Source organism: Euphorbia lathyris, chromosome 5 (assembly GCF_963576675.1).
Source record: "Euphorbia lathyris chromosome 5, ddEupLath1.1, whole genome shotgun sequence".
In the NCBI taxonomy this organism is placed as follows: Eukaryota; Viridiplantae; Streptophyta; class Magnoliopsida; order Malpighiales; family Euphorbiaceae; genus Euphorbia; species Euphorbia lathyris.
Window position 1 is genome coordinate 1,026,097 of NC_088914.1, and position 59,789 is coordinate 1,085,885.

At 36.9% G+C, this 59,789-nt stretch overlaps 1 protein-coding gene and 1 pseudogene across 1 annotated transcript; one reads left to right on the forward strand and one right to left on the reverse strand.

The window, feature by feature from the left end:
• Positions 1-30,079: 30,079 nt before the first annotated feature.
• Positions 30,080-33,138, reverse strand: LOC136231123 (protein FAR1-RELATED SEQUENCE 5-like). The gene is made up of 3 exons (XM_066020406.1): positions 32,735-33,138; positions 31,904-32,651; positions 30,080-31,544 (listed from the first exon to the last, which is right to left on the reverse strand). Exons 2-3 carry the CDS (start codon positions 31,943-31,945, stop codon positions 30,372-30,374), a joined length of 1,215 nt encoding a protein of 404 aa, XP_065876478.1. The 5' UTR covers positions 31,946-32,651; positions 32,735-33,138; the 3' UTR covers positions 30,080-30,371.
• Positions 33,139-42,474: 9,336 nt separating this feature from the next.
• On the forward strand, positions 42,475-43,494 carry LOC136229125 (transcription repressor OFP2-like; annotated as a pseudogene).
• The last annotated feature ends 16,295 nt before the right edge of the window (positions 43,495-59,789 follow it).

Genomic DNA, 59,789 nt, shown 5'->3' on the forward strand with positions numbered 1-59,789 from the left:
TTGGAAAATTAAAAATAGCAGTTGCATGAGAAATACGGTTCTAAACAATTTTAATTCTTAGATTTTTTTAGAGTTAGGTTTTGTTTGATAAACCACTTAACTGCTTAAATTAAAATGTTAAGCACTTATTTGATATAAGTGTGTTTGGTAACTGTTATGTATTCATCACTTAAATTAGTTAATTAAGTTAAAAACCACTTATTTTGATAAATCAAAATATTTAACTTAACATTTTAAGTTTTTTTTTTTTTTACTGTGAAGGATACTTTATTAATTAGGAATTAGTAGAACATTACATATAAAGGGAGGGGGCTCAGACAGCCACACTCCTCTATCAGAACTAGAAACGACTGCCCGAGCTATGAGATGGGCTGCCGAATTTGCTGACCTGTGAACAAAACTAATTGAAACGTTTATCATTTCCTGTAGCAGGGATTTGCAATCATTAGTAACTAGGTCCAGAACCGAACTGCCGCTAGTTTCTCGCCGGAGAGCATACACTAGTACTTGTGAGTCCGATTCTATAAAAACGTCCCTCCAACCCATTGATTTTAACCAGCTTAGAGCTTCACGGAACGACAGGGTCTCGACGAGAAGCGGACTGCAATGTAACACGCCATTACCAGCTGCTAGAAAAGAACCTGAGCTATCCCGGCACAGAAACCCGAAGCCTGCGTAACCCTCAGGAGCAAAGATCGCACCGTCCACATTCATTTTTATCGAGCCCGACGGCGGGGGGTACCACGTTGTTGGATATGCTGGTGTGCTCGTGCTAGATGAGCGTTTTTCCTGAGCTTCAGACCAGCGTGCTAAGTAGGATGATGCTGATTTGAAGAGGATAGGCGGAGCAGTATTCGTGTTCGACCAAACTTTGCTATTTCTGTTCATCCACAAGAACCAGCAACCAACCGCGACAAGGGCTACCAGATCCTGAAAGTTACCTTGCAATAATACCCAAAACTCAGCGAAGTTAGAACAGCGACTACTCTGATCGGAGAGCGGCGAGCAGTTCCAAAACAACCGAGCTGTTCTGCATGAAACCAGAACGTGAAAGGCATCCTCAACGGCAGTTCTACACAACGGACATGTCAAGTTAACAGCTACATGTCTGTTCAAAAGGGCCTATAAGGTGTTGGTCCCTAGTAATTAGTTCCAAGGGGGGGTTAGGAACTAATGTAACTTTTTTTTGCTTTTAATTATGCTGACTTAATGTTATTTTAAAAGTTTGATAACTCAGCGTGTTGGTCAGCACGGCCGATTGATTAGTCAGACAGTTTTAGTTCTGTGCTGACTAAGACTGCTTGACTTGAGAGTTTGGAATTGACACTTGAAAGGTCAGCTTCCAACTTAGCACTCAGATTTACTCAGTTTCAGTTTTAACAATTTATAAGCTGAGTAAATGCAACAAGCAACACATGCACATATATATATATATTGAGAGAAAGAGTTTAGAAGTTACTCAGCACGACTTATCCTGGTTCGGCCTCTCTGCCTACGTCCAGTCCCCAGTTCCTCCTGGGATTTTCAATCCAATACTGAGCTCTTTCAAGGTAGAGCACAAACCCTTTACAAGGCAGTGAGTATGCAAGAGTACGTCCTCTATTCGTCTACTCAGCTCCTACTAAGTACTACAACCCAGCACTTAGATTTTTCTACCACTGAATACTTATAACCAAGTACTCAGCTCAACACTCTCAATATTCCTATTGATCACACACTTGTTCTTTTTCAACTAAAGAACACCTTAGATGATTACAAAACAATCAATCTAGCATTTACATAGAGAATAGAAAAGTTGGTGTAAGATCTTTTTGTATTTGAGTGCTTTCAAGATTTTCTCTCTTGTATTTTTCTTTTGATACTTCGGCAAGTGATCCAAGAACTATCATTGTCCTTTTATAGATGAATTTCTAAAGATTGGATCATTTGAGATGATTTAGCCGTTAAGTCCAAAACGGCTCTTTTAGCAGACAGCTTCTGGTCAGCTTCAGTCTGTTCCGCCATTCCCTTTCTCTATTTTCTTCAGGCGTCAGGTTTTGTCTTCTTGCATCAGACTTGTCTTTTTGTGCCAGTTGTCTTTTACCAATAATCCATAGACCCATGTTTCTTGGAATTAGTCTTCTGTGTATTTTCGAGGCTTCAATTATTGGTGCAGAAGTTTGGCAGACTTTGTCCTTTAGTTGAACGGATCTTTCATGATGTCCTGACTGTCACTCAACTTCATTCGTTATCTTTGAATGTTCAATTTTAATGCTGAGTTCCTTATTAGTCAGTTCCGTTCTGTTTATTCAATTCTGAAAGTCTTCTAATTTGGTCAGCTTCGTTCTGGCAACTTTGAAGGAAGCTTCTGATGCTGAGTTCTACTTCACTCAGCTTCTATTCTTTCATGCTGAGTTCCGTTCTACTCAGCTTTGGCTTATGCTGACTTTTGACCTGTTTAACTTTATATATATTTTTGCACTCAATATTGAACAAACACATTAGTACAATTAAATCAAAGCATTTAAATTTAATTGCCTCTTAATCATGGATGATTTTGTCAAATCAAAATCTTGTGGAAAGGTGTTTCAACAAACTCCCCATTTTGATGTTGGCAAAATACATAATTAAGGAACTCAGTTATAAGTTACCCCATGATTGATATATTTTTGAAATGACTCCCCCGTAAGGGTTGCACATATTGTCTTAACTTAATTCTAAACCTTCCAAGATTTAATTGAATTATCCTTAAGACATTTGTGTATACTGACTTAATTTAATGTTAGATTTTTCAAGATCAGAGCTAATTTGATTTAAGTCAGTTTTCAAAAATATTAGAAGTATGTTACTACTCAGTTTATTGCATAAGTAGTTTAGTGTTAATGTATACTGAGTATGTTTTACTTCTTAATTTGTTTGTTCAATTTTATCGACCAGATTGAGGAAATAGTACTTGACATAGATTAAACAAAAAATAAAGCAAAAAACATATATGAAAGTTTCTATGCAAGTTCTAAACATTTACTAGACTATATCTAGTTCTACTTCAACAAACTCCCCCATTTTGATGTTGGCAAAATACATAATTAAGGAACTCAGTTATAAGTTACCCCATGATTGATATATTTTTGAAATGACTCCCCCGTAAGGGTTGCACATATTGTCTTAACTTAATTCTAAACCTTCCAAGATTTAATTGAATTATCCTTAAGACATTTGTGTATACTGACTTAATTTAATGTTAGATTTTTCAAGATCAGAGCTAATTTGATTTAAGTCAGTTTTCAAAAATATTAGAAGTATGTTGCTACTCAGTTTATTGCATAAGTAGTTTAGTGTTAATGTATACTGAGTATGTTTTACTTCTTAATTTGTTTGTTCAATTTTATCGACCAGATTGAGGAAATAGTACTTGACATAGATTAAACAAAAAAAATAAAGCAAAAAACATATATGAAAGTTTTTATGCAAGTTCTAAACATTTACTAGACTATATCTAGTTCTACTTCTTTTGAGCTTGGTGGTCAGCTTGAGCTATTCTTTTGCCTTTGTCTTTACTTCCTGAGGCATTACCTGCAAGCTGAGTTCCTCCTTGACTTGTCTCCCCCGTTTTGCCATCATCGGGTTTATAAATGAATGTGTCAGTGTGAGCATGAGAGGAGAGGTGAGTTGAGTAACGCTGGAGCCTCTTAGTACTTTCTCGCAAGCCATCAATTATAGGAACACTGTCATCTTGGACATGGCAAGGAACCCGAAGAGAACTGCTAATCATGCTGAGCAGGCATTCATGAGATTTGCTAAGCCAGGTGAGCGAGCTGGTGAGCTGACTAAAAGATTGGTGGTACATCTTGAGCAAGGCAGAGTCATAAAATATGCGTTGGGCATTGTTGATGCGCATTGCCTTCATAATTGCTTGGGAAAAGCTCAAGAGTTGACTATTGGAAACTGGATCAACATCCATTTGTGCTTTGTTGATGTTGAGTAAACTTACTGCTTCACTCAGTTGGTCAATTGTGCACTGGGAGGAGGAGGATACTAAGTCACGCGTACTGGTCAGCTCAGCATTAAGCTAGGTAAAGCATTCTTGAAGTTCAGCAGAGGTGGCAAACTCAGCATTGCCAGGTGCGCTTGATTTGGTCAGTTCTGCAGTTAACTTAGCAAAATATCCTTGAAGTTCAGTAGAAGTGGCATACCCTGGATTAACTTCTGATGGTTGTTGGATTTTGCCTTCAAGCGAGTTCAGATGGTTCACCATTGTGAGAACCAATTCAGTCAACTTTGTGATTTGGTCTTGCCTTGGTTGCTGAGTTTGAATGGTGGTCATAACACTTACTAGATCCTTGAGTCCTCTTAGTTCATTGAGAAGATGAGTGATTCCAGGCAGTTGAGAGGACTCAATATCAGAAGATCTAGCAGCATCAGCTTGAGGAGGGTTCAATTCTTGAAGCAAGGACTGAGTAGAGGCAATGATGCGACGGCCTGACTCAGTGGCATTCAAGTAGGTGAATTGAGCCGCATTTGTCTCAAAGGCTGGAATTGAGCTTGATGGTGGAGGAGTTGGCTCTTTGCCAGATTGATCACCTTGATTGGTGACTGGACTTTGATGCGGAGTATCTTCAGGGGCTGAGTTGTCAACATGCTGAGTTGGAGGTGGAGTTTGGTTAGTCATGTTGACCTGCTCATCCTGAGTGGATGAAGTTGAAGTAGGATTTGGTCCATCTTGAGCAGTTTTTGGATTCTCCGGAGTCTTGGCTTGTTCCTCAATATGAGTAACAGAGGCTTGGTTTTGCACAAGATCCGTTGGAGGAGACTCAAGCTCAACATCATGAGAGAAATATTTGAACTGAATTTTGGACATTTCAGCATCAATATCTTGAGGAGGAGAGTCTGCAAGAAGATCAATAACTTGAGTTTTATGGGCTTTCTTCTTAAGCCGCTTGAACTTTGTTTCTTTGGCAGGAGATGGGTCAGCATCAATGTTCTCCTCATCAGTATCAACTGTCTCTTCTCCCATAGTTGGATGCTCATGTTGCTCAGCATGATCCTCAACAGCAACATTTTCTTCTTCCTCAACTCTTTGCTCAACATCACCCTAAGGTTGCTCAACATCAGCATGTTCTTCTTGCTCAGTATGGACGTTTTCCTCAACAAGAGTTTCTTTCTCAGCTTCCCTTTCTTTTTCAACATTTGCTTTCTCAGCTCTTTGCTCAGTTTCTTCCTCGGTTTCCTTTTCTAGGTCAGTTCCATGACCTTTGGAGGATACAACCCAATCTAGGGGATCAGCTTCAACTGTCTTTAAGGTATTAGCCTTCTTCCTTTTCATCAAAGGGGATTCTGGAGTTCCCTCTTCTTCATCCTCAGGCTCTTCTGGCCTCTTTCTCTTCTCTGCTGACTCAGCTTTCTCCTTAGCCTTGTCAGCTTTAACTTTTTCTTGAGACACTAGTCTCACTTTCTTTGGGACATCATTGATGTCTTTGGAGCATGTGTCAATGGCTTTTCTCTTCTTCCTCTTCTTTTCCTTAGGTGACTCAGCAAGAGCCTCCACTTCTTTCTCAGGCTCATTTTCAGGCTCAATTTCTAGCTCAGCTTCATCATTTTCCTCAGCATCTACAACTTCTTCATATCCTTTCAATGGTTGATTGTATAATAACCCAACCAGCAGAGCTGCTGTGATCTCATTTCCCAAGGTATCAGTTTTATTGATTGTCTCAATCTGTTTGTCCTCAATGATCTTAGTGATCAGAGAACCCAGCCTGAGCTTCTTTCCACTGCGTTGAAGAGCCCCAACAAGAAAGACGGGCATGTTAAGTGGAGTGTAGGTCAACATGTGCCATATGAAGCACTGTTCAAAATTTGAGGCAGATGAGGCTGAGTTGAGTTTGGGGAAGATGAAGTTGGTCAGCATGTAGTGAGCCATCTTTTGTTCTTGCCCCATACAGGTGCTGGGTATTTCACCTTTATGATCTTTGGGTTTGCATAACCCCTTGATCTTGTCAAGCTTCTCCTTTGGTACCTTCTCTTTTGTTGTCCTAAATTCTATTCCTTCGTCTGGTAAATCAAGCAAAGTAGCTAAATAGGCAGGGGTTATGGTGATTTTCTGACCTTTGACTGTAGTCTCCAAATAGTCAGCATCTTCTTCATCAACAAACATGTTGGAATAGAACTCTCTGACCAGTCTAGGGTATGTTTTTCCGGCGAGTGAGAAGAGACCGGTCCATTTGTTCTTCTCAATCCAGTCGCAGAATGGCTTCTCATAAGTGACGAATCCTGGAGAAAACCATCTGCACTTCAGAACCTCCAAGTTGTTTACCTTTTTATGGACCTTGATCATATTCCTTTCTATTTGCTTTGAAGAACCAGCGGGGTCAGCTTGAGTGGGTTTGCCAGAGGTTTGGCCAGGCTGAGTGGTGACGTTAGGGATTTCATTTTTGCCGGAAGCCATTGTTGCAGATAAAGGTTTTGAGGTTTAGGGAGAGAGAAGAATTCGATTACAGAAGATCGTAAGCGTAAAGAGTAATGAGTGGGGATTCTTCCACCACTTATAGAGTTTTGAGTCATTAATGAACTAGCCGTTTTCATCTTGGGACTTTAATCAACAAAGATTCTGCCATTTATGACAGGTTCGGCGCATGGGTATTCATTATTACTTGCGTTTTTCTAGGCATGATTTGTTACACGTGTCATTGTTTATTGGTGCAAGTGGGCATTTACTCAGTTTGCAAGAATATGAGTCGTTTATGATACTGAGTATTTAATTCTACATAGATGGATTTCCTATCTCTTAGTAACTCAACATATGTTCATCACACAACATGTACATTCACTCAGCATAAGGTGATTACTCAATATGGCTATCTACTCAGCACAGAATATTTACTCAGCATTTGTATCTACTCAGCATAAACTATTAAGCTCAATGTGCAGTAGTTACTAGATTGATATCAGTCAGCATGACAATCACTCAACATTTATTCAAATACTTAGAATTACTGAAGAGGATTAGACATACCGATAGCTTCCCTTAGTATGTTAAATTGTTCACGAGCCAAGGGCTTGGTGAAGATATCTGCAAGCTGTTCATTTGTTGGCACATAGGTCAGCTTGATCTCACCCTTCAGTACGTGATCTCTGATGAAGTGATGCCTTATGCTGACATGCTTCATCCTGCTGTGTTGAATAGGATTCTTGGATAGATCAATGGCACTTTTGTTGTCACATTTGATCTCTATTGTCTCAGTTCTTACTCCATAATCCTCAAGCTGTTGCTTTATCCATAGGACTTGAGCTACACAGCTTCCAACAGCAACGTACTCAGCTTCAGTTGTAGACAGAGCAACTGATGACTGCTTCTTGCTGAACCAGGATACTGGACAGCTTCCAAGGAAATGGCATCCTCCTGAAGTACTCTTACGCTCTAGCTTATCCCGTCCATAGTCAGCATCAGTGTATCTTATGAGTGTGAAGTCATTTGAGGCTGGATACCATAAACCTGCATCAACTGAGCTCTGCAAATATCTAAAAATTATTTTTACAGCAATTAAGTGAGATTCCCTTGGGTCATCTTGATATCTTGCACAATAACATACTGAGTACTGTATATCAGGTCTACTAGCAGTGAGATAAAGTAAGAAGCCTATCATACCTCGATAAAGTTTACTATCTGTTGACTTACTTTTCTCATCTTTGCATAGGACAGTATCAGTACCTATATGGGTTGATATGGGCTTACAGTCTTCCATATCAAATTTCTTTAACATCTCCTTGGTGTACTTGGACTGACTAATGAAGATGTCGTTCTTACCTTACTTAATTTGAAGTCCAAGGAAGAAGCTGAGTTCTCCCATCATAGACATTTCGAACTCAGACTGCATCTGTTTGCTAAACTCTTGACACAAAGATTCGTCAGTAGCACCAAATATTATGTCATCTACATAGATTTGTGCAAGTAGGGTATGTTTACCCTTTTTCTTAATGAACAAGGTTGTGTTAGCTTTTCCTCTGACATAATTCCTGGTCAGTAGGAAGTTGGTCAACCTTTCATACCAAGCTCTTGGAGCTTGCTTCAGGCCATATAAGGCCTTCTTGAGTTTATAAACGTGGTTTGGAAATTTTGGATCTTCAAAACCGGGAGGTTGATTAACATATACCTCTTCGTTTATAAAACCATTAAGAAATGCACTTTTAACATCCATTTGATACAATTTAAAGTTCATGAAACTAGCATATGCACACAATATACTTATAGCTTCTAACCTAGCAACTGGTGCAAAGGTTTCACCATAATCAATGCCCTCTTGCTGACTATAGCCTTGGGCTACAAGTCGAGCTTTGTTCCTAATTACATTTCCATGCTCATCTAGTTTGTTTCTAAAAACCCACTTAGTTCCTATGGATTTTTTATTCCTAGGTTTAGGTACTAAATCGCATACCTCATTTCTCGTGAATTGGTCAAGCTCTTCTTGCATAGCATTGATCCAATACTCATCATGCTCAGCATCAGCAAAGTTCTTTGGTTCATGAACTGATACGAAAGCAACGTTGCTAAGGAACTTCCTAAGCTGATCTCTAGTCATTACTTTGTTGTTTGCATCATCAAGGATGGACTTTTCTGAATGTCCTCTTGGAATTTTTATCTCCTTGGGTAATGTTGAGTTGTTTGGAACAGGTGTTTCTACAATCTCTGCAGGGACAGATTGGTCAGCAAAGGTAATTTCAGTTTCGATTTTACCTTTGGTCAATTCTTGTGCTGATGACTCAGCATGTCCATTCTGGTCAGCAGAAGCTGAGTTCAGCTCGTCCTCCATGGGTTGAGTTGTCTTACCTGCAGGGTCAATTTCATCGAAATCTACATGGACTGACTCTTCTACAACTTGGGTTCTTTTATTATAAATTCTATATGTTTTGCTGTTTGTTGAGTACCCTAAAAAGATTGCTTCGTCAGCTTTGGCATCAAACTTTGCCAAATTATCCTTAGTGTTGAGTATAAAACATTTACACCCAAAGGCACGAAAGTATCCAATATTGGGCTTTCGTCCTTTCCAAAGTTCATAATGAGTTTTCTTTAATATAGGTCTTACCAAGGCCCTATTCAATATGTAACATGCTGTATTGACAGCTTCTCCCCAAAAATACTTTGGAAGCCTATTTTCACTCAGCATTGTCCTAGCAATTTCTACTATTGTCCTATTCTTCCTTTCAACGACTCCATTCTGTTGAGGAGTTCTAGGGGCAGAGAAATTGTGGTCAATACCATTAGTTTCACAGAATTCATCAAACAATTGGTTTTTGAATTCTCCACCATTATCACTTCTAATGTGAGCTACTCGTAGGTCTTTGTCATTTTCAAGCTTTTTGACTAATGTGGTAAACATCTCAAATGTCTCATCTTTGCTACTCAGCAAGATGACCCAAGTATACCTAGAGAAATCATCCACAATAACTAAGGAAAATTTCTTACCTCCCATGCTGAGTGGCTGGATAGGTCCGAAAAGATCCAAATATAGTAATTCCAATGGTCTTTTGGTTGAGACAACCTTTTTACTATGAAAAGACTTTTTGGTTTGTTTACCTTGCTGACAAGCATTACAAAGTTGATCTTTTTCATACTTTAATTTGGGTAATCCCTCAACTAATTGCTTTCTAGCTAGTTTGGCAAGGAGGTCCATGCTGACATGCCCAAGTCTCCTATGCCATAGCCAGGAGTTGTCCTCTTTAGACACTAAGCATATACTTTTTGAAAATTGTTTTTCCAAACTCAACATGTAAACATTTTCTACACGAGGGGCTGTTAAAAGCAAATCATTTATTTTTCCCTCGAGTATCTGACATTTAGTATCATCAAATATAACCTTCCTTCCACTCTTGCAAACCTGAGCTACGCTTAGAAGATTATATTTGAGACCTTTAACTAAGGAGACTGACTCAATTTTAGGGTTACCTCCGATAGTTCCTGAGCCAACTATCTTGCCCTTCTTGTTGTCTCCAAAGCTTACACTACCTCCTCGTTTGAGCTCTAGTGTGATGAACTGAGTTTCATCACCTGTCATGTGTCTTGAGCATGCGCTGTCTATATACCAGAGTTTTGATTTCTCCACGCATGTCAAGCTGACCTGCATTTTAAACTATTCGTTTTTAGGTACCCAATTCTTTTTGGGTCCTTTCTTGTTAGTGTAAACAGGTGCAAAGTCATATTTTAACTTGTGACGACATACATTTGTAGTATGGCCACTTTTACCACAAAAGCCACACATAGTTACCCTTTGAGGGTGATGATGAGTGTGGTCAGCATTGTTGTGCTGAGCATGCCAGCATACCTTGGTAGTATGACCTTTCTTACCACAGAAGTCACATTGGACAGTCTGTTTGTTATGCCAGCACACAGCTTTTGTGTGTCCTTTCTTCCCATAACAGCTACATTGAGTAAACTATTTATGCTGACCAGTACCTGAGTACTCAGCATGGGGTTTATTCTTTGTTGAACCTTTTATTTGGTTCTGTAAAGTTGTGACATCCTTTCTAAGTTTCTTTGACTCAGTTTGAACCTCCGTGACAAACTTATGTAAGATTTGCATGTTGGTATGTAAATCTGAGTTGTCCTGGAGGAGATATCGGAGGTCACTCAGCTTGACCTCCTCAATCTCGTCACAACGCCTGCTGAGTGCCTTAATCTTTTTGTTACACTTCTTAGTTAGTGTATATAAGTCACTCAGGGCATTTACCATTTCGTTTCTAAGCAAAAGTAAGGATGTTACCTCATTGTTGTTTTCCTCCTGTTCAGAATCTCCAGAGAGGTCAGCTTGCTTAGATTGAGATTGGTCAGCTCCATCATCTGCCATGAAACATATGTTGGCTGTTTCATTTTGCTCAGCTTCAGATGATGTCGACTCATCACTGTCACTCCACGTGGCCACCATTGCCTTTTTGCTTCCATTCTTATCTTTCTTCAGATTAGGACAGCTTGACTTAATATGCCCAGTTTGATGGCACTCATAACAAGTGACGGGCTTGGAGCTGTCCTTTTTGTATCTGGTGTCACTGGACTCAGCTTTATATCTGTCTCCTCTCTTGTATGGCCGCTTACTATTTCTTTCATTTCTTCTGAACAACTTTTTCATTTTTCTAGTAAACATGGCCATTTCCTCATCATCAGTCGACTCAGCTTCTGTGGAATCAGCTTTCATCACTAGTGATTTCTGTTTCTTATCCTCAGATTTTTCTTTAGCTTCAAAGTTTTTCATGGAGATTTCATGGGTCAGCAAGGAACCGATCAGCTCATCATATTTGTATGTGGTCAGGTCCTGAGCTTCCTCTACAGCTGTCTTCTTGGCTTGCCAGCTTTTGGGAAGACTTCGTAAGATCTTCTTCACTTGTTCTTCTTTAGTGAAATTCTTACCGAGTCTTTTAAGCTCATTTATTATGTTGGTGAACCTGGCATTCATTGCTGAGATGTCCTCATTGTCAGTCATCTCGAACAGCTCATACAATCGCATGTGTTGGTTCACTTTGGATTCCTTGACCTTGCTGGTGCCTTCATAAGTTACTTCCAGCTTTTTCCAGATCTCCTGTGCTGACTCACAACCTGAAATCTTATTGTATTCTGCAGCATCTAGAGCACAGTGAAGCATATTGATAGCCGAAGCATTATTTTGTAATTTTCTGAGGTCATCCTCTGTCCACTCAGCTTCACTTTTAACAACTTTCTCATTGTTAATAGTTTTGTATGGCACATGTGGACCTTGAACAATTGCAAGCCATGCACTCATGTTTGTGGCTTGTATAAAGTTCTTCATCCTATTCTTCCAGAATGTATAATTTGACCCAAAGAATAGGGGAGGTCTAGTGATTGATAATCCTTCAGGGAGTATCTGTGTTGTTTGGTTTCCTGGGAGGAAACGAGTGCTATTCTCACCCATTTTTAGGGATCAGCTCAAGATTGTTAGATCTTTAAGTAGTGAGCTTAGGCTCTGATACCACTTGTTGGTCCCTAGTAATTAGTTCTAAGGGGGGGTTAGGAACTAATGTAACTTTTTTTTGCTTTTAATTATGCTGACTTAATGTTATTTTAAAAGTTTGATAACTCAGCGTGTTGGTCAGCACGACCGATTGATTAGTCAGACAGTTTTAGTTCTGTGCTGACTAAGACTGCTTGACTTGAGAGTTTGGAATTGACACTTGAAAGGTCAGCTTCCAACTTAGCACTCAGATTTACTCAGTTTCAGTTTTAACAATTTATAAGCTGAGTAAATGCAACAAGCAACACATGCACATATATATATATATATATATTGAGAGAAAGAGTTTAGAAGTTACTCAGCACGACTTATCCTGGTTCGGCCTCTTTGCCTACGTCCAGTCCCCAGTTCCTCCTGGGATTTTCAATCCAATACTGAGCTCTTTCAAGGTAGAGCACAAACCCTTTACAAGGCAGCGAGTATGCAAGAGTACGTCCTCTATTCGTCTACTCAGCTCCTACTAAGTACTACAACCCAGCACTTAGATTTTTCTACCACTGAATACTTACAACCAAGTACTCAGCTCAACACTCTCAATATTCCTATTGATCACACACTTGTTCTTTTTCAACTAAAGAACACCTTAGATGATTACAAAACAATCAATCTAGCATTTACATAGAGAATAGAAAAGTTGGTGTAAGATCTTTTTGTATTTGAGTGCTTTCAAGATTTTCTCTCTTGTATTTTTCTTTTGATACTTCGGCAAGTGATCCAAGAACTATCATTGTCCTTTTATAGATGAATTTCTAAAGATTGGATCATTTGAGATGATTTAGCCGTTAAGTCCAAAACGGCTCTTTTAGCAGACAGCTTCTGGTCAGCTTCAGTCTGTTCCGCCATTCCCTTTCTCTGTTTTCTTCAGGCGTCAGGTTTTGTCTTCTTGCATCAGACTTGTCTTTTTGTGCCAGTTGTCTTTTACCAATAATCCATAGACCCATGTTTCTTGGAATTAGTCTTCTGTGTATTTTCGAGGCTTCAATTATTGGTGCAGAAGTTTGGCAGACTTTGTCCTTTAGTTGAACGGATCTTTCATGCTGTCCTGACTGTCACTCAGCTTCATTCGTTATCTTTGAATGTTCAATTTTCATGCTGAGTTCCTTCTTAGTCAGTTCCGTTCTGTTTATTCAATTCTGAAAGTCTTCTAATTTGGTCAGCTTCATTCTGGCAACTTTAAAGGAAGCTTCTGATGCTGAGTTCTACTTCACTCAGCTTCTATTCTTTCATGCTGAGTTCCGTTCCACTCAGCTTTGGCTTATGCTGACTTTTGACCTGTTTAACTTTATATATATTTTTGCACTCAATATTGAACAAACACATTAGTACAATTAAATCAAAGCATTTAAATTTAATTGCCTCTTAATCATGGATGATTTTGTCAAATCAAAATCTTGTGGAAAGGTGTTTCAACATAAGGTTGGGAGGCACCCTGACAACGTGTGCCAAAGAAAGTTCCGGACCCTTGGGGGAACCCGTAAAGCCCAGACAGACTTCCAATTCAGGGGAGGGGAGCCGAATTGCTGTGATTGCTGAGCAGCAGATCTGATGTAGGTGTATGCACCTTTTACACTAAAATGGCCTTTAGGGTCTCTGGACCATTCCCACGAGTCCGTTACACGTCTGCGACTGAGCGGAATGTTACGGATCAGCGAGGCATCCCTTTCCGTCCCTGAACCATATTCAAATCCCACGCTGCATTATGTGACAAAAGACTATCCACCCTGTCGCTACTTAAGCCATCCAGACGACCACTTTCCACATAAGGGTTATCAATATCCGGAAGCCATGGGTCGTCCCATATGTTTATGGATTCCCCGTTGCCTACCACCATTCTGGGATTTGAGGCAATTGCTGGTTTGGATGCTAAGATGCTCCTCCAGATAAAGCTAGGATTGGGGCCAAGTTCAGCATTTAGAAAGGAGCTGTGAGGAAAGTACCTAGCTTTGTATACTCGAGCCACAAGTGAGTCATTGTTTGTGAGTAGGCGCCAACCTTGCTTAGCCAATAGGGCTAGGTTGAACTGATGTAGGCTTCTGAACCCCAGACCACCATCACATTTCGGTTCACACAATTTCTCCCAAGACTTCCAATGCAGACCCGTACCTGCAGACCCAGTCAAACCCCACCAAAAGGAGTTCATCATTCGCTCCAGCTCCACGCATAATCTTTTGGGAAGAAGGAATAGGCTCATTGCGTAAGATGGGAGAGCCTGAATAATAGACTTTAATAGGATCTCCTTACCCGCTCTCGAGAGGAACTTTGCCTTCCAGCCTGTTATCCTTACACGGACTCTATCTGTAATATACTGGAACACCTCAGTTCTACACCGCCCAACCAGGGAAGGTAAGCCAAGGTACATACCTGGTATCTGAACAGAAGAGATCCCAAGCACTGAACTAAGCATATCGCGGGTCACAGCACTGCAGTTTTTACTAAAGGTCAGTGATGACTTCAAGAGGTTTATCTGCTGTCCAAAAGCTTCTTCATACTGTTGTAGGCAAGTTTTAACTGTATGATCTTCCTCGGAAGTTGCTTTAAAGAAAAGGTAGCTATCGTCGGCGAATGGCAGATGGGAGATTGGAGGGGCTGCTCTAGCAACACGGCAGCCGTGTATTAGACCTCGGCTTTTAAGGCCTGTCAGGGCGGCAGATAACCCTTCTGCACATATCAAGAACAAGTAGGGGGAGATAGGGTCACCCTGTCTGAGGCCCATGTGTGGTATAATCGGCCCTATCGAGTTACTGCCATTCACAATGTTGTACTTTGCCTTTGTGACACACTGCATTACCAGGGAAATCCATTGCTCTGCAAAGCCTAATTTCCTCATAATCTGCCTCAAAAAATCCCATTCCACTCGATCATATGTTTTAGCCATGTCCAATTTTAGTGAAGCATACCCAACACGGCCCTGAGTCTTACGGTTTAAGTAGTGATTTACCTCAAAAGCAACCATTATGTTGTCAGAGATCAAGCAGCCTGGAATGAAAGCGCTTTGGTTTTGTGAAATTATCAGGTTCAGAACCTTTTTAAGCCTATTAGCAATGACTTTAGCCAAGATCTTGTATATCACGTTGCAGAGAGCTATAGGCCTTAGTTCAGTGACCTTCTCCGGCTGAGCTTTTTTCGGGATGAGGACGATTGTTGTGTCATGAATTGAGTCCGGAAATACCCCCACATTTAACCACTGTATACAAGCTTTAACGACGTCCGTCCCTACCAAGCCCCAGTAATGTTGGTAGAAGCAAGGATTAAACCCATCAGGCCCTGGGCTTTTGTCCGGATGCATGGAGAAGACAGCCTGTTTAATTTCGTTCGCTGAATACGGGAGAAGAAGCTCAGAGTTGAGTTCAGTAGTAATCTTTGGTTGCACATTTTCTAAAATCGGTTCAGGATTGCAGCCAGTAGAAGTAAAAATGCCATTGAAATATTCAGAGATCAACGTACCTAAACCAGATTGCCAGTCGACCCAAGTGCCCGCCTCATTCTTTAGGCGGCTGATTATGTTTATCTTTCTTCTGCTGTTTGCCGCTGACTGGAAAAACTTTGTATTTTGGTCCCCTGCTTGTAACCACAACTTCTTACTTCGCTGCTTCTAGTATTCCTTTTGCTGAAGGAGAAGCTCATCTAGCTTAGCACGAGCCTGCTGGAAAAGAGCAATTGAGAGAGGATCCAATTTATTTTTTAACCGCCGAATTTCTGTGCTGCACAATCTAATGTGCCCCTTAAAACGAGCACGAACTGATCTGCCCCAGGAGTCCAGCAATCTACCACAGCGCTGCTGTTTTTCAACAAGATCATTACCAACAAAATCACCCCATGCCGCCGTAACTTGGACTATGCTGTCCGTTTCTGCAATCCACGAGTTTTCAAACTGGAACTGCTTTGGCGGGGCTGGCGTTAGGATTAGCGGAGCGAGGAATAACGCCGAGTGATCGCTGCTTTGCGCATCCTCATTCCTTACTGTAGCTTGGGTAAACAGAGACAGCCACCTATCGTTCGCAAGGGCTCTATCCAGCTTTTCCTCAATACAGAAATGAGATCCCCGACCTCTCTCCCAAGTGAAGGGATAACCTAACATTTTAATTTCGGATAAACCACAAGTATCAACAGCTTCCCTGAAGCCTCTGATTAGATGTGGAGGGTGGCTGTTGCCGCCTTTTTTCTCAGTATCAGCAAGAAGATCGTTGAAATCCCCAATTAGAGCCCACAAGACATTACCAGAAATCCCCAGATCCTTTAAGAGTTGCCAGGAAACAGCACGTTGAGACCTTTCAGGGCACCCGTAAAAACCGGTTAATCGATACTCCGGCAAACCACAGATAGTAACATGAAAAATCAATATAATTAGAAGAGCAGCCAAGCAAATGAGCAGTATCAGACACTTTCCAAAATAAAGCCAAACCACCACCCAGATTAACAGGGTCCACAAAGAATAAACCAGAATACGAAAGTTTCTTTTTTATTGCCTCAACTTTTGCTCTACTACATTTGACCTCCATTAGAAATATAAAATCAAGATGAAAATTAGACACTAACTCACAAAGCTGACGAACTGTCCGGGCATTGCCTATCCCCCAGCAGTTCCAAGATAGGATGCTCATGTTGTCCCGCGAGCCTGGGGGCCAGTGCTCCCTTCTGAAGAAGGTATCTGCTCTTCTAACCTTGTTTTCGGGGTGCCTGAGTCACATTTCATAAAGCCGGGTGTTTCTGTTTGGCTCCTATGTTCCCCTTCCTCCAGCCTCTTCCTCTTAGGGTCATTCAGAATGCATACCTCCTCTTCTGTATGTGAGAGATTTTCCTTCCCTGAACTCCCCTCCTCTTCTCTGATCAATGGACTAAATCCTGGTGGGACGGCTTTTGATTGAGGGAAATTAGAAGCTGTGATCTTTTGGCCTGAACCAGCATCAGCACTGGAAGCCATTATGTTTCCATCCGACTGAGATAGGACCTGCAGAGGGCGCTGAAGTAGGAAGCGGGATTGGGGCAAACTCTAGTTCTACGCGTAGGGGCACGCAGCCACGCCCCGTAGGCCCGTTCCACCTTCAGTGGATCTTCAATTATCAGTAATGTCAAGCAGAACTTGTCCGCGTGCCCAATATGGCCACACACGAAATAGAACGTCGGGAGGCGTTCGTATTTGAAATTCGCCCAAAAAATTGATCCACCAGCCAAACTGATCTTCATTTTCCTCTTGAGCGGGTGAAATACATTGATGGATACCCTTATTCTAAGATAAGAGCGAGCCACTCCAGTGAAATTATTGGGGTCTGCTTCCACGAAAATGCCCACAAAGTTGCCGATGCCAGCGGCTACTTTTTCCGACATAAAACCTGCAGGGAGGTCATAAACCTGCACCCAAAAATCAACATGTGATAAACGAATCTCCATAGGATCCTGTCCGTCCTCGAGGCGTTTCGTGAGCAACATCTGCTAATCAAAAGTCCAAGGTCCCCCTTGAGCTACCCTGTCGCGTTCCCAGGGGTGGTAGAATTCAAAACGGAACAAATTCGGCCCGAGATCCTCGATATACAGGCCTTTCGACGGGCTCCAGACGTCGGCCAGTGTCGTTTTCATAAAGGCAGTCTTTACCGGACGGTCCGTGAGGAAAGCCCCAATTAGACTCCATGATTTTTGGTTAGTTTGGGTAGCAGTATCCTCGGGTTGGAGGATGAGGCCGGAACTGGTTTCTTCATCCAACGTGATTTGTGAGCTTTGGTTAATTAGGGATTCCATCGAGGAGGGAGCAAGCGGCACAAGGTTTTGGGGAAGGATAAGGCGGCGGCGATTAGGAGCTCGACAATAGCGAGAAAATTTTAGGTTCACAAATCACCTAGTACTGATTTTACTTAACATTTTAAGTTAAACATTATCAACTAATATTTTTATAAAAATTAAATCATTCAATATTCTTAGCACTTATAATATTCAGCACTTAAAAATCCACTACTTATTTTTTCAACACTTAATTTTCAGTTTTATCAAATAGTACCTTAATACATATACATACTATATAGTATCACCGATTTGCAGATGAATATCTTTTTTTTTTTTGCAAACACAATCCTGTGATTGCAAAATTTTGTTTATCTTTTTTACTTACCAAATTTAACCGATAACATTATTAAAATGAAAATTTTTAAGAATTAAAGTTATTTAGTATCATATTTACTATCGAACCATATTTTCAATTTTTCAAAATCATCATTTTTGGAGTTTTCTCTCTCTAAACTTCAACTTTCTCTCTTATTAAAAAAATCTAAATGAGCTCAAACCTAAAAAGTTGAAAAATTAAAGTTGCTTAAAATATCATTTAACTCTTGAAAATTTTCATTTTGAGGTCGTTATCGGTCAAATTCTGACACAGTGAACCCAAATGCAAAATTTTGCAAACCACATGGTATCATTTGCAAAATTTTACAAACGACAGTGTTGCGTTTGTATAAAAAAATATTATATATATCTATCTGCAAATCGGTAAAACCACAGGGCATCTATATATATAATTAACCCTTCTTTATTATCATCATTGTTCATTTTAACATGATCAATGTTAAAAAATGTTATTATATTAGTAAAATGTAAATAAATAGTACAAAATAGTACAAAATTTGAAGTTTAAAAACCATAATGAAAATAAATAGTACAAAATTTAAAGCCATGGTTATAATAGTGCCTAATAATTCTTTTAAAGAAAACAAATAATACCTAATAATAGACCATTACCAAAATTAAGGACAAATTGATGGGAGGTGGTGAGATGGTCCCCAAAACTTTTACTAAATTGGTGGCTATCACATGCCTTAAATTTTGATGGAATTTTAAACGTTTTGGAATGTAAGTTTTTGAGTGTCAGAGCATCCCAAGATATTTTTAGCTCATTTTAGAAAAAGATAAGTTACCAAAATAGTTTAATTTTTTTTTTGGAAAAATATCAATTTAATTTAAGTTTTACTTACAAAATAGAATAAATACAGACTGAACCTTTAAAAAATATAAGGTTGTAAAAAACGTTAGGCACTAGTCGGACGGATAGAGCCCTCAGGGATTAATTGGAGATTAGTCGGAATTAATCGGATTTGTATTTTTATATTTTTTATTTGTTAATCAACAAATTATTACATAAATTCAATTAAAATATGTATTATACTATTTAAAAATAATAATATAAAATTATTTAATATAGAAAAATACGTATATTTGTAATATATATCTTTAAAAATGTACAAACATCAACATTTCAACAACAATATCATTGAAACAACTTAAAATTGAATTATAATAAACCAAAAAAATAAATTCACAATAAAAAAATGCTTTTGTTCACTATCGCTTGGACGGTACCTAGGCAGTCTAGGCGGCCTAGACGGAGGCAACACGGCTAAAAATCACTTAGGAGTCAATAAAAAGCTTAGCGGGACTAATTAGAGAAAACCACAGTGGATTCTCAATTTCGAGCGCCTAGACGGGGCCTGGACGGTCCAGACAGCCTTCGTTTCGAACAGTGAAAAAATAGTACAAATTTAGGTCTCGATAATGAAATGTGACACATCGTTTATATTACTCTGTTAAGTTTTGATTTCTCTTTTTATGTACAATTGACAGAACTTAACGGAGTAATATGAATGATGTCTCACATTCCGTTATCGATGTTTAAATTGATACTCTTTTTAAAAGGTTAAATACACCATTGGTCACTGAACTTATATGGTTGTCTCAAAATGGTCACTCAATTTCAATTTGTCTCAATAAAATCACTAAATTTTGAGTTTTGTCTCAATTAGACCACTCTTATGATTTCAGTGATTAAAAAGCATCGGAATGATGACATAGGTGACACATCAACATGAGTCAGATCTCTGACCGAAACACACATGTCATCCACGTATGTGCCACCTAGCTACACGTGTGAGTTATTTTATAAAAAAAGTTAGTTTTTTCATTAAAATAACCGACATGTGGCTGTCACGTTTCGTTCAGTCAGAGATCTGAGTTGACTCATATTGGCCTGTCACTCATATCATTATTTCGATATCTTTTAATTGCAGAAATCGGCAAAGTGACCTAATTGAGACAAAACTCAAAATTGAATGATTTTATTAAGATAAATTGAAATTGATTGACCATTTTGAGACAAACATGTAAGTTCAATGACCAATAATGCATTTAACTTATTTTCTAAACGTTAATATTAATACTATTTTTTTTACGTAAAGACTAAATTAATACTTCCCTACAAACCTTACAACATCTGGTGGTAACCTGCTACCGAACCATTCTGTAATTTTTTTCCAACCACTAGATTTGAGAAAATAGTTGATGTTGATTTTTGGATAGGGTGTTGCTACTTACCGCCCCCAAATTACCTTTTCCCACCCCCATTTGGACAATTTTGCCCTTTTAAAGAAAAAAACGCTAATTTTGGTCTAGGTGGGTGCTAGATCCGCCCAGCCAGTGGGTTGGGCGGATCCAGCACCCGCCCAGACACACCCGCCCAGCCAGTGGTCTGGGCGGATCTAGCATCCGCCCAGCCAATGGCTTGGGCGGGTGGTATATCCGCTCAAGCCATTGGCTGGACGGATGCTGGATCCGCCCAGACCACTGGCTGGGCGAGTGCTGGATCCGCTTAGCCCATTGGCTGGGCGGATCTAGCACCCACCTAGACCAAAATTGGGCCTAGGCACAATCGTATACTTTTTAGCGACGGAAAATACAAAATTCTCTAATTTTTTGTGACGAAAAATGCTAATCGTCACAAAAAAATATGCATTATGTTCATGATTTTTTTGAGAAAAAAAATGCAAATTTTATTGTTTCCGACTCATAATCATCCATTTTCGAGATTCGAATTGTCGCGTATCAATTGTTTTCATAATTTCAATTATTATTTTTCGAGTTTGTGATTTTAGAGAAAGAATTTTTAGTTTTTTGATCAAAATTATGATAAGGGTAAAAAAGTCCGAATGGAGGCGGTAAAAGTAATTTGGGAGCGATATTGAGCAATTCACTTTGGATATTATCCGCTTTTTCTCACTATATCATGGGCCCACTTCCAGAATTTTATTTTTTATCTTATTTATTTTTCACTCTACTCTTTTCAAAATAATTTATTGTTTTTAACTCATTTCATTTTTTGTTACCTAAGTTCATAGATACTAGGCAAAATAATTAATTAGTCCTCTCATCTTTACGTAACACATTATTTAGTCTCCCTATTTTAAAAACCACATTACAAAATTAATAAGGATAAGGTGTAACAATGCCCCTAACGTTGTCAGTCATGAGCAATATTACCCCTAACGTTTAAATATGGTACAATTAAGAGTCTAAGGTTGACAAAATAATCCAATTTTAGATTTTACTAATAGAAATTTTTTGAGTTATATTTTGTTATCTCCTAAGTAAGTGTATCCCATGTTATTAGCTTTGTTGGGAAAAAAAAATTCTACTGAAAACAAAAATACGCACTAAATCTCATCTCTAATCCTCAAATCCCATCTCTTACTCCTAACCATTATCTTCTCATGTCCATATGCAGCTTTAGTAAAATGGAATCCTAAGCCAAATCTCCTCATTTTTGCTTCAATTTCACTTATATTTTGAATCCTAAAATTATCGATTTCACTTTGATTTCGCCCGATTTTACCATAATAGAATCATAAAATCCGTTGGTATGTGCTTTCATCGCCTCTTGCTTTTAGGTGAAAATTCTGGGTTTTGTTTCTTTTGTTATCTGTTTTGTTTTTCTAGCAGAGTGCGATAGAAATTTTGATGTTCTTACCTTTCTCCTATTTTGTAGGGATTTCAAATTAATATTAATAGTTATAGTCGAGGTCGAATTGTCATAGTGTGTAATCGATTTTCATAGCACACTCAACGGAGAAAGTCGACTACAATACAGTTCTTGCTAATTCTAGTTTCTGGTTTAAATTTAGAGGTCCTTATTTGTAAATTGAACTTTTAAGCTATTTGAGATATGGGTTAGGGATCGCATATGCTATTTGGGAATTCTTACCTATTTTCCATTGGATTACTTTCTTACTTTTGTGATGGCTTAAGACTTTCATAAATAGATTTACTGTGTCTTTTCAGTTCCAGTAGAATGAGATTATCGAATTCTCTTTTTTATTTTCCCAACAAAGCTAATGGCAGAGCATATAGACAGAGATAACGAAATATTTAACTGAGATTTAGTAATGTCTAAGATTTGACTATTTTATCAATGTTAGGCCCTTAATGGTACTGTTATTTACGTTAGGGGTAATATTGCTCCTGACTGACAATATTGGGGGCATTTTTGCACCTTATCTCAAAGTTAATATCCTTTGTCACTGTTGACTGTCCTGAAAGTTAAAATATATTTCGTTCAAATTATTTAACATTTGCAACACTATCTGCTTCATTCCCTTCATCGCCTACATAATCACTATCATTATCTTCTTCATCATTCTCTCCAAGTCTTAAAATACATGTCATGTTATGTTCACCCACTTCACTAATATCGCGAACATCACCAAAATACACTTCATATTTAAACTACTTCATGATGTACATCTTCATCCACATTGTCATTTACAACATCATTCACGTCACCCCTTGCATCATGAACCAACTCTTCGTTTACATCTGCACCTACATTCGCACCTACATTTACATCCTCCCCTATACCATCCCCAACATTTTCATTCCCATTTACATCCTCCCTTATATCATCTCCTACATTTTCATTCACGTTTACCCCTAATACCTCCTCCTACAATTGCAATGTCATTTGAACTACTATTTTCTGCATCTTATTGCCTAATCCCATTCAGTCTTATCCACTATCAATGGAAGTTTAAGAGCCTCAAAGTATATGTCTCATTCATCGTAGTCTTTGTTATGTTCTATCATAAACCTTATATTCATTTCATCATCTATTTCATCATAAGATAACTCCCTTGTCAACCCCTTCAATTGGCACCACATTCGACATCCATCTCTATATCCTAAATCTTTCTAATAACCTAACAATTGAAAATAAGAAAGGGGGACTTTATCTACATTAACTGTTACAACATCTCCCTCAAATATGTCATCGAATAATCATATGCAGATCATTTGCCCCAGAAAATGAGCCAGTAATGTGACGCATCCAGTCATACTCACTCATGTACATCATGAAACATGTAAAAAATAAAACAGTAAATATACATGTACCAATCCAATTTAAACACACATGTGAAGGAAAATAGGCAAACACAGGCACAACAGAAATATAATTTTTTTTTACCTATTTCCTTTAACCAAGATCTGTTAAACGTTATTTCATATAAAGAAGGATAGAATGAAATACCTCAATTGACGATCTATCTACAGTTGCAGACGAAGTGCCCACAACTCTTAATCCCGAGTTTCACAAGCACAAACAAAAACAACAAGTAAACGATTAGAATCACAACCAATGAATAACAATCAAGAAAGATTGCCTCTAATAAATCAACACAAGATCAAAGATAGAGAAAACGAAGATAGGAATTAATCGAATGGAGACGAGCAGAGTATTCTTATTCTCTTAATTCCAATCCCTAATTAGATTGAATTAAAACACTTAAGTAGAGTCATATTCCAAATAGTATTCTTAATTAGATAATATTAATATTATCTATAATTATATCTAAATATAATACAAATCATATTTATATTATTTATTTGTGATAGGATAATAATTAGGAATATAATTAAATTAAATCACCTAACTAATTTTATCATATAATTAATTTAACCATAATTATAATCTAATTATAATTATCTAAATAAATAAAATTAATATACTATATGTATATTTTAGATAGGATAATATTTTCTCAGTCAGTGATGTAATCAAATTAAATGTCCTAACTTATTTATCCTACAATTAATTTAACCATAATTATAATCCAATTATAATTATCTAAATAAATTAACTAAACTAATATACATATACACATGTGTATTTCGGCCCCTTAATTATCCATTTTTATATCTCCATTCAATAATTACTATCTTGCCCTCTTTTGGTTCCAAGTCTTATGTGTGGCTCATTAGGTTCTTATTGCTACTAGCCGTATACATTTATTGAATTAATTTCCAAAATTACATTCAACCTATTGTATATTGGAATGAGTGCACGGACTGTGAATAGCATAACTGTAAACATTCCCCCAGAGCCATAAGAAGTCAGGTTGATTCCGTTGTTGACCTTTCCGCATTAGGTCCAGTATAATTCGACCCTTCACCAGCTATATCCTTGAACGAATCTTGTGACTATGGATAGTGTCAAGTCACATATAGCGAGACGTTCATTTTACTTATTCAGGTAGAGTTAACTCTGAATAGATAGATTAAGTGAAATCTCCATTTCGACTCTTAATCTATCACCTTGCAAGGATTTAGAGTTAAGTCTCCACAACTATCATGGATACATCTCCCATTTATCAGAAGTGATGAATGCTCAATCTAATATTAACTATTCTGTAATTACTTTGTGTGATACCCAATGCTTGTCCACACACATCCCGGGATCCTTCCTATTATGGATCGTGTTTGAACAGAGTCAAAGCATCACACTCCATAACCCATAATCACTAATTAATATTTCTTTGAGTCTGAGGATTACTTATACCTACTAATACCAATGTGATAAACAAATGACATAGGATAAATCCATCCATCCTGCTATCTCAAATCGGGTCCCCAATCCTAATGAACTCATTCACTAGATCCATGTAATTGTCTAGATATCTCCATATATAAAGCTTGTGAGATCAGCTATCTGTTTATAACAGAAGACACTATTACACGTAAGTCTCAACAGTATTATGTTAATCCCATAAACACATTACTTGACTTGGGGTGGTTTTAAGTTTATTAGTTTATGTTAAAAACGGAATTGAGAAACACAAAAAAAAATCACCGAACAAAATAATGGGCAGAGTCGCGGACTAAGTCACTTTCTTTAAGACGTTCGCGAACTGCCAGAAAGTGCAAACAGTGTAATTTTTCGGTCACCTCCAAGATAAAACAACCCACTCAATGAAAATACAAGTTTGTATTGCACAGTACAAACTCGGTCAAAATACACTCAATTAAATATGCTTAGTATCAATTTGAAAAGAAAGAAAAGAAATCTTAGAATTTGCATATAAAGCAATAGTTTTTCGACCGAAAGAATAAAAAGAAGCAGCCTTAAGAGTGATTGCTTCGTTTGTCAAAAAGTGAGCATAAGGGTCCTATTTATACTTTCTGGCAATGAACCAAAGAAAAGGTTGTTGAGATGTTATTGTAGATACCCATTTTTGTCCGGACCAATTTTTAAGTTTTTAATAAATTTCACTCAAAATTTAAACAATTCATGAATTATCCAGAATATTTGGTATTATCTCGAAAATAATTTATTGGGAAAAAATTATGCTATTAAGGCTAATTTGTCATGTTTCGGTATAAATCGGTAAAAATACCGAATTATATTCATAATATGGCTTAATAGAATTAAGATATAATTTGAACCTATTATGAATTTTATTCGAGATATATTCCTCGTGTTTTGAATAAAATTGAATTTGCTTAAATTTGAGTTATGATTTATTAATTAAAGTTCAAATGTCAACCAATCGAATTAATATCTCGATATTTATTTATTCGTCGTAAATTATATTTAAAAACGTCTATAATCTAAATTGTGAATTATGATGTAATATCATATATTAAAGTTAATATTAACTTTAGTTATGATTTATTTTATAATTAAACGTTTAGAATATATTTGATTTTTAAATGATAAATTACGTCAAATAAATTCAAAGATTGAAATATAAATAAGTTAACGACAATTGAACGCTTAAAAAATGGAATTTTGTTAATAAATAAATATTGCATTATTAATATAAATGTTTCTCTAATTATTTTTATGTTAGTAATTTTAACAGATCCAGAAGCCCGCTTATCAATGTCAAGGATATCCGAAAATTCTCGCTCTAAAATTAAAGACAATCTCTATATCCTGAGAAGCAAGATATTCTAAAAAGTCCAATGAAGTCCAAAGTTCGAGTATTGTCAGTACAAATCCAATGAATTCCAAAATCCGGATAATTATCGATTCAAGTTCAATAAAGTCCAAAGTTCGGGTATTGCCTATCAAAGTCCAACAACGTTCGGATCAGAAATGATTCAAATTCAATTCAGGTCAACATCAAATCCACATCATAATTCAGTCCAGCAGTCCATTCAGCAAACAAGTTCTAAATCCAAGGACCAATAATGATATTTTCACAGCAAGCACATCCGGGAAAACCAATTTAATTACAGGGCTAAAGGTGATATTTTTCGAAACTTGGAGAGCAAGCTTATGAACTTGGGGAAGAAGCTCAAATGCTTGGACATTAAGCAGCCACGTAAACCATCAAAGGGCAAAGGGTTTCATTTTGACTATAAATAGGAGAAATTATACTGTGTGCTTGGCATACCACATCACAATCCCATGTGGTATGCCAGAGCCAATGAAATATAGACAAATGTCATTAGTTTATATAATAATTAAAATATATTATTTTTACTTTCTTTCGGTAAACCACTCTCTTAAAATCAGAATCTGTCTTTTATTCAGAAACCACCACCGATAACCTACTTCTGCTCCGTTCGTTCTCCTTCGCTGTCCATCGCCATTGGTTTGCGCGTTTTACTATTTCAGCCATAGTCGTTGCTCCGCTGCAGTGAGAGATGGAAGGGATTTGGATAGGAAGACCATTTAATATTTTCTCTCTTAACTTCTTAATCTTCAGATTCAATCTTTCTCCTCTTTGTTTCTCTTAGTTTTTATGGTGTTTGAGAAAATAATCAGTCTTCAAATTATTTATTTCTCTGATTTTCACTTCATCCCCATGGGTTCCTATTCTTAATTATTGCTTCAACCCTAAATATCCGAGTTTCTTCGTATCAAGTGTTGTTAATTCGTTTCTTTTAATGCTAATCATCTCTCCTCTCTAATTTGATTTTCTCTGAACCAAACAGAAATTTTTAGAGAGAGTTTGAGTTTATGTTATTTAGGCTTCCAAATCCCTTTTCTGTTCATCATTTTTCTCAGCAACCAAATAAATTTTGAATAAAAATTAAAAAGAGAAAAGTTTGGAACTTTGTGTAGTCGATTGTTTAATAGATGAGAAATTGTGTAACTTTGGTGTAATCAATTGTTTAATAGATGAGAAATTGTGAGGAAGCAAAAGAAATTGAAAAAATAAAAACAACTTTCACCTCAGAAAGTTTAGTAGATGGAAAGCGGATAACTATTTGGCTGGTTTTTGAGAAGTGATTTGCTTCACGCCGCCCCTTAATTCCCACATACCGCCTCCAAATTACAATTTTGCCCCTTCCCTTATATTTGCAATATTAAGTTCAAATTCAATTTCTAACTTACAAACACTTTAGTTCAAACCAAAAGAAAACCCGGACTAATTATGGCTGGACGTGGAGGTAAAGGAAAGTCAATCGGGCTCATTTCGGTACGTGTTTCTAATTTTTTTCAATTTTTTTTTTTTTAAGTTTTCTGTCCCGAAATTCGGGACAGAAAATTTTATGTTGACGACCATGGCGGGTCCAGGACCCGCCATGGTCTTAATACTGGCGGGTCCTGGACCCGCCCGTCAAGAGATAGCGGCGGATCCTGGATCCGCCGATGTAATTTCGAAGTCGTTTTCTGTCCCTGTCCCGATTTTCGGGACAGAAAACTAACAACTAAAAAAAAAATTAGAAATATTTAGCGCATTTATTTTAGAAATATTAACGTGTTTTTTTAGAACATATTTAGCGTATCTTTTTTAGAACATATTTAGTGTATTTTTTTAGAACATATTTAGTGTATTTTTTTGTAGAACTTTAACGTGTAGTTTTTGTAAATATTTAGGGATTGTATTTAGCGTATTGCTTTTAGTAACTGTTGAATGTTTATTTTCCAGCGTGACATTGAAGAGGGTTCCGGACCTCGCCATCCTGCTAGACGTGGTGTTACAGCATCTGTTCGGAGGGACCGAGAAGCCGAGAAGCTCATGGCGGATGCTCAAAGGGCGCACGTGACAGTACAGCGGCCCATGAGTGACGATGAGGATTATGCTACCATGGATGATGGTGAGGACCTTCCCGAGAGCGATCCTAGCCCAATTCGTCGGGCGTCGAAGGGGAAGGGTGCTCGTACCGAGTCATCTGGTAAATAATTTACATTTTTATCATAATTTTTATTTATTAATTTACTTTACTATAGAAAAATGGTATAAATGTTATATGTTTAATACTATATTGTAAGAAGTAGTAAGCGCTCGAGGAATGTTGTAGAGGATGATTGGATTGTCACGGATCCGGTCCCCGGTGGTCCAATTGATGGTACTGCGATTCCCAGCTTCTTGGGACATGTCGCTTCTACCATATTGACCGGACAGCTGAGGTCGGAGCTCAGGGGCCACACTAAAGGGACATTCTGCAGGAAATTAAATGACTGGTATAAGAGTGCTCGTCCAGAGGTCAGGGCGCTTATACGGGGATCGCAACTATCACACCTCCCATCTACCATGTACACACACATTGATATGCCCCTTATATGTGCTTTTGTGGAGCGGTGGCAGCCAGATACGTCATCATTTCACATGCCATTTGGGGAGATGACGATTATGCTGCATGACGTCTGGGAGATTCTACGTATCCCAGTGGAGGGGCGGCTGGTGTCTGATAGCATTGGTGGGGAACAACTTCAGTCGGTAGTGATGGAGGTGTTTGGGGTGAATAGAAATGAGCCGCTGGCTACCCATTGGAAAGGTGGCGGGGTATTCTGCAATTCAGTTGTCTCTTTATGCTCTGTAGGTCGGATGTCTGAGTTTGAGGCTATCGGGTGGATGTTTTTGATGTTCGGTACCACCTTGTTTATAGACAAGAGTAGCGACCGAATCCGACCCGCGTGCGTACTAGAGGTGCAGGATGGGGTAGAGGATGTGGCTGGCTACTCCTGGGGCACAACTACACTAGCATACCTATACCGGCAGCTAGGTGTTGCTAGTAGAGGAGATTGTGGACAGATAGCGGGTTGTTTGACTCTTTTGCAAGCGTGGATATACGAATATTTTCCGTGTTTCAGACCTCAGCGAGAGGGTCTCACACCCCATCCGGATGCTCCCCGAGCTCGTATCTGGATCACGACACAGCAGTTCAAGACAGAGACTCGTTTGAGAGATTTGCGTCGCCGTCTTGATAGATTGACAGCGACGGAGGTACGATTTCTACTTGTACAGTAATCAACTTTTTAGGAAGATATTAATTTACTTTTATAATAATTAACTTCTGACATTTGTAGGTGATGTGGATGCCATACGGTCCTGACATAGTGACCCGCACTCCTAGGACTATCTATAGAGGATGGATACGATACCAGGATGTCATGGAGCCGTATATGCCTGATAGATGTCTCCGTCAGTTGGGGTATATCCAGATTGTACCCATGCCTGCTTTCAGGGGCACGAAGGTTGTACGTCCTTGGAATAGCAGTCGGTATCGGTTAGAGCATCCAGTTGTGGTTGCTGACGATAGTTGGTCATTTTTCCCAACAGCATCGACGCTCATGTTGATGATATACACTCTTGCTCAGATTCCATCAGCATGTGATGAGACATACATGGAGTGGTACACTAGATATTCACATCCACACATCATGCCCGACATGGATGCACAGCCACAGACGGTTCTCACTCGTTCCAATAGTGAGATTGTAAGTAATTTTGATTTTATCAAGTTAATACGAGTTTCTAACATTAACAGTATATTTAAGAAATTTTGTTTTGTGTTTTTTTTTTTGTTTTTTGCAGTGGGTTAATCGGTGGACTACTGTGGGCACTGGCATGTTAGCAGCTCTTCGACGCGTAGATGAAGATACGGCAGAGATGTGGGCGCAGGAAGTGGATAAGCTTATGCATGATTGGCATTTGGCGAAATGATTATTGATGTTTAAACAGTATTACTAGTATGTTTATTTTAGTTGTTTCATTCGTACTAAACAGTAATATTAGTATGTAATAGACAGTATATTTTTAGTATGTTTATTTTAGTAATTAGTAATTCCAATTAAACAGTAATTCCAATTACACAGTCATTCCAATTACACAGTAATTCCAATTAAACAGTAATCTGCAGTTAAGTAATTTCAATTAAACAGTAATTCCAATTAAACACTAAATGCCATATCCTGCAGCTCTTGATAATCTATCCCACTGTATTCGCCGATCTGCATACAAAAGGTCCCATCCTTCGACACTATTGTCACGACATATGTTCCAGTTAAGTAGTATCGGTGGCACTGGAAAATCACTGGATAAGTCCAGCCGAATATAATGTTCACACTAATGTCACGACATAAGCTACCACATTACCTATCTTTCCCATTGTATCCTTCATCTTGGCCACTTCCAACTCATATTCATCTACTGTTTGAGAATTTATTATTTTCTTCCATCTGCCATTCTTGAATTTTGAAGCAAAATTCATGTCTCCACCCATGAGTTTGTAGACTCTGTTTTCTACATCCTTGTTAATGTGCCAAGTACACAACATGTGTGCAGAATCTGGAAAAACCTCTCTAACAGGCCTCATCAATCCCAACTCTCTATCAGTCAAAATAACTGTCGGGTTCATGTCAAATCCAATCAAATTCCTCAAACACTCCATAACCCAACGGTAGCTAGATTCGGTCTCATCCTGCATAATCGCATACACGATTTTGAAATTGTTGTTGCATGGAGTCATCCCAACAATTTCGAAGAATGACATTCTGTACTTGTTGGTCTTGTATGTTGAATCCATGCCAATATACCAGTGGTACGTCCGTAGTAATTCAACAGAAGCTGGATGTGCCATAAATACATGTGTTAACACATTAGTTTCGGAATCAGCAAGCGAAGCATGATAATACTTGTTCGTGACGGCAAGGTGGAAAAACTGACTAATCATATCTCTACCCTCAAACCCATCCTTCCTCAACCGGTCTCTATAATTGTATACATGCTTTATTGTTGGGTTATCTTCTGGATGTTTCGTACGAAGTGCCGTCATAATAGCACACGCCTTTGCTTGATACGAACTCATGTCACGCACAATTAGCTTCGCTGCTGGACTAAGATCGCTAATCTGTTGGTGTCCCTCCGCATAAACTATCATTTCATGATTATGCGTACTCTGCTCCCCAGCATTAGCAACGATCTGCCAACCCGAAAAATCTTGCAACTGCCTGACTTTTAGCCGAAATGGACAGCCACACGCTTTAGTTTTTGTTTTCCTACTTAAACCATCTTCTAAGGGAATAGGCAATCCTCTATACCGTTCGCCACGTGAACATCTCAGAAGAGTTTGTTTACCTCCGTGTTTATGCGAAGAAATAACGATCTCGAAACCATTTTTGATTGCAATGTTTTTCGCCCATTGAATTGCTTCCACATTTGTTTGAAATACCGTGCTCGTTATGAAATAAGGACTATAATCGATTCCGTCGCCAACCCAAACTCTAGCTGCCTCCTGAAAATACATGCAAAACGGACTAATGTTAGATTAGTCGCAAAATGGGTCCTTGGACCTCCTGCACATAGGCAGACGGGTCCAGGACCCGCCAACATTTAAAGGGAGGCGGGTCCAGAACCCGCCTCCATTCAGACGCGGGCGGGTCACGGACCCGCCCCCCTTAAGACGAGGGCGGGTCCCGCCCTCCTTCAGACGAGGGCGGGTCATGGACCCGCCTACGTCTGAACCGGGGCGGGTCCTGGACCCGCCCAAGTCTTAAGGGGGGCGGGTCCGTGACCCGCCCCTCATAAAATTAAAAAAAATAAAGCAATTTATAACTTAAATTTAAAAAATTTAAAAAAATATTAAATCATTACCTCATCTTCGGAGTTTTCGTATTCCGACGTTCTCGGATCCATAATTTTTTGTTACGTGCTTTGTTCGGGTGTGGGAGAGAGAGAGAAGGGTGATTTCAAATTTTTTAAAAAAATAATGGAAGGAGCATGATGGGTATGTAAGGGGCGGGGGCTGTAAAAAAGGGACGGTGTACGGTAACGCCCTTTTGAGAATGAATCAGACTGGAACTGAAATAAAATTCAATTGACACTTGTCAATATTTCATTGGCTCTGGCATACCACATGGGACTGTGATGTGGTATGCCAGGCGCACAGGCGCACAGTATAATTTCTCTTATAAATAGCAAAGTAGGGACTACATGTAAGGGATAATCAAAAATTTTGTAACGGGGAGAGTTCGAAAGAGAGATTCCTCAAACACCATTGTAAAACCAGAGATCAATAAAAGAAAGGTTAACATATTTACAGTTCATTCTACACATATACATATATATACACTGCTTTTGTATCATTGCTTCTTCCCCATTCATTTTTTTCCGTACAAAATACCGAGTTTCGGTTCCGAACGAATCAGTTTGAGGTTCGAGGTTCGAAACACTCTCCAGAGCCTGTAATGGCTCTGGTTGTGTTTATGAAACCAGTTTGAGGGTCTCAAAAGACCCTCTCCCACACAAAAACTAAACTCAGGTGAGTTTACCATACTCCGGCCACTGTAACCGAATCATCTCTGCCGAACTCAGCAGCAACGTACCGTTTCACCGAGCGGATCTGCATAAAGAAAACTAGAAATCAGAGACGTGCAAGTGAAATGGAAAAATGAAAGGATAAAAGGAAAGAAACAAGATCCTCACTGTATAAACAGCGACAGCGTCGCGAGGAAGGGTAGATCGGAAAGACAGAACCAACGGAGCAGGGCGGTGCGATGGCGAGATTCGGTCGAGCTTCCATGGGTGCTGGTTGCGAGACGAAGTGAGTAGTAGACAGGAGCAAAATCGGAGTGAGGAGCTTAGAATCCATAGAGGCGGGAGGAGATTACTGATCGCAACATGAGAAGAGTGAGGAGATGACGCAATCGAAAAATGGAAGAAAGGGAGCGAGGAAGAGAGCGCTGCGATTTTTGAGAAAGAAGGTCGAGGACAGAGATGGAGGCAGTGGATGAATGGAGATGTAAATGGTTGGATCAAATATTGATCAAGTTGATTAATGGTTCTGATTGGACCATTTTGCACCACACGTGTTTACAACAAATAAATATCCCAAATCCATCTCCATTTACATATTAAATGTGTAATTTTAGGCTCCGTTTGTGGAGAAATATTGCGTTTTGGAAAATTTTATGCAGGAAAAATATTGTGCAGGAAAATAAAATATTTTCCTGTGTTTGGCAACAACACTGGAAAATATTTTTCGGTGTTTGATTATAACATTGAAAAATATTTTCCAACCACTAAAAACGTGAAAAACATAAAAAAACGTGAAAATTTGTTAAAAATGCAAAAATCACGAAAAGCAAAAAAAAATATATTAAAAACATGAAAAAAAAGTGGAAAAACACGAAAATGTGAAAAAAAAAAAATTAATGTTAAAAACACGAAAAACATTTTTTTTCACATTTTCGGCATATTTTGTACATTTTCTCGTGCTATTAACGTTATTGTGTTTTTTTTTTGTATTTTTTCTTTAATTTTTCGTGTTTTCACATTTAGTTTTTCGGTTTTTCCCATTTTCTTTTTTTCGCGTTTTTTATTTTTCGCGTTTTGTTACTTTTTCGTGTTATTCACGTTTTTTCATGTTTTTCGTATTTTTCACGTTTTCGTGTTTTGTTTGCATTTTTTGTCTTTTCATGTTTATCGCGTTTTTCACTTATTGTCACGTTTTTGTGTTTTAGCATTTTTCGCGTTTTCGCGTTTTTTGTATTTTTTCACGTTTTCATGTTTTTTTGTAGTTTTCACGTTTTTGTATAATTCGTGTTTTCTCACTTTTTCGCGTTCTTCATGTTTGGTGCCTTTTCAATTGTTTACTTTTTTTTTTGCGTTTTTTGTGTTTTTCGCGTTTATTCACTTTTTCATGGATTTTGCGGGTTTTTTCTTCATATTCTCGTGTTTTGTAACGTTTTCACGTTATTCATGTTTTTTTTGTGTTTCATTATTTTGTATTTTTACATTTTTTAATGTTTTCCTATTTTTTTCTAAACGCGTATGTTTTCGGGAAAATATTTTACCATTTTCAAAAGGGTAAAACATTTTCCCTTATTTCTTCCTTCCTTTTCCATTGACTTATTTTACTGCCCAAACAAACACTGGAAAATTGGAAAAATATTTTCCTGCAGAATATTTTCCCCCAAATAAACGGGGCCTTAATTCATCTTTATTCTTAATAATAATTGAAAGTTGTCTAGCTTAGTTAAATCATTTTGATATGTATGTATATATGTTCATTATTTTATTAATTTAGTTCTCTTATAATTAAAATTAACTCACAAGAAGTGATTGTTATCATACCAATTAATTCAATTTCAAATAATTAGTTAGCTAATTATTAATTAGACTATTTTTATAATCATGTCTATCTTTGTATTTGTGTGTATGTGTAGAAAAATTACCATTTTGTATTAAAATTTAGTTTGTGTGATGTGCACGATTTCAAAACCAAAATAAATCGGTTCGAGATGTTATCTCGAATTTTAATAAATCCAACTAGGTTCAAATCGATATGAAAACGTCATTTGAATTTATAAAAAACATTCAAAACATTCTTTATTAAAATTCAAATCTTATTTATCGTATATGTGATATACGTAAAATAAATTTGAATTTTAATTCAATAAAATCTTTTTACGTATATGCTATATGCGTATTTAAAATAAAAATAAATCAATTCAAAATGGTATTTTGAATGAATAAAATTAACCAAACTAATTCGAATCGATATAAAAATGTCATTCGAATTTAATAATACATTTAAAATATTCTTTATTAAAATCCATATTTTACTTATGGTGGTAAAATTAGATTTTAATTCAATAAATACGATTACGTGTATGGTATATACGTAATCTCAAATTAAAACAAACCTAAACCCAATAATCCAAAAACCCACGAGTACCTGGTTTATACTGACAATTCAAAGTGAAACAAATAGCAGACATGTAATATCATGATAGTACCGATACGTCGGGCGGGGTAGGGTGAGATCACATCTCTTCCCTACACGTAACCGGAAAAACGAACTTCGATCTCTCCGAAGACCGTCCTTATCAAAACCAAACCATACAGAGTCAATCCAAACAGATAGGGTGACCAATCACGCCCACACATGTATTTCCAAGTGATGATTGGTGGCGATTCGAAACCTAAAACACGAAAAAACAGATCGAATCAGCCACGCACCCCGACCTACGAAAAACTGAAAGCCAGGGTGCGACAGTTATTATATAAAAAATAATTAAAAGATCATGGAACAAGTCTAAGTGGAGTAAATCAAGGAATCACAACGTATTAGTTAGTGGAGGAACAAAAGCATAAGGCTCTGTTCTTTATCGCTGAAAAAAACTGAACTGAACTAAACTGAACTGAACTGAACTGAATTGAATTGAACTGAACTGAACTGAATACTGCTGAATACTGAACTGAATTCAGTTCAATTCAATTAAGTTCAGTTCAGTTAAGTTCAATTCAGTTCAGTTCAATTCCTACTGAATACTGAACTTAACTGAATGCTGCTGAACTTAACTGAATGCTACCGAACTTAATAATAATGATGATATTAAAAGCCCGGGATGATAAAATCTTGGCTCGATAAACGCCTATGAAATTAAATAAAAATAAGTCTAATTTAAATTAAAAATACAAATTACATACAAACACAAATTTATATATAATTTAAAGCCTATGAAATTAAATACAAATCTTCATATGAATACAAACTCTTAACTTCTTATTTTAATTAAGGGTTAAAGTGCAAAAATAACGTTTTGGATCAGAAGTAATTTTACCTCTAACGTCTAAAATGGTGGAATTTTATCCCTAACATTGATAAATTGGATAAATTTGAGAAATAATTCATAATATGGATGCAATTCCTAATTTTTAAATATGGATGCATACTTTAGTTTTATTTTTTTTTTATTAAACCATATATACTTTAATAAACTATCATTTCTTGAATTAGATAATGATAAACTATAAATAATAATAATAATAATAATAATAATGATAAATTATAGATAAATAATAATAATTATAATAAATTATATATAAATAATTATAATATAATAAATAATGATAAATTACTGAATACTGAAACTGAATGCTGAAACTGGATGCTGAAACTGAATGCTGAAACTGAATGCTGAACTGAACTGAACTGAACTGAACTGAACTGAATTGAATTGAATTGAACTGAACTGAACTGAACTGAACTTAACTTAACTTAACTGATTGTTACTGAAATTAAGTGATAAAGAACAGGGTCTAAGACCAGTTCCACATAGAAGAACAACTAATTAAAAAAATAGTTTTTATACTATTCCAGTAACAAAAGAAGTTGAATACCAATTCAACTATATAAGCGTAAGACTAGGCTCCACATGAGACCAATTCAATTAGGTATAAACTAATTAAATAGTTTATTGATATCTGCCAACTAATTGAAAAAATTCATATTTACCCAACAATCCCCCACTTGAATTTTTAAAACATTTTTATTGAACAATAACTTTAATACATAAGGTCGAGCATAAACAAATGTATCTTTCGACTTGAACCTTTGCGTAGTGAGTATAATTCAGATTTTACTTGAGTGATTCGTAGTCTTAAACTCTATCTCTAACATTATACCACGCCATAACCTTTTTAGAGTGTAGTTATAGTAGCCCGTGCGTTTATGGCCATGCACGTCTATCCCGGTATAATGAATGCTCTAGAGTTTTGCCCTAAACTCATAGGAAGCGGCCTCACTTCCACATTCATATAGGTGAGTCTATCAAAAGTACCCCTGTAGCTATGTACTTCACTCCAAATGGAGTATATACTTCATTGAGAGTTTCTATTATCTCAACCTAACATCGCTTCAGGATATTCATGCTTCAATATGCATGATCTAACACATCTTACATCACAACTTATTATTACCTATTGAACCTATTTATTGGGATCTCCAGTCTATAGTTGGGTTACCATTGTGTGTAACTCATCACTATATAGGCATAAGTCTCATACTCTTTGCCGTATTTTGGACTTTCTCTTTAGCTAATCCTTTCGTCAAAGGATCGGTTAAATTCTCTTCTGAGCATATGTGTTCCACTCTAACAGCTCCTTTAGTGAGCAGCTCTCTAACAGTGCTGTGCTTACGACGTATCTGTCATTTCTTATTGTTATAATAACGATTCTGAATCTTAGCAATAGTCGCGGTAATATCGTAGTGGATCAATACTGCTGGAATCGATTTTTTCCATAAAGGAATCTTAGCTAACAGACTTATCAACCAACTTGCTTCTTCACTAGCTGTGGTTAATGCAATAAGTTCTGATTCCATGGTTGATTGAGCTATAACAGTCTGTTTCTTAGACTTCCATGATACAACACCACCAACTATATTAAAAAATATAGCTACTAGTAGCTTTAGAATCATCTGATAAGATATTCCAGTCAGCATCACTATATATCCTTTAAGGTCTGCTGGAAACTTTTGATAATGTAATCCAAGTTTCATGGTTCTTTTAAGATATCTCATAACCCTTTCTATAGCACACTAGGTCTACTAGTAAATCTGCATAGCAATCCCACGACATACGCGATGTCGGGTCTAGTACAATCAGTGGCATAACGAAGGCTGTCAATTATGCTAGCATACTCTAATTGTCTTACACTGTCTCCAGTGTTCTTAAAAAGTTTTATACTAGGGTCATAAGGTGTACATGCAGGTTTACATTCAAAGTAGTTATATTTCTTTAGAATTTTCTCAATGTAGTGAGATTGATCTAAGGAAATTCCATTTTCAGACCTAGTTATCTTGATGCCAAGAATGACGTTTGCTTCTCCAAGATCTTTCATGTCAAAGTTTTCACATAGCATCGACTTAACAGAATTCACAACATGAATATTAGATCCAAAAATAAGCAAGTCATCAACATATAAGCATATAATGGTGCAAACACCATTTTCATATTTGTAGTAGATGCATTTATCACTTTCATTCACCTTAAAGCTATTTGAAATAATCAGATTATCAAATTTTTCATGTCATTGCTTAGGTGCTTGTTTTAGGCCATATAAAGATTTATCTAACTTACATATCTTATGGGCTTGATCAAAAACTACAAAGCCCTCAGGTTGATCCATATAAACCTCCTCTTCCAATTCACCATTAAAAAACGCAGTTTTAACATCCATTTGGTGCACCACAAGATTGTGTACAGAAGCAATAGCAATCAAAACACGGATTGATGTAATTCTAGTAATGGGTGAATATGTATCAAGAAATCAACATTTTCTCTTTGTCTAAAGCCTTTATCTAAAAAGCGAGCCTTATACTTATCAACTGAGCCATCAGATTTCAGTTTCTTTTTTAGGATCCATTTACAACCTATTGGTTTGCAACCTAGTGGTAAGTCTACTAAATGCCAAGTTTGTTTTGACTCTAATGAGTCCATTTCATCATTAATGGCTTCTTGCCATAAATCAGCATCTAAGGAGGTTAATGCTTCTTGAAGAGTAAGTGGATCCTCTTCTACTATTGTAGACACTAGAGTCGGAACCGTATGACGAAAACCTTTTAAAGATGATTGGAAATATGATCGAAAATGGATCGCGGAAAAATCACATATTAGAAAGTCAAAGTCAACCCTTTTCCATTCAAAACCAAATTTTTCAGAGCACCAAAATTGAATTTTAGGATATTCTAGTGAATCATGTCTCCCGACAGTGTCATAACACATTTTTCTGGGCTCAATTCGGAGGTTTAACGAAGAATTTGTGACTAGTTGAAGTTTTCAGGTGAAATCTGGGATAAAATGAGTAATAATCTTAGTTCGAGTCATTTTTAGCCTTAGACCATTAGACATAAATAATATCAGTCTCGTCGAAACAAGTCCAACGAAACAAAAATCGTCAAAATCGGAAGTCATTCAAGATCATTTCAGCGCTAAAATGTATTCGGGGAAGGAACAAAATGAGGAGGACATGTGTCGGCGCCTCAAGCTGACACATAGCAAGTACGTAAGCGCTGAGGCATTGCGTCAGCAGTTGCTGCATCCGCCTCCTTATAGCAACTCTAGTGGTTGGAGGGTTGCACACCCTCTAACCACTCCACATCACCCATTTCTAACAACTCTCTCTACAAAACAATCCCAACAAAAAATCCTTTTTAGTGGTTAGTCACAATCACGCTATTTAATGGGTCTCACACGTCATATAATATTTAATTTTCTTTATTAATCTATTTTATGTTAATATAATTGATAATAAATAAATATCTAATTGAATAAAGAATATTTATTATTAATTAAATAAATGTTAATTTTTTAATTAATTAATAAAAATGAATGTATATATATATATAGAATTTTAGAATAAGTTTTTTTTTTATAATTTTTTTTAACTGAAATAGGACAATTGTTAATTTTTCTTCCATAGCAAACTTAACACTTCTACGATTTAGTATATCAATTTTAATTTTTTTTAATGCAATTTACCATTTGGAAATGTGGAATTTATAATTTTTAATATAAATTTTACATCTTGTTAAAAAGAATATAAACTCTATTAATTTTAGTTGCTACCGTTTGAAAAGAGAGGAGAGAGAAACTTAATTGAAATTAAATAGTAACTTTTCAATGCAGGTCCACATATCTGCCAAACTTTTTGGAATTAAAAATCAGCCACTCTCCTTACAAGGAAAGTGAGAATCACTCTCTAATCACAGTTTGGCGTGAATCTCCTCTACCAAGACAGGACTCTGCATTCCCTGACTCCTTTTTTCCACAAACAACTCGCCAAATCCAGCGACCTCTCAACTTGGGCGACTCTTCTACAAAACTACTTTAGTAGTTAGTCACTTCTAACCAATTTATTTTAATTGCAAATTGGTCCTTTTTTTAGACCATTAGAGTTGCTCTTAGAGCAACTCTAGTGGTTGCATATAAGGACCAATTTGAAGTTGTGTAGACACTTACAACTACTAGAGTGGTATAATTTGTTGTCTCCAGGATTGGGAGAGTCGCTGGATTCAACGACTCTCTTGGATTAAAAAGGCTAAAATGGGTATCACGGAATGAAATGAGAGAAGAGATCACGCACACTGTCTGTTTCCATTTTATTGGAGCTGTAGCTTTTAATCACACACAAAGCATTTTGCATATCTTGAGAATCCAAATTGGTGATTCAGACGTAGGCCCCCCACCAAATATTGTCTGCATAGTAAGTTTTTTTTGTATCAACCAAAATATTAAAGTTATTTTTTATTATAATATTTTTTTATGTTTTAAAAGTAATTGATGATTTGATACAACACAACGGTAATATTTGAGTTTCAATTTTTTTTATAATCTGATACAACGATAAAACCACCAACGATAATATTTTTTTATACTATAAAACATCTCATTTAACCTATAAAAATCACATTCAATTTAAAAACTCTCTTATACTCTTAATATATTTTTGCGTAATGGGTTCCAGTGATGAATACAATCAATATTATTCTTACGTTCCAAATTCTCAAAATGCAGTGAATCCAAGTTCCAAAAACCCGACCCCAAATACTTATAATTCTCAAAGTTCTCCAATTGGACCTATTCCACGTAATTTTCAATATGATCCTAATATGTCATATGCTTCGAGTCCTCCGATTTACTATAATCCCGACGGTTACTTCTCTCTTGTGAATGGAGCAGGTAATCGGCTAATGATATCAGGATACTTTTCTCGTACCCCGTATCCTCAAGAACCATATATGGTTCTTGAAAATATGAGAAGAGACAGCTTTGGATCATCCACCATGCCATATGAATCTCTGAACACCGGTTCCGTTGCCGAGTCTGAAGTTCCAATAGTTCGAGAACCAAATGCAAACAATCAAAAGTCAACGAAAATGAAGTGGACCAATGAACGTGATGTACATTTATGCCAGAGTTGGTTGATAATAACCACAGATCCAAATGTGGACACAGATCAAGCGAAGAGGGATTATTGGAAGAAAATTGCAAGTTACTATAACCAATGGAAGAAGGAAGGTCCTGATGTGAATGACCAAACAGCTTCTTGTCATTGGTACAAAATTAGTAAGGATGTATCTGGTTTCCATGGAGCATACACTACCATTAGGGATAGCCATCCAAGCGGTCACGATGAAGCACATGTAATTAGTAAGGCCAATGAGCTATTTACTTAGAGATGTAATAAAAAATTTACTTATATGCATGGTTGGGAAATCCTCAAAGGACAGCCTAAGTGGTATGAGTTTTCTAATAAAAACAAAGCACAAGGTTCTTCAAAAAGAATAAAAAATTCTGCTTCAGGTGCCTACACTTGTTCAGGCTCAGCTCAGGAGGCAACTGAGGGTGGAACATAGAAAGCGGTCGAACAACGTCCAATTGGTCAGAAGGCGGCAAAAAAAGCCGCTAAAGCTAAAAACACTGCCAATATATCTGATGGCCTGAAATTGGGATGAGTTAAAAGTGGATAGAGAGAAACGACAATCATCTCTTGATATTATTGCTCGTTCAGTTCAGCAGCGGAAACAAAATCGTTTTCAGGAAATTCGTTTACAAGATTTCGCAATCCTCGGTAAAGATACCTCGACTATGGATGATGAAGCTCTAGTAGATCACCGTAAAATGTGCCACTATATTAGGACTAAGTATGAATTTTAATGCATGTTATGTATTTATTTTTATTATGTTATGTATTTATTTTTATGCATGTTATGTTATTTTAATGTATTTAGAATTAATCTTATGTTATGTGCATTTACTTTAATCTATGCTACGAACGTATGTGTATTTATTTTAATCTATGTGTACTTCTTTTAATCTATGTTATGTGTATTTATTTAATGAACTTTAATTTTTTAATTTTTGTTTAAATAAATAAGTACTTCATTAAAAATATTGAAAATACATTGAAAATATTAAAATAATATTGAAAATACTGAAAATTACACCGAAAATACAAAAAAAAATAAAATTAAAAATAGGGAAAAGTACAAAAATAAACCTTGTGGTTACACCTGTTTTCGAACAACACCTATGTGGTTTAAAAGTTTGCAAAATGGTACCATGTACTTTATTCCGTTAAAACACATACTGAATTGACTAACGGTGTTAAAAGTTAAAAGGAAAAGAGTTAATTTGGTCCTTATATTTATTTATTTTATAAATTAACCCCTTTTATTATCTAATTATCACAAATAAACCCAAAATTAAAAATTAAAAATCAAATACATCATTTTTTTCATCTCTTTCTTCTCTCTCACCTCTTTATCAATTTCTCACTCTAAAATCCATTGAATTTGAATGTATTTGCTTTGATTTCTCTTTTTACACTTCCTTCGAATATTAGCAACAATTCCTTCATTATCAGATTCAAAGCAAATGGGAAATCACAGGTTTAGATTATCAGACATGATGCCTAACGCCTGGTTTTACAAGCTCAAAGAAATGGGTGGAAGAAGGAGAAGAAGAACAAACCTCCCAAAAACACAACCTCCTCCTTCAATTTCACCTAAGCCTAAATCAACCCGCTTCTCCTACTCCTATCCAAGAAAATTCTACTACTTCCCTCGAAACCTTGCCCCTGATTCTCCTAATTCCATCTCCCAATTTCATCATCCACCTACTAAATCTAAATTTAAATCCTCCAAATTCAACAAGACAATCCTCCAATCTTCCTCTCCCAAACTACTCACTTCCTCTGTCTCCGCCGACTGTACTCTTTGGACTAATAAATCCTCCGATTCACCGCCTGTTACTCCGCTTTTTCTAGCTCTTACAGTTCCGTTGACAATTCCTTCAGGTCCGACCGAATTCTTCCTATGAAGTCATTTGATAAAATGGTGGCCCGCTCGACTTCTAATGGTGCCTGTCATGAAATCGGCAACTCCGATGATATAATCATCAATGTCGATAGTAAATCGCTTTCTGCAAATTTTGATAAACTGGAATTATCTGATCTTGATCTTCCGCCAATTATAACAAAGCCTGTCCAATTCGATGCTAAGGTTGAAGATGTGAAGAAGAAGACCGTAGACCTTAGAGAAAACGAGACACAGAAAAAACTCAGCCAAATACAAACAAACCAATGAAAATGACTCTTTGGTTAAAGAAACTAAAGACATAAATAATTCCAAAAGCAACAGGAGACATGTGAATTCGCCGGGATTACGACTGAGAGTGAACACGCCGAGAATCGGTAGCCAGAGAATTAGTGGTGGAAGGAAGGTCCTGTCGTCGTGTTCAAGTTCAAGTTCTCAGCGGAGTCTATCGGATAGTCTGGCAGTAGTGAAATCGTCAAATAGAGATTTCAATGAATTGTTCCTAATATTTGAAGGAATTGTAAAAAGAGAAATCAAAGCAAACACATTCAAATCAATTGATTTTAGAGTGAGAAATTGATAAAGAGGTGAGAGAGAAGAAATAGATGGAGAAGATGGTGTATTTGATTTTTAATTTTTATTTTGGGGTTTATTTGTGATAATTAGATAATAAAGGGGGTTAATTTATAAAATAAATAAATATAAGGACCAAATTAACTCTTTTCCCTTTGACTTTTAACACTGTTAGTCAATTTGGCATGTGTTTGCTAACGGAATGAAGTACATGGTACCATTTTGCAAACTTTTTAAACCACATAGGTGTTGTTCGAAAACAGATGTAACCACAAAGTTTATTTTTGTACTTTTCCCTTAAAAATACTGAAAATACATGGCTTGAAAATACTAAAAATAACATTGTAATTACCAATCCCTCCTATTGATTGGCTCATGGCTTGGCGACAAATTCATAAATTCATAATCGATATCGTCGTCATCATCTTCATAATGTTCCATGTTTTCTGAATTAGCATAAACCCCAGTAGACTCCTCAGCAAGATATATCTCTTTATATTCCTCTATAGTTTCTGAATAGTTGTTTGGGAGATTTCGCCAAGGACCATCATTCCAATTTTGACCAATGAGGTAGTTGTTTTTTTGTGCACAAGCTTCTTCTAGTTGTCTGGATACGGAACGATGTTCATCCCATTTTTCACAAACAAATAATGGATAAGCTTCATAAATCTCATGAAATGAACTAGATTTTGACAACTTCAGAAAGAATATGGCATGAATTTTCCTTTTCGGCGGACGCAATGCATGGTATTACCTTATTTTCACACCCATCAAATTGGTGAACATATCTTTCCATGCATCAATAGGTATAAACCATTTTAGGAATGTCTCAACATTCGCATGAATATTACCTCCGATGAAAGCGTTACACCATTCTAGCATGCAAAATTCAAACGGAATGTAATGCATATAACATAGAAACCACAACATGTGAAGAGATCGGACTGGAAATTGGCCATCGACTGGAAGCTTAAAACAAAACATATATGGGAATAAAGGATGAAACATGCCTGAAGTAGCAAAAGTATCTCTATGAAAACAAACAGCATCGTATTTATAAGATAACATGTGTTCAGTGCAAGCTGGTCGGTCGAGGGTTTCAACAATACTCTGTTCAGGCGAAAAATTAGGGAAATTTTCATCTGTATTAACATTAGGGTGAGATGCAGCCATTTACGAATTTTTCAGTTGAAAATGAACTGAATGTAAAAGTAAGAGTTCCGAATGAGTCATAATTTATAGATGTAGGATAAATTATTATTCCTTTCGAGGAATTCAATATTTGCATCATTATTCTTTAACTTCAAACTCCCCATTATTGATAGTTTGACTTCAAACTCCCCACAATTATTCTTTGACTTCAAACTTTCCTATATATACATCTAAAATATGTAAACAAAAACTCATAATCTAAAATATCATTAGTATCTCCCCAAAATGTCTTCTGATAGTAGTGCAGAATACGAGCTAATGATACAGAGTGCGATTGAAATGATTCAAGAGGATGATGAACTTGATCTTTATTTACTTCAACAAGTACAACAACAAGTTAGCCACAATTCTAAACCTCGAAGGAGAAAATATGTAAGACGTGATCGAGAAGCTGCTACAGAACGTCTGTATAATGACTACTTTGCTCCTGAACCTATTTATTCAACTGAAGTTTTTCACAGACGGTTCTTGATGAGTCGAAATTTATTCATACGTATAGTGGAAGACCTTGGAAATCATACAACATATTTCCAATAAAGGGTCGATGCGGCAAAAAGAAGTGGCTGGTCTCCACTCCAAAAATGTACAGCAGCTATGCGCATACTTGCGTATGGATCTCCGGCTGATGCTTTTGATGAATACATAAAAAATTAGTGAGTGCACAACGTTAGAATGTGTGGAAAAAATTTGTCGTGCTATTATCGAGGTGTATGGGCATGCGTATATGAGGAGGCCTAATGTTGCTGATGTACAACGTTTAATTCAGATGCACGAGGAACAACATGGGTTCCCTAGGATGCTTGGCAGTCTTGATTGCATGCATTGAGCATGGAAGAATTGTCCAGTTGCATGGAAGGGGCAATGTACCCGAGGAGATTATGGATATCTAATAATCATGCCTGAAGTAGTCGCTTCAGTAGATCTTTGGATTTGGCATGCATATTTCGGTGTTGCTAGATCAAATAATGACATTAATGTTTTGAGTAGATCTAATTTGTTCCAAGATAATTTAAAAGGAACAGCACCAGCGGTTCAATTTACTGTTAACAACAATACATATAATATGGGCTATTATCTAACTAATGGTATCTATCCCGAATTGGCTACTTTTGTGAAAAGCTTTCCACATGCTAATGACCCTCAACGAATATGTTACAAACAAAGGCATGAGAGCGCACGGAAAGATGTTGAACGAGCATTCGGGGTACTTCAAGCCCGATTTGCAATAGTACGTGGACCAGCACGTACTTGGCATAAAAAAACTCCACGACATTATGGATGCTTGTGTAATATTACATAACATGATTGTTGAAAATGAGAGGCACACTTACTTAAGAAACTTTCCAACTGAGGAATTTTCTTAGCCCATAGTTCCTGATGACATTCAACATGGGCATGTTCCGGATTTTGCTGCTTATCTCGCATGGGATTTACAAATCCGCGATAGAAACATGCACAGTCAACTAAAATTGGATCTAGTTGAGCACATCTGGGAACGTTTCGGAATCACCGACCTTACTATTTGAACATCGGAAAATTTACTCTTTCAATTATGTATTCCTTTTAATTTAATGCATTTACCTTGTTCGTTTTTTTCAAATGTATGTTTCCTTAATGTAATGCACTTTTGTTAATTACTGCAATCAATTTAAATTTAGAGAAAATAAATTATATTTACCTATTAATTTTTAAATCCAATTAAATAAATTATAAATATTTATTCGATTAATATTAAATATTGATAGATTTTTAATTAATTAATATTAATTCATTAATGATTATTATTATTATTATTATTATTATAAGATAGGTTAATTGATTAAAAGTAAAGAAAATTAAATATTATATGACGTGTGAACCAATTAAATAGAGTGATGATGACTAACCACTAGAACAGATTTTTGGTTGGGGTTGTTTTGTAGAGAGAGTTGTTAGAAATGGGTGATGCGGAGTGGTTGGAGGGTGTGCAACCCTCCAACCACTAGAGTTGCTCTTAGTTTGTGTTCCCTAGGTTTTAATTTGTTTAATTTAAAATTATTTTTAAACCCCTGCCTTATTTTTCTTTTACTAGAATTAACCCTAAACCCTAATTAAGCTCTATAAATAGCAGCTCTTTAGACCAGTTTTATGGGGATGGAAATTAGATTGAAAATAGCCAAAATTCCACCGAATCACTCTAAATAAATTCTAGTTTTTTGCGTTCATCACCCGTGTTCCATATTTATGATTTTTCCAATCATTCCACAACTTAGGTAAAGGTTTCTGAGAGACAAATCCTATCTATTATTTAAGATTTGGTACTGTAAAATATTGTTTGTTCATCCCTTTTCTTATTTTATTTTTCATTGTTGATTTTTATTATCAATAGACGGTCAAATATATTTTCTGTATGTATTTGATCCCTAGATTGATTTAATTTAACCTTAAAGCAATGATTTACCAGTTAAATCATTTGTTTTGAGCCTTTTTATTTATTCCAATCAATATGCTCTTTTTATACTTCTATTTTGAATATGATATTAATAATTAATATTATTGATTTAATCGGTTCATTTTGTTCATAACAATAATTTGGGATAAACGAACCAACTCGAGATAAAATCTCACGATCGTTTAGGAACCGGTAGTTATAATAAAACTTTCTTTCCTATTTATTTTTATCCCTAACCTAATAACTTTATGTTTATTAACTTTTAATTTCTAACCTAGGGGGTGTTTGGTTGCTCCTTTTCGTGCTCCTGTTTACCTTTTCACTTCAAAATGAAAAGTTTTAGGTGTTTAGTTAGTGACCTCCTATTTGCCTTTTATATCTGAAAAGCAGCATTAGGTGTTTGGTTAGTGATCTCCTGTTTGCCTTTTACACTTGAAAAGTAGCCTTTTACAAAAGCAGAGAATCTCTGCTTTTTGGAAAAGTAGTTTTTTCCAACAACAAACCGTAACATCAAGCAGCAACAGCAAACAACAAGAAGCAACAACAAACAGCAAACCATAACTGCAAACAGCAAACAGCAACAACAAACAGTAGGTAAAATAAACGAGCCCTTAATAACCTTATTTCTATTCTCTTTTGTGTATTTATTTCTATTCTCTTTTAATTCATAATCTAATAACTTTATTTTTATTCATTTTAACTCCTAACTTAATAACTTTTTATTTCATCCGTTTTAGTCCCTAATTTAGAACTTCTTGTTTTATTAATTTTAGTCCCTAGTTTAGAACTTTATTTTTTATTCACTTTGGTCCTTAATTTAAAGTTTTCCTCTTTCTTTCATTTAGGTCCCTATATAAACTTTTTAAGTTTATTCAATTTAGTCTTTGTCCATTTTTACACTATAATTAATTATATAGCTATGTTGTTTCTTTCTAACCTTTTATTTTGGTGGATATGAGTATGTGAGAATATTGTTTTGATGCGGATTGAAGACCCGGGAATGCCCGGATGTAATTGTATTTAATTTTGTACTTATTTCATTGTTTTTGGGTTGTAATATTGTGTTGTTTATTTGATTTTGTGTATCAATGTGCAATATGACATAAAAATGATTTTTTCCAAACAAATCAAGCATTCAAAATGAATTTAAAAAGCTTAAAAGAGTTATTAATAGCCAAGGTGTATTTAGAAATGCTAAGTAGGAGGCCGGTGGGTTCACCGGGCGATTTTGGGGGTGCTTAATATTTCCTTTCGAGGAGATATTAACCTTCTTCAAGCGTACCTAACTTCCCGAACCCACTTCTTCCCGCAAGGAATCCCAGTAACATTCTTGGACCTAAAATCCGGGTGGCGACTCTTTCTCCGACACTGGCCCTGGCGAGTTAGTCGTTTTCTCTAGTGGACCTCGAGTCCAAACAGCACCGTAGTAGTCATAACGGACCTTCCGCGGGTGAAAGCCTGTCGAGGTAGGCTTCGTCTACAACTGTGAATGCATAAAAGTCGGAACCAAAGTCTTTAGAGACTCTAGGTCTCTTACTTCTCCTAGGTTCAGATTCCTCACTCTCCTTTTGCACTATAGGTCTAACAGCAAGCATGTTACTAGATGATGCACCCCCACTATTTCTCGATTTAAAAGGAAATCTATCTTCATAAAAGTCAGCATCATTTGATTCCAAAATAACATGTGCATTCAAATCATAGAACCTATATGCTTTGCTATATTCATAACATACCCAATAAACACACATTCATAAGCCCTCTAGCAAGTTTGACTCTCTTAGGGCCAGGAATCCTAACATAAGACAAACAACCCAAGTTCGAAAATAGGATATGTTAGGTGTTTTATTTTCCAAGATCTCATAAGGAGAGATTTTGCTTTTTGACTTAGGGACCCTATTTAGCACATAGCAAACAGTCAATAAAATTTCTCCCCACCAATGTGAGGCAGCACCTGAACTTAGCATAATAGCTACTACAAACTCGGTTAGTGTCCTATTCTTCCTTCCAGTCTTTCCGTTCATTTCTGGTGAATAAGGTGCAGTGGTTTCATGTATAATACCATGTGATTTATAAAAATCAATAAACATGCTAGAACCATATTCTGTTCCTCTATCACTACGAAGTCTCTTAACTTTCCTATTGCATTGATTTTCTATTTCAACTATGAACAACTTAAACATGTCAAACACTTCACTTTTATTTTTCATCAAATAAACAAAAGTAAAGTCAGAACAGTCATCAATAAAGGTTATAAAATAACATTTGTCATTTCTAGTCAATTTTCTATCTAATTCACATATATCAGAATGAATTAACTCTAGAGGTTCAGAATTCCTAACAACAGATTTATGAGGTGTTTTTGTGATTTTTGCCTGGCTACAATAATCATATTTAAGAAACTCATTTAAATTCAACTTTAGAATTAACCCTAAGTTACTCAAGTTCTTAATGATACACTTATTAACATGACAAAAACGAGCATGCCAAACATTAAAAGTACATAAGGTATAAACAGAAACATTCACTTTATTAATTTCAACATTCAACTTAAACATGCCTTCAGTTGCATAACCCTTTCCTACAAACACATTATTCTTAGTCAAAGTAAATAAATCTGCCCATATAGTCTATGTGAACCCAACCTTGTTGAGAAGATAGCCTGAACCAAATTTTTTCTCATTTCTAGAGTATGCATCACATCCTTCAAAGTTAAGGTTTTTCCAAATGTGAAGTTCAATTCCACATTACCAATCCCAGTAACAATAGTGGTATGGGAATCATCCAACAACACTTTCTTATCTTCGATCACAATAGTGTACATTTTAAACATACTTCTATCATAGCAAACATGGCGAGAAGTACCGATGTCTACCCACCACCCATTTGATCCACCTATGAGGTTGATCTCAGAAATCATTGCAACAAAATTATGTTGTTCTTCAGTCAGGTTAACACTATGAGTAGTGTTTGGCCTGTTCCTGCACTTACGTGCCATATGACCTGGTTTTCCACAATTAAAACAAAGGAAAGCAACATCATTTATAGGTGGCTGTTGCTGTGGTCTATTTTGGTTCCTTTGAAGGTTCCAATTCAGATTAACTCGGGTGCTGCGGTTTTAGTTTGGTTTGCGGTTCTGATTCTTAAAGTTTTTTGATGGGTTTCAGAACAGTAGTGGATCTTTTGGTGTTATTTGAAACAATAAGCACTTCTTCTTTTAAATCTTGTTTTCGGTCTTCCTCCTCAATTCGGAGGCGAGTAATCAAACTTTCCATTGAAAATTCTTTTGTTTTGTGCCTCAAAACATTTTTAAAATCTTTCTAGGAAGGAGGCAATTTGTCAATAATCACAACAACTTGAAATTGATCATTGAGAGGCATACCTTCTGAGATAATTTCATGTGTTATTTTTTGGAGTTCGTGAGATTGAAACTCCACTGATTTGTGAGAGGCATACCTTCTGAGATAATTTCATATGCTATTTTTTTGGAGTTCATAACATTGATCATTGAGCGGCTGACAACATATTTTTTCGACCCAGCTTCCTCTGTGTCATACTTCCTTTGTAGAGCTTCCCAAATTTCTTTGATAGTTTTTTCTTCAGCAGTATAGTAATCGTACAAATCATTTGTTAACCCATTGAGAATGCAATTTTTTCACAGAAAATCTGTTTCTGTCCATTTTTCAGCAGCACAAACATCTGCATCAGCATCATCTTCAGGAACAACAGGCTTCTCCGAAGTAAGAACAGAAGCCACTTTTTTCGTGGTGAGGTAGAAGAACATCTTCTGTCTCCACCTTCGAAAGTGAGCCCCTTCAAACCGGAATGACTTGTTGATTTCAACAATCCCATTTGATTGTTCGGTGGCCATAGCAACAGTAATGAAACGTCTTAAAATTGTTAAAAACGGAATTGAGAAACACAAAAAAATCATCGAACAAAATAATGGGGCAGAGTCGCGAACTAAGTCGCTTTCCTTAAGACGTTCGCGGAACTGTCAAAAAGTGCAAACAGTGTAATTTTTCGGTCGCCTCCAGGATAAAATAGCCCACTCAATGAAAATACAAGTTTGTATTGCACAGTACAAACTCGGTCAAAATACACTCAATTAAATATGCTCAGTATCAATTTGAAAAGATAGAAGAGAAATCTTAGAATTCGGAGATAAAGCAGTAGTTTTTCGACCGAATGGATAAAAAGAAGCAGCTTTAAGAGTGATTGCTTTGTCTGTCAAAAAGTGAGCATAAAGGTCTTATTTATATGATAACATTGTGATATTATCCCAAGGATCAAAAAGGATATTCGCCTATGACGCCACGTGTTGATCACCTAATATCGGAGTATCACGGCGTATTGAGCAAAGAGATCCGATAGGCGGATCACCAACACCTCACCACAAGAGATCCGCGGACGAACCTGTGAGGCGAATCTCCATAACCATTCAATCCGCTATTAAAACAGCTGAGCTAATTCCGCAATAAAGACCATTAATAAGCTATCAATAAGCTAACCGACATACTTAAAGGAAACCAGTAACCGCCATTAATGGAGCATTAATGGAGACTTTCTAGTTACTAATGGTTACAACTTCACTACTATATATAGCTTGCGTCTCAGGCTATCAAGGTACATGTTCGCTTACCCTTTGTCAATTCAGTTTACTCCCTTATTCTTCTATACTGACTTTGGCATCGGAGCTTCCCCCCGTCGAACCCAACGACGCCCCCACAGAGACGAAAGTCAATCAGAAATTCTCCACTAGTCATCATTATACTTTCTGCCAATGAACCAAAGAAAAAGTTGTTGAGATGTTATTATATAAAAAATAATTAAAAGATCATGGAACAAGTCTAAGTGAAGTAAATCAAGGAATCACAACGTATTAGTTATTGGAGGAACTAAAGCATAAGACCAATTTCACATAGAAGAAAAACTAATTAAAAAATAGTTTTTATACTATTCCAATAACAAAAGAAGCTGAATACCAATTCAACTATATAAGCGTAAGACTAGGCTCCATAGGAGACTAATTCAATTAGGTATAAACTAAATGTAACCCCCTCACTTGGATCGCATGATATCTCACACAATATCAGTTATAGACATGCTTTCAATACTCAATCATATAAACTTCAATCTCATATAAACTTTACAGATTATACATAAGAGAAAGCATTTACAATACACGTTTAAGTCATTATCCTGCATAGAGGATTTACAAAACAAAAGTACATCACAAGACTCCAAAATGCCTAGATGAGAATGGACTGACACTGCTGGTGCGACCTTAAGCAAGAAGAACTCCACCTAACCTGTAAAATCTGTTGGCAAGGGGTGAGCTGCCTACTCATTAAACATATTACGCATATATGTATATACAAAAGTAATGTAAAGAGCACAAATCAAAATATATCATCAGTACCAAGTTAGAATTTATTCACCTGTTTCATTTATTATAGTAATACTTATTTTAGAAAGGCCTTGCTGTACTTAGACAATATATATAAAATGGTCCTTGGGCCCAATCTGTATTCCGGCTCACTAAATTCGGAATACAATCATCTGTGCTACGGAGGAGTTACACTCAACTCACGTACTCATATATCTCAACACATGTGCTTCCGGCTCACAATATTCGGATAGCACTCTCAACTTGGACCATTTCACATATCCATCTAAGCAAGCTCATATTCATTTATAATCCAACCATTATCCAGTTCCAGTATGTGCACAAGGCTCAACATGCCGTATTTACTCATAACACTTCAACATACTCAATCATATCACTTTCTTATCAATCATAGCGGATCACAAACACTCAAACATGATTCACATCATTCACATAAGATTCAACCACATCTCACACTCAACAAGTCACAAGGCACAATACATTCATACACATATATAAGCAATATGCTTACCGTCGCACTTGGTTCGATCTATTCAACACGATCGGGTGTGCGTTCAATTGCACCTTGCCCTCCTAATGTCATATAACATTGATCCAATTAGCCTTAACATAAACTTAATGAAAATATAAACTAAGGATGCTATATGATTTACAAGACACTAATGCCACAAAGTTCATGCAATCTAATCCTTTTGTCTTAGATCATCACATGACCTACTTGCACACATTCTGTCATAACTTTCTCTATATGAATCCAAATTCCCTGATTCTTGAACCTACTGAAACTAGACATATATGGGTAGAACATATCCAAAATTCACATTAATATCACTTCTGCACAATATATGGCATGCAAAATGATTCTGTCCTGTTTCCAGCCAAGAAACAGACTACCCAGCTTTGCCTCTACCATAATGCACTCAACCTAGCTCACACTAAGTACAATGGATTGCCAAATACTTTTACAGACATATACTTCAAGTAGTTAGGAACACTTTTGTATAAAGAAACTTTCTCCAATTCGGACTCTAAGATCCTCAAAATGCTACATCAACATGGCTGCCTCACATGACATTCAATTTCGAGGCAGTCATGATCCATCTAGGTTTTCTTCCTCTATATATGGAATTAAAGTCCCATATTTTACAGAGGGTTTAATAACACATATAGGAACATAGTTTATTCTTTATGTATCTTCAAATTCGAACAATATCAATATGAAAAACATGCTCCAAAATGACGGAAAGCAGTACCCTAGATTTCTGTTTAGGGCACTTGATACATATCTTTCATTTGGACAGCATATAACCACTTCAAACAACACAAAAACTCAACAAACTCAATAATAACTCATCCACAACAACTCCTATCATCATACCTAGGTATTTCATAATCTCAAACTCATAGAAAACAAGCTAAAACAACATACTAACCTTCAAGTTGTGTCTATCACCTAGTATGCTTCCTAACTTAACTTGTTTGGCTTGACAATGGAAGAAATTGGAAGAGTTTTCTTTGGAGGATGTTAGGGTATGAAAAGGGAAAGTTTGCTGAAGCTTTGGTCGAAATTGTGGCTGGAAAGCATAAAGAATGAGTTGTGTACATCCATTTGAAATGAAGAGGTGCATTTTGTCTCAATCTTGGGTGACATCATGCTTAAGTGAGGTGCTTGTTCACAAAACTCATTTACAGCCCTCCACAAGTCTAATTTAATCAATTAAGGACATGTTCATTCATTCATTTAAGTCCTAACTCAATTAACCAATCGTTACATCTTAATGACACACTAATCGTCTACTAATCGCATGATAATCGCATTATGCATACGAAACTTCCGATGCCAATGAGATGAATCTAAAATGTATGTATTCAATCATGAAAACATATATGAATGTGGGAAGATGTATATGTTAGGGTTTAGGGATGTTACACTAATTAAATAGTTTATTGATATCTGCCAACTAATTGAAAAAATTCATACTTACCCAACAATTTATTATAAGGTTTGGTCTCACCTCATGCTTGTATGAATACTTTATAATCACTTTAAATAAACTTTAGGATTTTCTTTTATTTGACTTAATTAGTTCTAAAAGATGAATGTCTTTATATAGTTAAACATACTATATCCGATTAAAACGAATGATATAAAAGAACAATTCATTTAAAATATTTATATCCTAAAACAATTGTCTATAGGAGATAAAACCCCAACAACATATAATATATTGGTAATAACATCTGCCATATAGAACAATAATCACATATTTCAGTCTCAACAAATTTTAATAAAAAAGGTCATAACAAAGATGAAAAACACCACTATGCTAACATGCAATGATAAGATACTGACATAAAAACATAAAGTTCTACTCTGAAATGGACAAAACTTAGCAGAATAATGCAGGAATACTAACGAAATAACCCTAAATCAAACAACATAAACACAAACGATGATCCGAAATCAGAGACATAACTCATTGAATTTTGCCTGAACGGGTGCGCCACCCGTTCGACACCTAGGGAAAACGGATGAACTACCCATTTTCTCTAAGGCATAAACGGGATACCCGCACCGTTCAGCCCTAGGTGGAACGGTGCGATGCACCCGTGTCTGCCTTAGGGGAAACAGGATGGCGCACCCATTTCCACCTTAGGGAAAACGGGAGTGGTGCCCGTTCTCCCTAGGTGGAGAAATGGTGTCGCACCCGTTTAGCCCCAGGGCTTGCGGTGCACCCGTTTGGACCTGGGATAGGTGGTGTGTGTCACCGGGCCAGGTATTTTTAATTTTTTTTTTTTAAAAATTTAGTGTCGGGACGCCCGTTGGCAAACCTGAAATAGTAAAAAAAAAATCGAAAACGTTGGATTGAAGCTTGGAAATAATACGTTTGTAATTTGTCATTAGTAATGTAAAAAGTAAATTTCAGATAGATAACTTATTAGAGTTTGGATATGTAGTTAATTGCTTTCTTTGTTAATTTACAGGCTGACATTACTGACGGTGGTTTTGGACACCGGTATACATCCAGTCGTGTTGTTACTGCCTCCGCTCGAAGGAATCGGACCAAGCAGAGATTGATGGGGGACGCCCAGAGGGCACACACTGCGTGTGTTGGACGTCAGAAGGAGGCTAATGATGTAAAGATGGATGTAGATGACTCTATGCCTCCTCTAAGTGCTGATACTGTCCCAGTACCCCCTGGCGTAGTGACGAGGGGTCGAGACGGGTGTTTTTCGGCTGCAGGGTCATCTTTTTCTAGTAAGAAATTTAAAATTACATTATATATTTATTATTGCATTAGCTAAATTTAGTTATTATTATGTGATTTACTTTTAATTCAAATGTAATTCGTGTACTATAATTTCAGGTAGCAGCAAATGCTCTAGGAGTGTTGTAGAGGATGACCGGGTCATGAAGGCCTCGATCCCTGGGGGTCCAGTTGATGGTTCTGTGATTCTAAGCTTCTTGGGACATATTGCATCTGCTATCTGGAGCGGGCAGGATAGGGGCATCCTCACATGCCATACCATATCAGTTTATTGCGGGAGGCTTGTATTATAGCATAGTGGTGCTTCTGAGGAGCTCTAGTCACGTATAGAGTCATCTGGGTTGGCTCATCTTCCAGCTATCATGTATGGCCATATCGATGCGCCTCTGATTATGGCTTTTGCAGAGTAGTGGCAGCTAGACACGTCATCATTTCACGTATCTTTCGGTGAGATGAGCATTCTGTTGCATGACATGTGTCAGATTTTGCATATCCCCGTAGATGGGCCATGATGACCGTTAAATAGGGTCCGCAAGAGCTACAGTCATATGTCATGGAGTTGTTCGGGCTGACTCAGACTGAGCTGCAGGTTGGTCACTACTTATCTGGTGGAGTACGGGTGGCTTCCATCATGGAGTTATGTCGAGGAGATCAGATTCCTGATACTTAGGCTAGAGCTTGGACGTGGCTGATGCTCGGTTCCACCTTGTTCATAGATAATAGTGGTGACCACATCCGACCTTTCTGCCTATTGGAGGTGCAGGACTTGATAGCTGGAGCGTTTGGATTCTCATGGGGCTCGGATGCACTAGCATATCTATACCGTCATTTAGGTATTGCTAGTAGAGGAGACTACGGGCAGATCACGGGTTGTCTGACACTTTTTCAGGCATGGATTTACGAGTACTTCCTATGCTCCATGCCTCATCGAGAAGGAGTGACAGTACACCCTGATCTTCCTAGGGCTTCCATGTGGCCATCTATCGCGTTAGAGAAGACTGATGATCAGCTGAGATCATATCGAGACTGGATTGATAGATTGACAACGGATGAGGTACAATTTCCATTTAATTATAAAAATAGTGCAATTAAAATATTTTGATTTACTTGTATGTTAATTTAGTTGTATACATGTGTAGGTGATGTGAATGCCGTATAGTCCTGATGCCATTACGGGTACCCCAAGGATGACATACGCCGGATGGATACGATATCAGGATGTGATCGAGCCTTACATACCGGGGAGATGCCTTCGCCAGCTGGGTTATATGCAGACCATCCCTAGACCGATATTGAGGCCTTCCAAGGCCGTACGACCTTGGTCTAGCTTGAGGTATCGGGTAGACGTGCCAGCTGTGATGGCGCAGGATTGTTCGGACTCGTTTTCCCGAGGCGGTCGTGCTTACATTATCTCGGTTCACTCCGGCTCGGACTCCGTCGGCCTGTCATGATCAATACATGCATTGGTACACCCGTCATTCACATCCTCGTCTCCTACAGGAGATTAGTCCACTCGCACTGACTGTTCATACTCGATCGAACAGTGAGATTGTAAGTGATTATTATTTTAAACTACTAATTTACAAATATGAAATGATATTTATTAAATAACTGTGTTTTTTCTTTTGTCAGTGGGTTAGTTGGTTATCTAACTAGGGGACAGATGTGTTGGAAGCGCTGAGAAGGCACGATGAGGAGGAGGCGGCGGTGCACACACACGAGTTGGAGCAGATTATGGGTGCTTGGCATTTGGCTAAGTGATTTGGGATTGTATTTTATTTTTTGTATTATATTTGTACGGATTATATTTTACACTGCTGATTTCTGATCATGATTTATTTATTATTTATGAAACATTACTAAACAGTATCAACCTATAACATAACTGAACATAACTGAACCATTACAGAACTTTACATAACTCAAACAGTAGCAATTTGTAACATAACTGAACATAACTGAAACGTAACTGAATCATTACAAAACATTACATAACTCAAACAGTATCAACCTGTAACATAACTGAACATAACTGGAACGTAACTGAATCATTATAGAACATTACAGAACTCAAATAGTATCAACCTGTAACATAACTGGAACGTTATTGAATCATTACAGAACTTTACATAACTCAAACAGTATCAACTTGTAACATGACTAAACATAACTAGAACGTTACTGAATCATTACAGAACATTATAGAACTCAAAGAGTATCAACCTGTAACATAACTGAACATAACTGGAACATTACTGAATCATTACAGAACATTATATAACTCGAACAGTGTCAACTTGTAACATAACTGAACATAACAGGAATATAACTGAACCATTATAGAACATTACATAGCTCAAACAGTATCAACCTGTAACATAACTAAAACGCAACTGAATCATTACAGAACATTACATAACTCAAACAGTATCAACCTGTAACATAACTGAACATAACTGGAACATAACTGAATCATTATAGAACATTGCATAACTCAAACAATATCAATTTGTAACATAACTGAACATAACTGGAACATTACTAAACCATTACTGAACCATTACAGAACTCAAACAGTATCAACTTGTAACATAACTGAACATAACTGCAACGTTCCTAAAGCATTACAGAACTCAAACAGTATCAACTTGTAACATAACTGAACATAATTGGAACATAACTGAACCACTAAAGAACATTACATAACTCAAACAGTATCAACCTGTAACATAACTGAACATAACTAGAACGCAACTGAATCATTAAAGAACTCAAATAGTATCAACCTATAACATAACTGAACATAACTAGAAAGTTACTGAATCATTACAGAACTTTACATAACTTAAACAATATCAACCTGTAACATAACTGAACAAAACTGGAACGTAACCGAATCATTACAGAACATTACAGAACTCAAACAGTATCAACCTGTAACATAACTAGAATGTAACTGAACATACCTGGATGTGCCATAAACACATGCGTTATCACACCAGAATCAGGATTATCAAGGGTATAATTAACATACCTGTTCTCGACAGCAATATGGAGGAATTGACTAGCCAGGTCTCTACCTTCGAACCCGTCCTTCCTCAACTTATCCCTGTAATTGTAGACATGTTTAATTGTTGGGTTGTCTGCTGGATGTTTTTCTTTAGCTGTTGCTAATATGGCACACAGCTTTGCTTGAGCCGAACTCATACCACGCACAATTATTTTAGATGCTGTACTGAGTCCGCTTATCTGCCGACTTCTCTCTGCATAAACACATAATGTATGATTGTGCATACCCGTTGACCCAGCCTTAGCTTGCATCCCCCAACCAGAAAGGTCTGCATATTGAAAGGCTTTAATCTGAAATTTACAACGACACACTTTAGTTTTACTTCTTCTTATTAAAGTCTCTTCAGGATTTTTCACAACTCCTCTATAGCGTTCACCCCGTGAACATCTCAATAGCTTATGCTTTCCCCCATGTTTGTGCGGAGATATTATTAGCTCAAACCCATTCTGAATAGCAATATTTTTTGCCCATTCAACAACATCAGAACATGAAGGAAAGTAGTGTCCGTTATGAAATGACGACTGTAATCAATCCCGTCCGCATTCCAATCTTCTAACGGTTCCTGAATATTTAAAAAATGCATAAAAATTGTTTAAAAAGTCGTTAAAAATTACAAATTTAACTTTCCAGTGCGTTTCAGCCCGTTTTTAAGGGAGGCGGGCATGACACCCATTTTACCCTAGGCAGGAACGGACGACGCACGCTGCCCGTCCCATGGGCGGAACGGGTGGCTCACGCTGCCCGCCCCACGGGCCGAACGAAAAGTTCATCCGTTCGGCCTGTGGGACGGGCAGCGTGCGCCACCCGTTCAGGCAAAACACATAGAATTTTATGTTAAATTTTGACAGATTTCGGAAATTTAGTTAGTTGTAGGATCGAAACATTATATTGGTTCGAATTCGTCCACTTTCGG

Bases quoted from the DNA above. Each gene is read 5' to 3' on its own strand.
- LOC136231123 (XM_066020406.1), bottom strand. From the start codon at position 31,945: ATGGATCCGAGAACGTCGGAATACGAAAACTCCGAAGATGAG. The intron at 31,545-31,903 runs GTAATGATTTAA...ATGTATTTTCAG, and splicing joins ACGAAAACTCCGAAGATGAG to GAGGCAGCTAGAGTTTGGGT.